At 42.0% G+C, this 66,949-nt stretch overlaps 4 protein-coding genes and 1 long non-coding RNA gene across 7 annotated transcripts; 1 reads left to right on the top strand and 4 right to left on the bottom strand.

Moving 5' to 3' along the window:
* Positions 1-9,784: 9,784 nt before the first annotated feature.
* Positions 9,785-24,543, bottom strand: abcb6a (ATP-binding cassette, sub-family B (MDR/TAP), member 6a). Its single transcript, XM_031558422.2, has 20 exons — positions 24,321-24,543; positions 22,985-23,564; positions 20,671-20,808; positions 20,205-20,394; positions 17,753-17,845; positions 17,396-17,588; positions 16,341-16,462; positions 15,819-15,928; positions 14,923-14,988; positions 14,498-14,623; positions 14,259-14,335; positions 14,110-14,173; positions 13,932-14,017; positions 13,559-13,616; positions 13,166-13,270; positions 12,867-13,041; positions 12,457-12,569; positions 12,252-12,346; positions 12,025-12,093; positions 9,785-11,921 (listed from the first exon to the last, which is right to left on the bottom strand). Exons 2-20 carry the CDS (start codon positions 23,501-23,503, stop codon positions 11,759-11,761), a joined length of 2,562 nt encoding a protein of 853 aa, XP_031414282.1. The 5' UTR covers positions 23,504-23,564; positions 24,321-24,543; the 3' UTR covers positions 9,785-11,758.
* Positions 24,544-24,897: 354 nt separating this feature from the next.
* LOC116218239 (CD209 antigen-like protein E) lies at positions 24,898-28,663 on the bottom strand. Of its 3 annotated transcripts, XM_031559048.2 has the most exons (7): positions 28,536-28,663; positions 27,650-27,757; positions 27,181-27,267; positions 26,923-26,985; positions 26,492-26,646; positions 26,061-26,176; positions 24,899-25,693 (listed from the first exon to the last, which is right to left on the bottom strand). In XM_031559048.2, exons 1-7 carry the CDS (start codon positions 28,588-28,590, stop codon positions 25,525-25,527), a joined length of 753 nt encoding a protein of 250 aa, XP_031414908.1. In that variant the 5' UTR covers positions 28,591-28,663; the 3' UTR covers positions 24,899-25,524. The 3 variants fall into 3 exon arrangements, with proteins under 3 accessions (XP_031414910.1, XP_031414908.1, XP_031414909.1); XM_031559050.2 differs by lacking the exon at positions 27,181-27,267 and having other exon boundaries at positions 24,898-25,693; XM_031559049.2 differs by lacking the exon at positions 26,923-26,985.
* Positions 28,664-33,365: 4,702 nt separating this feature from the next.
* Positions 33,366-34,945, bottom strand: LOC105905615 (CD209 antigen-like protein E). The gene is made up of 4 exons (XM_031559051.2): positions 34,807-34,945; positions 34,379-34,533; positions 33,950-34,065; positions 33,366-33,581 (listed from the first exon to the last, which is right to left on the bottom strand). The coding sequence occupies exons 1-4, from the start codon at positions 34,835-34,837 to the stop codon at positions 33,413-33,415; spliced, it is 471 nt and encodes a 156-aa protein (XP_031414911.2). The 5' UTR covers positions 34,838-34,945; the 3' UTR covers positions 33,366-33,412.
* Positions 34,946-35,138: 193 nt separating this feature from the next.
* LOC122128592 lies at positions 35,139-39,233 on the bottom strand. The gene is made up of 3 exons (XR_006151470.1): positions 39,154-39,233; positions 38,279-38,386; positions 35,139-35,162 (listed from the first exon to the last, which is right to left on the bottom strand). It is a non-coding gene; the product is annotated as an uncharacterized LOC122128592 (long non-coding RNA).
* A 5,460-nt stretch (positions 39,234-44,693) lies between these two features.
* On the top strand, positions 44,694-50,225 carry LOC105905616 (P2Y purinoceptor 8-like). Its single transcript, XM_012833647.2, has 3 exons — positions 44,694-44,740; positions 48,038-48,275; positions 49,434-50,225. The coding sequence occupies exons 1-3, from the start codon at positions 44,694-44,696 to the stop codon at positions 50,223-50,225; spliced, it is 1,077 nt and encodes a 358-aa protein (XP_012689101.2).
* The last annotated feature ends 16,724 nt before the right edge of the window (positions 50,226-66,949 follow it).

The following is a 66,949-nucleotide window of genomic DNA, read 5'->3' as shown; positions in this document are numbered from 1 at the left end:
CAAAGGAGTATTAATAATGTGTTTTAAATTACATACTCACCACTGATGAATGCAAGTGTCCAAGAGGATGTGAAATCAATAAATGAGGACAGTGAGATGGTGGCACGACTTATGTAGCCTTTGTCATTTTCTCCCTCTCTCTTTTGCTGACTTGTGGTGAGATGATGAGGGAATTACTGCCTACTATTACTATCTAAACACTGGCAGTTGGCCGTTTCGAAATGTCCTCAGTCATCTGATATATTCCGTAATCTGAAAACGGACACACCGGTTTAGGCAAAGATATCTAAAAATTAAAATGGTGCCTTGGAGCCGACATGTTCGCCCAAACGTACCACCATAATAAGCCGACCATAGAGAGTTGCAGTACAACACAAATATCCATACAACCCGAGCTTAGTCTGCTTATGGCTGCAAGCTATGTGTGCCTATGTATTAACTGCATTAACTGTTTTGTTGTTAATAATACATTTTTTATGTCAATATTCAATTTTTTATGTTTTGTAAGTTGATTTTGGACAAAGGTCTGCTGAATACTCACTTGAACTCACCTTTTTGATTGTACATGCAGGCCTTGACATCAACCATATTAACTCAAACATAATATACTGCAGTGGTAGCAATCCTCAGTAACCTTTACACCAATGTGGCATACAGTACAACAGGCCTACTCACTAATATTGGCTTGACGGTAGATTCCCAGTTCAGCAACCCCGCCATGGTCAGCTTGGTCAGTACAACAGTGTTAGCTAATTAACAAATTAACATTGTCAACAAGGGACATATACTATTGGCATGTATGTACAGTATAAGCAAGGTAGTTAGGAGAATAATCCAAGTATGGGTTATTTCCCTTTCCCTTCTGTCTGCGGTTGATGAGCAAATTAATGGCAACTTGATTTTGTCCGAGGATTTATTATCCACACTGGTTGACCAGAGTTCAACGTTACAGCAACATAACTTTGCTCTGGTCGCTACATCTGATCTATCCGTGTGCATCACCGTTCTCTCTCTCTCGCTCACTCGCTTTCTCTCAATTCAAAATTCAAATTCAAAAGAAGCTTTATTGGCATGACCATAACGTTCTACAGTATTGCGAAAGCATTTGGGTTGGATATATAATAAGTGATTATAATAAACAATACATATATATAATAAGTGATTATAAGTGATCTCTCTCTCTCTCCCTCGTTCTACCACACCCACCCTGTAGCCTACGTGTTGCTCCATTATACATTATAGGAGCCGCATCATTATACAACAGAGTATTAACATGAGATGGGGGACCGGGACGAAAATGTGACCTGGAACCATAGCGCGCAAATTTTGATTGACGTCGGCGTGTTAATTGCGGCCGGAGCATGAAAGTGTAGTGGGCGAAAGGCTAATGTTGAAGTTATGGATACATTTGTGATACGAAATACAAAGGTTGGCGATTCAGTACCAGTGGCGAAAAAGACAGCTGATCCACCAAAAAAATCTACCTAAAAGAAAATAGAAAATTTCAATACAAAGACAATTTCACATTACATTTAGTCATTTAGACACTTGTATCCAAAGCGACGTACAAGGGAGATTTTAACCTTGGTCATTTATAACACAATTACATTAGTAGGCCCTTTTTCTTTTTTTTGGAACTCAGCCCATTTCAGTTATTTGTTATTGATTTTCTCTATTTTTGAACTGATGTTATTTGTTATTGATTAGGATTTAGAACGTATCGTTATTTCAATAAAGTTGACCATTTTAAGCTAGGCCTACCATTTTATTGGAGCGATGAGGGACAGGTGGGGCTTGAAAAGGCCCCCTTGTTCAAAGTGGGGAATGACAGAAAAAGTTTGAGAACCACTGCATTAATAATAATAATAATAATAATACAACTTTATTTATATAGCACCTTTCATGCAAAAGAAGTGCTTTACAGCAAATACATAACGTGCACAAAGAAATTACATGCACATAAAAATAGACATCAAAGAAACATAAAAACTCAGATATAGTGCAAAAAAAGTGAAATAAAAATAAAATAATATGATAATAATAATTTAATAATAAAATTATAAAATGTAATACATAAAATGCATAGCATAAGATAGAAAATAAAACTACAGAAATATATTTAATCTAACCCCTTAATATCACAAGTATATCAAAGTATTTAAATTAAATTAAAAGTATATATATTATATATATATATATATATAGTGCGAAGTGGTAGCTAGTTAAAGGCTAATGTGAAGAGGTACGTTTTTTGTTTTCTTTTAAAGATGTTAAGCGAGCTGGCTTCCCTGATGTCTATAGGCAGTATGTTCCATAGCACTGGGGCGTAAATGACAAATGCTGCATCCCCGATTTTCTTACGGCTGTTGCTGGGAACCTCCAATAAACCAGCATTCGATGATCGCAGTGTTCTTGAAGGCAAGTATTTGACTGGGGAGTTTGCAATGTAACTTGGTCCTAGCCCATTAAGGGCTTTGTATATAAGGAGAAGGACCTTAAAGGACCCATCGTATGCCCATTTTACCACAAGTTGATATGGTTCCTTGGGGTCTTAATGAAATGTCTGTAACATATTTTGGTCAAAATACCACAAGGATCATTATTAATGGCATCCTTTTTACCCTGCCAAACACAGCCATTCTGTCAGCGAGCTGTTTTGAGCGCTTATGCTAATGAGCCAGCTAACCCCTCCCCCGCCCTCCTCCCCCCTCCTCTACGGTTTTGGGCTAATCATTCTAACCTTTTAGTTTTTAGCTACTCATTCTTACCAAGTTTAGTTTTGTAAAATATGGCGACTGGATACGAGATTGTTCAGACCCTGAACAAGAAGAGGCTCGCAAACAAGTTCGAGAATTTAGGGTACAACAGGACGTTTCTGAATGGTAAGTACACTTTGTCACTTCACTTGTTTTTACTTTGGCTAAGGTCATACGGTCTAGTCGGTGACGAGAACATCGCAATGCTAGATAATAGTGTGTGCATGTACGAGTATGTCACAAATACAGTGTGTTTATGTAAGTTACCGTTTGTGAAAAGTGTTTATGTAAATGCAAGTAACGGGAACGCCATTATGCCTGCTACACGAGTAAAGCTCCAGCTGTAAAGTAAAATGTTATCTGACAACAGTAATGGACCAAGGTTGTAGTGGCTAAAGTTCCCTTCTTGTTATCAGGAATTCATTTTCAACATATTCATTCACTTAACCACTCTAGACGGAAAGAACGAGTCTCTACGCGTGTTTAGTGCGTTTAACAACGGTAGAAAACAGTGTTTTCGCTCCGTCCTTACTGAATACTGAACAATTAAATAAATGGCAGTTCTTATACATTCCATCAATGCGCGAGCAGACTACGTCGTAGCTCACTACCACGCGCACTCCAAAGCAACTCTTATGTCCCATGCATATCTGGTTATTCTAAGCATTGCATGTACACTAAACATATATTAAACTGAAATGCAAAACTATAAAATACAATTATGCAATCATTATAATGAGCAATCACTAAATATGAATCTAAACAAAATAATATCTTAATCTGAGTCTACATTACAATGTGGAAAATGGCACTAACACAGATGTAGAACATAACGTAACGTGTTTACCTCTGTTTATTAGCGTTCAAACATTGTTTTCTCATTATATCGTTGTATTTGTCAACTTGTGTCTGTAATTGTAACACAACATTCAAATACACTTCACCTGCAATGTTGTCACTTTTTAAAACCCTTTATCTATACAGGCGTAATTGTGCCAAGTGTGAGCAAATGCCTACAGAGCCTGAGAATGGATGCTGCAGGGAGATGCCACAGGTAAAATTATTTGTGAATGACATGGTAATTATGCAGTCATCTTGTTTTATATTCCATGATACTTACACTTTCAATATTCAAGGTAACAAGAAGACTACTGCAGCTTCCAAACCAACCAACATGCATCATCCGGGACTTTTAGCTGTGTGATTGAATGTGTTCTCACTACAGAATGCATTCAACATCTATAGAGCAGACTCTGGGCCTTATGTCTAAGGGGAATATAGCAGTAAGTTGTTTTGTTTTTTATGCATATGAGTCATCAGTGATTTCTGCAATAGAAATATAACTGGGGAAGAAAATACAATAAATTCATCTTCCCTCTGTCTTACTTTGCTTACTGCTCATCTTGCATGTGTCAACTGTTGACATGTTACATACCAAAACTGTTTCTATAGACTTGCTTCAAAGAATGCCACAGAGCTTTTTAAACATAGTTATTAAATGTACTGGCTAGTACATGGGTAATAAATACAAAAAAGACCAATTATAATAAAAACATTGATTACAAAATCACAATTTGTGCCATCAGTAGCCATACTGTTAACAAAGGAAGACTCAATAGATGTGTGTCACCATTTATTCTCTAAATACAATGTAAACTTTGCTCAGACGTTACAGGTATTTGGTGTACAGAAGCTTTGTTAGCTGGTCTTGGGGTTTCTGGGACGGAGAATCTGGGTGGTCCTGCTCCAGATGGTGCTTTGGAGGATCTGTCTGACAGGCCACATGATGTAGCCTAGGACACTGTTCAGATGTTCTTCCTTAACCACAAGAGCAGCAATGTTATTCATGTTTTTTCCTGAATGTAATAAAAGGAAAATACTCCATACTGTAAATAAAATGTCATCTCACTGACCATTATCCTTGCACTGCAATGCATGAAACATGAACTAAAAGCCAATACAATCTCTAGCATTTGAAGAAATGTTGTATTCCATTACACCTAATATCAGTTTCACAACACAGAAAAGTAGGTACAATAACATTGGCATACTACCAACCCGGCATTTTTCTCATAAATCATTATGAAATAATCATACAGTGAACAGTATTTTTAACTTGTGCTGTACTATACACAAAACCCTCAAATGCCCCACATTGACAAACTGTTTTGGTAACTGCAGGTGAGTCTAAGCTGCTAATCAAGTCGTTTATGAATGATGCCTTTTTGGTGCGAGAATTCTCTAACGCTAATAGCTAGCGAGCTGTTTACGGCCACAACCCACACAAAGTTCTAAATGCCCGTGATATGTTGTGCTGTTGGACGTGACAACAGACGCCAAAGAAACCTAGATGTACAATTGATACAATCGTGAATAATTGCTGTGTCTTCTCTCTGCAGCTAAACTCTCCTGAGCAAGCTAGAGTGCTAATAGCTAGCGAGCTGTATAGCTCTTTTCTATGGGCTTTAGCTACAACTCGTTAGCCCATATTGACACTCTTGCTTGCTCAGGAGATAAGACACAGCACTTATTCACGATTGTATCAATTAACCACCACTAAAATAATACGGTTCATAAATCGCTGTTTGAATTAGTCCCCCTACAACATGCTAACGTCGTTAACCACCACACTGAATGGGCAAGTAACAGAATTATTTTTTTAAATACTTACATTTCCCTCGCCTGAAGTTCATTCAGGGACATTGCCTTCAAATATGAATTCAATCCATTTCGCTTGTGTCTTCTGAGGCTGGAACGTGATGTAGAGATCTGTGCAGCCCACCACAGCGCATCTTGAGTACTTAGTTTGCTTCATGCTGCTAGCTAGCTAGCTATTCAAAGTATATCCGAGCTTTGCAATAATGGCTTGGCGCTCTGGCAAATATGTAATGAGTGTGGGGGGGGGGGGGGGGGGGCCAAGGCCATGTAGGGAACCTCCCAATGTGTTGTGACAGGCCAATAAAACGGGAATCTCATTCGCAGACTCAATCATGACGTTTCTGACCATAACAAAGATCCAGGAACCATAACAAAGATCGCCAATGGTTTTTTCCCAGCGTTTTTGGGTTGGTAGACATGCCAGATACCCAAATGAACGTGTAGAAGCACTAAAAAAGTGGAATTTTCATAATATGGCACCTTTAATCAAGGTAGTTAATTTCCCCAGATTATTAAACAGCATTTCTCTTTTTGTTTTAGGGCCGACTAGTAGGATCTCAGTTTTGTCCTCGTTTAACTTTAAGAAATGATTGCTCATCCACTTATTTATCGTCAAAAGACAGGTAGTAATGGAGTTTATTGCTGCAGCATATTTTGGCTCAGCAGAGATGTACAGTTGCGTATCATCCGCATAACTATGGAAACATACATTGTGTTCTCTAATGATGTCCCCAAATGGCAGCATGTACAGTGAGGCTAATAATGGACCAAGGCAGCTCTCTCTTTGATATATGTTCTGAACCAGATTCAATTAAATTCAATTGTATTTATATAGCGCCATAACAATACAATTGTCTCTAGGCGCTTTACAAAGCCCAGAGCCTGAAACCCCCTTAGTGCAAGCACAGTGGCAACACGGGCAAGAAAAAACGCCCTGTTAGTCAGGAAGGAACCTTAAGCAGAACCACGGCACACAAGGGGGGACCCATCTGCTTGAGGTCGGCCGGGTGGAGATAGGAAGGGGGGATGGGGGGAGGGTTGTGTGGCAGAAGGGGAAGGGAAACAACAGGTGTTGTACATAGCCTGCATTTGGTAGATGTACATAATATATATACAGACATCCGATGGTAAATACATAATACAGACAAGACCAGTTTAGTGGGTATACACTGTGCTCATAGGGTTACTGTTACAGGGGTAAGGGGAGTAGGAACAGAGAAACATGTCGATGGTGGCATTAATATATATTGTATAAATGCTAGCATAGGGTATGAGGTAGAGTAAGTGTACGGCAGTGCGGTGGCGGTGGGTGCAATTGGCCGAGGGTTTCTACAGGTAGACCGGGTGGAGAGAATACAGCAGCGTCCCATAGCGAAGATAGTCTAAATTAGGAGAGAAAGAAAAAGAACAGAGTGAGTGGGTTATTATAGGCATTAGCAATGTGATAAGAAAGCAGAGGGAGAGGGAGAGAGAGAGAGGCTGCCTGGCTGGGTGTATGGGAATTTGATATAGTATTTAGTTGGCTGGTGACAGTCGCAAAACGCGCCGTGTGCTGTACCCGGGATCTGTCGCACTCCTTCACGGTACAACATACGCTGTCTGTAGCCCAGTTTTGTTGATTAGGGGGGTATTGCATGTGTTTATATGTGTTTAGTTATGCTGGCATTTAGCATTTAGTTTGGTTTGGCATTAGTTATGTTTAGTTATGCTGGCATTTAGCAATTAGTTTGGTTTGGTACGTATGGAGATTTTAGTCGTAAGCTTTGTTAGGGTTGCCGGGTACAACATACGCTGTCTGTAGCCCAGTGTTTATTGAGTTTATTGAGTTGATTCTGCATCCGGACAGGAGAGCATTGCAATAATCTAGTCGGGAAGTAATAAATGCGTGAATTAGTTTTTCTGCATCTTGGAGGGATAGGACTTTTCTAATTTTGGCAATATTGCGTAAATTAAAAAAAAATGAAAAAAAAGTCTTTGAGATCTGTTTTATGTGTGAGTCAAGTAGGAGGTCTTGGTTGATAGTTACACCAAGGTTTAATACAGAGTCAGAAAGCCCAACTAATCCAGGATGGTCTTAAACTGATCCAGATCGGCAGAGTCCATCTTGGTCAGATTGTACTGTCCGGACCCAGGCAGGGACTCAGATCAGTCAATTTAAAGAAAGTAATTTAATGGAAAACAGTCCAGGACAACAGGCCAAAAAAAAAATCTAAATCCAAAAAAACAGTCAAAGTTCGTAACCAATAATGCAGTCAGACACAAGCCAACAAGGCAAAAAACAGAAGTCTACAACGCAGTGAGGAACTAAACAGGCAGAAGTCAAAACCACAAAAACCTCCAAGGGTGTTTCACAAAGGTCAGGTTGGCACAACATATGATAAGAACTGAGGCAATGTGACAAGCTATACTTGAAAGGGACAGTGTAGCGAAGGGAGAGCGTAATCACCCCACCCGGACTTGAACCCGGGTCTACAGCAGGAAAATGCTTCCGTTATACAGCGTGTGAAGGAAATCACTCACGCCAGTCATTAGTCCTCTCCCAGGAAGCTACACTATATTTCAGTTCTCCAGAATTTTCAGATCAGCTAATGACTACAGGTAACACAATGTGAGAGTAAAGCATAAGCTGTACGGTGTTTTGAGCTCTGACTTTGGGACGCACTGCACTTCGTCTACACAGAGATTCATGTGAAATTCCAGCGATGCTACTTATAGATGTTATGACAGAAGTTTGCGCTTTAACTTCAGAAACTTAGCTATGGGAGCTCTAATGCTTGAGTCATTGTCCAAACTGGCATGACCAAATACTGACAGGAAAAAAACAGTTCTTTAAAAAAAAAAAATCAGAGGGAAGTGAGATGGAAATGCACTGAAGTTCAAGCTGCGTCTATGAGACACGCATGGCTTTTGTGGGTAGTTTCTGACAAATGAAAACATATAAATAATCTGCTGGCTCAAGATCTCAGGTGCAACCATATCTTATCAGTATTTAGGTTTACACGTCTCAGTCCTGTTGGCCAAAATAGTTTACAAATACACTTTAAGATGAAACCCTTTGCACCAGAATGTCTTTTTTACTACTGTACATCCCACTTATTACTGTAATAACTGTATTAATTGTACTTACACCTTACAATACTTCTTAAACATTGTGTTACTAACACCTCATTCACTTCCTTTCATTTCACTTATTACCACCACTAATACTTACACCTGCACTTTTTATATACTTATCATATCTACACTTCCTACCTCAACTGCTGCTAGTCCCAATTCTGTTCATATCACATATCTATTTCTTCTGTACATATATATTTATTTATTCACTTACTCCACTTTACATATGCACATACTCTGCACTTTTTTGCTATTTTGCACTTCTGGTTGGATGCTAAACTGCATTTCGTTGTCTCAGTACTTGTACTCTGTGCAATGACAATAAAGTTGAATTTAATCTAATCTAATCTAAACAAGACATACGATCCTGTCCATATAATCTCACATAAACTGTTCAATTTTATAAAACTGATGATATTTATATTCCACAATGTAAATACAAAATTTTTATCATGGACACTTTAAACTACATATTTTCCCAACCACCATGAGCTAACTATTTACTCTGCAACACATTCTATCAGTGGAAAAACAAGTCTTCATAGGCTCCACTATAGCTGCAATCATCAGGTAGGCCAGTTGTACAGGAATGATGTGGCACGGTGGCTCAGTTGCTTGCACTGCTGCCTCACAGCAAGAAGGTCATCGGTTCGATTCCCGCATGGGGTGCTGTTGGCTCTGGGGGACAGGTCCTCCCTAGAGTGCACAGTGCTCAGGTGGGCTATCTCCCGGGCCTTTCTGTGTGGAGTTTGCATGTTCTCCCCGTGTTCACAAGGGGTTTCCTCCACTAAGAACCCCAACAGTAAAAACATGCAAAATAACAGAACTCATGTCCATCCCTGACCAAAGATGGACAGTTCACTTCACTTGGTCCCCGGGCGCTGCAAAGCTGCCCACTGCTCCTGGGGGGTCCTTGAGGAAGGACGGTCCAGGATGGGAAAAAGCAGAAAATATATTCACGTGACCTCAGGCCTACCTGTGTGTGTGTCCTGTGTCGCCTCCATATATGCACGTGTGTGTTCCAGTGTGTCGTGTGTGCCATTAAAAACCTGACAAAGGTCTTAATTATTATGATTAGAAAAAAGTTTTACTGTACACTGATTACTATAAAATACAAATTATAATCCCTTTATTGAATCTTTCAAGGTTCTCTAATGAAAACAAGTTCATGAACTATTGTGATTTGAGGGGAACTGTATGAAGGCAGATCAACAATATCCTCTCCTGGAAAAGAAAACACAACACAAAGTGCATTTTCTTATAAATTATTTATTTATTACACACCTTACAAATAAAAACATTTGAACAAACTCAGGCAAGAGCAGATCAGCAGACACCCATCATCAATCTCCTGCTAGCAGCAATTTAATTCATGAGACCAAATTATAACTGGCACAATAGTTCATACCAAGACAGACACCAATTCTACCCACTCTCCAGTGCCCTCTTCATTTGATCAACCAGGAGTTAATCACCAAAGTTTGTGACGCCTACACAATAGTATATCACTCAAAGGGCATTTTGTCAGACAAATGTTAAAGGTGCAGTTGGTAAACTACACCTACAGTTGAAACTGGGATTCTGCCGTGTAGAAACGTAGTGAATACAAAAAGGTCAGAGGTCACATTCGTCACCTGCTCATACTGACAACACTGGAGGAGTGATCATTAGTGTCACAGACTACAGACACAAAAATGCTCACCGGCCAATTATTACTGACTTGATGACAAACTGACTCAACGGCTCAGCAAAAAAAAACATCCTGACTCAGCATATCCCAAACCCGACTCTCCCGTTATCTTTGGCATCTGTCCACTCTGTCAGTTATGGTGAGGAGGTGAAGTAGGAGCACATCACTCATTATTACAGTAGCAAGCCCGATGTTCTATACGTCAGAGCCCAAAAGTGCCTCACGTCAACATAGGTTCCTAATCTCTCATGTTTTCTCCACAGACCTGATTTCTTATAAATAAAAGAGAACTGAAACAGCACTACACACACTGTCCCTTATAAGGCTACGGCAGCTAAAGGACGGAGATTATCTGTGATGTCACACACTCACTTACAAATTACACACGACCTTACAACCTTTCCACTGGCCGTTTAAAGCCAGCCCAGACACATAGATAAGACCAAATCTTCAATGCAGCTTTCTCATCAATATTACGGCTAAAGTGTCAATATTATGACACCAAAATATAAACTGGCAATATGTAAGCTTTTCAAGAACAGTTATAAAAGTTTTCAGTGGTCTGTAATGTTATCACCCAAATCCACGTGTCAGAGTGAGATGGGGGGCATTTCTTGGATTAGCAATGCACTGGCCTCGTGTACACTAAACCTGGTGGTTCTTCCCTATGGTCTTAAAACCTGGTGGTTCTTCCTCATGGTCACGCTAAATACCATGAGAAACACTCAATAAACCACCCGCTCTTGTAGTGTGACCTTGTCACTTGTTCCTAAAGCTCATGTGTTTCCAACACTTGGCTAAAGCTGCTTCTCTATTTCAGTACCTTTTTTGAAAGGACACTCAGTAGTGATTACAATTCCCCAAAGTAAAATAATGAAAAGCAAACATAATATTTCTGACGAACACAACCACTGCGGTGTTATATGGTTTGGAGTTTTGTTTAAAAGGTGTTAAAAAGGTTAAAAGGTACATAGAATGAAAATATAAAATAACAAAACGATGTTAAAATATATACATTCAACATGTCTAACTGATCTCCTAGGCTCAAAAAGTTGTATTGCATACATAAATAAGATTGTGATGCCATTTACACCTGTGTAAATAAAGTGAACAGGTGTGTGTGTCAGCATAACTTTGCAACACTTACTATCTTTACGTATTTGAATATTAACACTACACGGACAGGGAGCACTGAGCCTACAGGCAATCGAAAAACAGAATATACAGATGTTTTGTGTACGAGACCAAAAGAACAAATGAAAGTGCAAGATATGGAGGGGTACTGTTACCCCTTCAAAATCTCAAGCACAATCACTAGCCAGAAGTTCAAAGAGCAAATAAAAATTGTGATTAAAGAAAAATAAACTGTTCAGTATCAACATGTTTGTCAAACTGTGCCCCAAACGGCCTTAAAACAAGTAATATAAAGACTCAAGCCCTGTCAGTGATTTGCAACTGTACAGACTCAGTTTCTGCCTGTACCTCATGTGCAGTTTCTCTGTAGCCAAACCAAATGCCTTGGCTAGCAGTATTGTGCTCAGTGGCCATGGGGGTGGCCCCCAGTGGCTGATGGGGGCTGTAGTTTTTCTGACTTCCTGTCCTTGGCTTCTGTGTCAGAAGCGGAGTCAGAATCCTGAGCCTGCTGCTGCTTCAGCCACATGTCTGCATACAGTCCGCCCTTGGCCAGCAGCTCCTCATGCCTACCATGCAAGATGACACGGGAGAAACACACAACAGGTTGGACATTTGACTCCACATGTGAATCAATGACACACAGTGTTTTACACGAGGAAGCCTTTTTACCTTCCTCGCTCGGCGATTTGTCCATCACTCAGAACCAAAATCTGGTCAGCTCCAATGATGGTGGACAACCTATAACACACAACAACATTGTATGAAAACTGCCCTGACGGAGAATTACAGTCCTTCAATTTTAAACTCTGACATGGACAGATTCATAAAAATAAATAATATAATACATAAAAATAATACATAAAAATAAATAATATAATAATGTAATACTGGCTTACCTGTGTGCCACCACAACAGTGGTCCTGTTTGCACACACTTTGGCCAGCGAGGCCTGAATATTACGCTCCGTTTGTGTGTCCAGGGCAGACGTGGCCTGTGCACAGAGAATAGGTGTACATTTATTTTCGGTACATTGACATCCTAAATAAACTACAATTCCCATGATGCACATATAACTGGTGCTCCAAGCAGGACAAGGGTTACCTCATCCAATAGAATGATCTGGGGATCTTTGAGGATGGTTCGGGCAATGGCCACTCTCTGCTTCTCCCCACCACTGAGCTTCAGTCCCCTCTCTCCCACCGGCGTGTCATATCCTATGGGGAGACAGCGATAGATAAATAAATAATGATAAATAAATGATAAATAAATAATGAGGCAGAGTACTACACAGAGGCCATGCTGCCTCGGACATAAATATGCAAACGGTACATTTCAACAGCCATGAGAACATACTACAACTGACGCACAGATAATTCCCATAGTTCATACATGTCAAAGAAAGTATCTGTGCACCTTAAAATCACACAACGGCAGATGTAACTTGTAAAATAAGGGGAGAACAAACTGAAGACATGTACACATTTCAGCAAGAAGTAAATGTTGTTTCCCACCTTCAGGGAAGGACTGGATCTTCTCATGAATGTCAGCAGCGATGGCTGCTTCCTCCACCTCACGATCACTGGCAGAAATGCGCCCGTAGCGGATGTTGTCTCGGATGTTGTCATTGAACAAGACGGTGTCCTGAGGCACCACTCCAATATGGGAACGCAGCGAAGTCTGCTTCACCTGCACCATGAAAACAAACACAGGCACACACACACACACAATTCAAAAATCACAAATCAGTTGAATCAATTCCTGATTCCCAAAATAAAATGACCTGTCCATCTTGAAACCTCCCAGCTCTCACCTTGGAGAGATCCTGACCGTCGATCCGGATGCAGCCCCCGTTGACGTCATAGAAACGGAAGAGCAGCCGCATGATAGTACTCTTACCAGAGCCGGATTTACCAACCTGTTGTCCAGGGAGACAGAAGGGGTCAGAGAGGTGAATGTTGTAAGGTGAGTGAGGGTGAGAGTGAGTGAGTGAGAGGTAAATGGAAATCAGCTGTGTGTCAGGTAAGGTCTTCTACTCTACTAGGTTTAAATTTTTTTTTTTTATTATAGTTTGTTTCAACTATGCTTTTAACTATGTTTTTACTATGTACTGGCTCTGTTGCACTCTGAGATACTTTTGAATGAAAAGTGCGCTACAAATAAAATGCATTATTATTATTATCATCATTACTCCTCAGAGACTCACCAGAGCAACAGTCTTGCCTGGCAGCACAGTGAAAGAGACGTCCTTCAGGATCTCCTTTCTGTTGAGGTGAAAATGTTAAGCAGGATACAGTGAAAGAGTGACACCCAGAGGAGAAGCCATAACATTCTCAAAGCCTTACCCATCCACATAGCTGAAGTACACATTCCCAAAGCCTTACCCATCCACATAGCTGAAGTATACATTCTCAAAACCTTACCCATCCACATAGCTGAAGTACACATTCTCAAAACCTTACCCATCCACATGACTCAAGTATACATTATCAAAGCTTTACCCATACACAAAGCTGAAGTATACATTCTCAAAGCTTTACCCATCCACATAGCTGAAGTACACATTCGCAAAGCCTTACCCCTCCACATAGCTGAAGAATACATTCTCAAACTCCACCTTCCCCAACTTGAACAAGAGATTTCCTGCATTTACATCATCTGTCACCTACGAATTTGGAGAAACAGATGAAACACTCCATTCAAGAACAAATAGTGTTGAAGTTTTGTCAATGTTGCAAACAATTCTACTAGACATACCTCCTGTTCCTCAGTGAAGAGTTTGAACATGCTCTCCATGTCGATGAAGGAGTTTTGGATCATTCTACGAGAGATGAAAAATCACACTTACTTTGTGGTATGTCTGAGATAAACTACGTCTACGGTATTCGTTTGGAAAGGCTACTCACCTGTAGTAGGTTCCAAACCAGTTGAGGGGTGTGTACAGCTGGATGATGTAAGTCCCGAAGAGGACATAATCTCCAACCTGAGGAAAGAAAAAATATGGCTACAGATGAACACAGAGACATAGTAGATCAAACCCCAAACCCACAAGCACAAACACATACTCTGGGTGTATACAAATCTTCCTTTGTCATTATAATCTTATATAAATTGATGGCAGTGTCTCCCAATCCCTCTCCCGTACCTGAAACTTGCCCTCGGAGACAAAGTAGGCACAGAGCAGGGAGCCTGCCAGCAGCCCGGAGCCGATGATGAGGTTCTGAGTCTGGTTCAGGAACGCCAGTGAGGCGTTGGTCTTCCATTCAGACACCTGAGGGAACAGTTCAGGATTCAGGAGACAGAAATGTGCCAATACACTCTTCTTCAGCAGCAAAAGCCTTTGTTCACAGAGGACAAACTACTCCAAATGTTATGGTCGACTCAAGTTCCTTCATTCATGATAAGATGTTGAGGACTAGACTACATCTCTGGAAATCAGACTAACAGTTAAAAGACACGGGACTCTACTAACACACACAATGTGTGCAATGTTATTCAAAACAGGAGTGTTTCTATACATGTCTGCCCTCACACAGATCAGAAACAAAATGCATGAAAGCTGTTGATTACCTGATACTTAAGTATGGCATCCTCAAACCGATTCACCTCATAGCTCTCTGCATTGTAGTATTTCACCTGCACACGCAAAGCAAAGCCAAAATCAGATACAACATTCTAACACAGTACTATGACCACCACAACTACTTAGGACCAAATCCCACTCGCAATGAAAGCTGTATATTTGATGCTTATTAACAGTGTTGGCGTCACGTGGAAATGGGAGCCAATGTAGTTTGATATGGCAAAGTCAGACTATTAGTCTGGCGTTAACCTGGTGACCTAATAAGACGACCATGGTGACCTACGCTGCACCCAAACCACGGAACTCACTTCCCCCTCAAATCTGCACACTGGACTCCATTACCCAATTCAGAACTCATCTTTTTAAACTGGCACACTCTCTCTAATAGCATCGGCTACCTTTACTTTTATTGTATTGTATTTTACATCATATTGTATGTTTTTATTGATGACTATTGCATGTTTTTTATTGATCTTTTGATGTAAGGTGACCTTGACCTTGGCTAGGATAGCTAGGTTAACTGGCATGGGACCTTAACTATGACTGTGCCATGAATTATTGCTCTATTTTAGTTCAACTTTTTGCTGGCAGTGCTGACTGTCTCTCGTCTCTCGTCTCGTTTCACTATTCCGTAATGTGCCGTTTCATGTGAGAAGAAAGACACACAGAACTTTGCTGTGATTGACGGCTAAGTGAGAATGGCAATTTGTTATCGATTACGGATTGTTTCCAATCTGATATTGTTGTGGTTTTCGTTGGTGAAACAGACTTGAGACTGTGACAATGTCATACTCAAAGACCCCTCAAACCCTTAAGGAACAACAGCAATGGTGATACACTTCACCCGCATAATTTCAGCAGAGGTCCAGAAAGCTCTTCATACCGTCTCAAAGTTCAGCAGCGAGTCCACTGCCTTTGACTTGGCGTTGTTGTCCTGAGTGTTCATGTCTCGCCGGTACTTGGTCCTCCATTCTGTGATGATGATGGTGAGAGCTGTGGGGGACAGATTTACAGATTATATGGATTGTCCCATACCATGCTGATGTGTATAGCTGAGAAAGAATGATGCAATATAATAATGCCATTTCCCAAGGGAAAGTACTACTTTTTGTCAAAGAGTGGTGGCATAAGACAGATTTATGTACATGGTGTTGGGTTAGGTGTACCTTTTTGTGCTAGCAAAATGCTGAAATATGCCTTCAGTTTTCCCATTTCTACAGTGGTTTTCTAGGGGAATGCTCTCATTACAAGGTTCTGACTACGGATCATTTAAAGGAGTCTAAATAAGGTACGTACAATGAACAAGTATGCATCATTTTTTACAAACTACAGGTTGCCCACTTGTGGAAAATGCTCTGACACCAGCACTTCACTCGAGATATTAAGGGTCGTCAGGGTTACTCACTGAGGTAGAGAAACATGCAGACGAAGACGATGAGGCCGAACCAGGCATTGAAGTAGGATATGAAGTACATGATGGCGATGACAATGTCAGCAATGGTGGGGAAGATGCTGAAGACTATGTAGCTGTTTTGGAAAAAAATATATAAAATAAAAAAAATTAGTGGTGCACAGAATCAAGGAGAAGAAAAACAAAAGTAAGAATGGCTCAGCTCAGGAGTCAGATCAAAGTTCAGCTGCAGGTGTCAGATCTGTCATCTCTACTCCCATCTTATCACGCTTAAAGTAAATATAGCTCAGACTATACAAAGCGAAAGTAGGTACACATTTGATCTGTGTGTGCGCTGAGAATACAGCACCAGCTGAGTTACAGGAGCACCATCCACCTCAAGCGCCTTTTTATCTAGCGCTTAACTTGCACTTCAGCAGTTACATTCCTGCACTTCTTTTTCCTTCTAGGTCGTTTTTCTAATTCTTATGTAAAGTAGTATTTATTGTTACACCATGTTTTTTATTGCTCTTAGCTTGACTGTTCTCTCCCTTGTACGTCGCTTTGGACAAAAGCGTCTGCTAAATGACTAAATGTTATCAATTTAACCATTTAAATCTACTTTAAACGAGAACAGGCAGAATACACTACAGCAAAGATATAGCGGTTGATTGGTAACCACCAAACTGATTTAAAAACAATAACAAACTGCTGGAGAATGAGCTAATCACACCTCATCTTGATGCACTCCAGTGGAGAGAGGGTGATGAGTGGAAGAGGGGACAGGACGGGGACTGGTGTGTGTGTGTGTGTACGGGGGCTGGTGTGGACGGGGGCTGGCGTGTGTGTGTGTACGGGGGCTGGTGTGTGTGTGTGTGTGTACAGGGGCTGGTGTGGACGGGGGCTGGTGTGTGTGTGTGTGTGTGTGTGTGTGTGTGTGTGTGTGTGTGTGTGTGTACGGGGGCTGGAGTGAGTGTACAGGGGCCTGTGTGGACGGGGGCTGTGGGCGGGTGTGTGTGTGTGTACGGGGGCTGGTGTGTGTGTGTGTGTACAGGCTGGTGTGTGTGTACCTCAGCAGGCTGTTGATGGAGGAGGTCCCGCGGTCGATACTGCGCAGCACATCGCCGGTGCGGCGGCCCAGGTGCCAGCGCAGCGAGAGCGAGTGCAGGTGGGCGAACAGAGTCACCTGCACCTGCCGGTTGGTGTACTGCTGCACCTTGATCCACAGGAAGGAGCGCATGTTGCTCACGAAGCCAGATGCCCCTGAGGGGGAAGGAGAGAGAGGGGGGGGGGGGGTTGGAGAGAGAGAGAGAGAGAGAGAGGGAAGAGGAGTGGTGAAAGCTCAGCCAAATCAAAAGAAATCCTTTACATAAACAAATCACTGCTAGTAAATACCAAATATCACTGATAATAACAGATGTGCATACCTGCTCCTCCACCCTGCAAGAATTTCAGAAAGACATACACACACACTGTGGTGGCCAGTGCTTTCCAGCTGCTCTGATTGGTCAAATCATTCACTGGGAGACAGAGAGAGAGAGAGAGAGAGAGAGAGAGAGAGAGAGAGAGAGAGAGAGAGAGAGAGAGAGAGAGAGAGAGAGGGCAAGAAATAAGTAGCTTATTTCCACTCTATACAAACCGGAATTACATGTAGCAGGGAAGACAATTGATATATAGTGCCTACAACTATAACCAGGCATGAAAACGGGTCAGGGGTGAAAAAGGTGAGAAGGATATTACCCCTCTAGGGGGATCCGGGGGCATGCTCCCCCGTAAGAAAATGTTTTATATTCCATATTTTAAAGCATCAATCTGATGCATTTAGAGATGCTTTTTTTGCCAACCTGGGGAGAGCTGGAGAAACTTGACTTCAGCCATGAGTCCAAAATTATTATGGCCTCCTTACTAAGTATTATGCACTGATGTCACTGGGTCTAACATACAGTATAAGAGGCAGTGGTAAGGGCACCACAAATGGCTTAATGCATAGCCCCCACAAGAGATGGTGGACATGCTGTAACTTAACTTGTCTACTCTTCCATCATGATTGACAGCCAATACAATGTTATGTAATTCAGATTTTAATTAGGGCTGTCAATAGATACAAAAAAATTAACTAATTAATCTCACATTTTGAAATGCATTAATCTAAATGAATCGTGATTAAAAGTTTGTTTGACTTCTAAAGACTAAATCTTATAAATTAACGAGTAAACACTTTCAGACAGCGTGTATTTTAGACACTGTTGTTTAATTGTATTTTTTTTTTTAACACAAAACTACACGCAGAACTGTGTTTTCAAAGAGGCTCAGGCCTATAACTCATACCTATAAAGTGCCAGCCAGGTACAGACTGTGTGCCGCGCAGGGTAGATGTTAAAATGGAAGTAGCCTAGCAGCTGCCAACATAATACGGGCACTATCAGTGCCTAAAGTGGTCAGTTTGCCACTTATCTCCCATCTGTTTGAGACGTCGATTAATTCCTCTGCACAGTCCTCCGCTGTATGTCGCGAATGTTTTTTTTTTTTTTTACTTCCAATGCAAAAGATCTCAATTTCCATACATTGTCAATAAAATGAGCTGTGACACCCAGGTAATTGTCATTTCTGACTGACGTCCAGTTGTCACCAGTAAGGGCGACGCTGGCAGCTTGTTCGAGGAGCTGAATTTCGTAAGAATTGTCCCCTGAAGGAATTCGAATAACCTCAGACAGCCCACCGTCCTCAACTATGTTGATGGGCCGACAGTCACCGGCAACCTAAACTGCGTAAGCGTTGGTAAACTTTTCACGGACTGGTCTAGTTATTTCAGTGAAGTCGTGGAGTGTGGGTTGGCGACCATCTAACCTGGGACTGTCGGGTGATAACTTTAAGACGAGCTGCTTCTGTGATAGCTAAATTCAGCTTGACAAATGCTACATACAACTTTAGTTTTGTCGGTTGTTCCGTCATTTTTACTCTTAAACAGAAACTTTCCGCCCAACAATCCCTCTGCTCTCTCCATCTTCAACTACCGTCTCGGTCTCTCCTATTCCTGACTGCAGGCACTCGGCGGTTTCGTGTCATGTGTCAATGCACATCGAATGTAAACAAAGTTGCGTTAACTGCCTTAAAATATTTTATCGCATTAATCTCGGCCACAATAATCTCATAGATTAACGCGTTAACTTTGACAGCCCTAATTTTAATACATTTTATTGGCAAAGATAACAATTTACATTACAGTTCGTAATACTCTCAGAACCAGATAATTTTTTCTTCTTTGCCTGAACCACCAGTGTCTTCATGGCCCGCTTTCGCTGTTTTGCCACGTCTCAGCCTCGCCCCTTTCTCTTCTTCAGCAGGCGTGCTTTCAGCTTCTGATGGTGGTCTGCACTGGTGATGCAAGGCAACTTCGCGTTAATATTTCCATGCACTCGCACTCCCTTCTAGCACGCGCACCTGTTCGCAATTCACTGAATCTCGCGCTCCCTTCTGGCACGCGCACCTGTTCGCAGTTCACTGAATATGAATACCTACACCCCCCCCCCCCCCCCCCAAAAAAACATTTCTCATCGAATCTACACGATTCACGTAGGTCACCTATTTTGGTTTCAAAACGGCGAATTTCGCCGAAAGGTGAGGGATTTTCATGCCTGTATAACACAGTAGTGGCATGAGCGTCTCATTGGGCGTGTATTCTTGTGACGGACGACCACAAACAGTTGAATGCAAGACTTCCTTATTCTTATTCGTTTGCACTAGATAGGCGCATTGGACTATAAATACCTTAAAACTTCGACACAAACACCCCTGAAGTCCCTAAGCTTGCATTCACTTATGTCCTGTAAACACAAAGCCCACCTACAGACAAGTGTGCACTGGCTGCCCGATTCTCACCTATGTTTTTGTAGTAGATGGGCACGAAGACGTTGATAACGCGCTCGACGGCCAGCAGGCCCAGGCAGAGCAGCACCAGCACCTGCAGGAGCACGCTGCCCCGCGGCCACATGTAGGGCACCAGCAGGCGCACCTTCTTCCAGAAGTCTGCCCACGTGGACTGGCCCTCCGCCTGGTTGCCCAGCAGAGACTGTGGGGACGATGGTTAGGAATGCAAGTGAAGGTTTTACATACATTATATATACATTCACCAATGTATTCATCTGGGTAAATCTTGCTCTAAATATTGGAATACTAAGGGATGTATTGGATAGGGGCAATACATGCCAAGATGACAGACGGAACTCAAATAGACAACACTAATCTGCCATGCTACCATCATTACACAGGAAAGAGTGAAAGAACAGAATAGGGTTATGCAGCCACACACGAACACATACAGTATATATGGGTCAGGCATCCATACCTGTCCTTGCTCAACATCCCTCTCGTCCTCGTTGATGAGGAGCATGTATGGTCTCTTTGGCAACCCTGGTGCCTTGAGGCCCAGGAAGAAGAGAGCTCCGGATCCAGTGTAACGAATCAGCCAAAATGCAAACTCTGCCTGTGTGTGCACATACACAGACACAGACACAGACACAGACAGACACATCTTTTATTAATTCTGCTGATATTAGATCACACCTGAATTACACTCATACGCCACTTAAATTTTGTTGTATGTAAATACAATGACAATAAAGGCTTTTCTATTCTATTCTATGCTGTACACACCATAGTCAACTCCACACACACACACACACACACACACACACACACACACACACACACACACACACACACACACACACACTTTTGATATTTCTTTCATATCACAAATATCTATTCAATATTTATTTTATATAACACTTATGTCACACATAGCTCATTACTTTCTCCTTCAACAGCAACAGGTTATTAAGCAAATATTAGTTTATTACATTTACACCCTTACCCCTGTAACAGTAAACCTTTGAGCACAGTGTATACCCACTAAACTGGTCTTGTTTGTATCATGTATTTACCACCGGATGTCTGTATATATATTATGTACACCTACCAAATGCAGGATATGTACAACACCTGTTGTTTCCCATCCCCTTCTGCCACACAACCCTCCCCCAATCCCACCTTCCTATCTCCACCCGGCCGACCTCAAGCTGATGGGTCCCCCCTTATGTGCCGTGGTTCTGCTTAAGGTATCTTCCTGACTAACAGTGTTTTCTTGCCCGTGTTGCCATTGTGCTTGCACTAAGGGGGTTCAGGCTCTGGGCTCTGGGCTCTGTAAAGCGCCTAGAGACAATTGTAATGTTATGGCGCTATATAAATAAAATTGAATTGAATTGAATTGAATTGAAATTGAATTTAGTTATATTCAAAGACATTACGCAACCACGCCAATTTTACTATCTCATACTACAAAGCATTCATCATTAGTAATGCATTCAACCTAGATGTGTAGAAGAATGATACTTTTAAAAGAGTATTTAAGATGATTTAAATGTACAGGTTTACAATTTATTTTCAACAAAACTAAATTCTTCTAAATTCTTATTCACTATATTGAGGTTTTTCACAAGGCCGCGCTGTGCTCCATGCTGTGTCATTCTCACACGCAACAGCAATGGGTGGAGCTTGGGCCTCTGACGTCTCATTGGCGGCAATAACACAGAAAAGGGAAGTGAAAAGCAAACAGTGACTCGGCAAAAAATGAAGCAAACCCGTACTTATGCTGAGCTTCCATGACTCTGAATAATTTCTGCTGGTTAAGTTGCTGTGCTGCTCTATGATAATGGCCACAGTAATCACACAAATAAGACTGACACCAGTCTTGCAGGTATCAAACGCTCTGTGAAGTGACTGGTAAAGCATGATTCACCAAACTAGAAGGCAGCTCTAATATATTCTTCTGTCACAGTTCTTTGTTCAAATGTCAGAATCATTAGTCTTAAGACAAGAACTGGTGTTGGTCTAGGCTATTCATTAACAGCAGTATAATTGCTGGCTTTGAATGTCAACATCATAATTCCTGTTACACTGTAAAACACTGTGCACCAAGCAATCTCTCATACATGCTCATAACTCCATGGCTTAAATGCTTACACTGATTCTAGCCACTGAGAGCTTTTAATTGAGTTGTGACACTTTTCACACATGCAGCCATCCTCCAACAAACACACACACACCCCCACAACTAGAGATACAAGGCTACAATATGAATTAATGATCTGGGTAAATTAATGTCAGAGTAGGGAATAGGCTATTGAACATAGAGGCTGATTAATGAGGGGCATTCCTTTTCATGTGAAGCTGTCAGAAATCCCTTAGTTTGGCTTAATTAATTTAGCACTGATGTGACAAGGCTTCAGGTAAGAAAGCAATTTACGCCAAATTTTTCAATCAATCAACTTCTATTCACAAATAATTTGCTAAGACAACGTAATTGCCTCACTGTCTTTCCAACACACATTCCCTCTCTCCCCTTCTTTTGCTCTGCTCCGATCTCCTTCACTGATGACTTTATATAAACACATACAGGGACAGGACAGCTCCCACCTCTCCTCTCTTTCACATTTAGCCTACTGATTAAGGCATAAGAATAATGAATAGACAATTGCTATAGGCCTACGTTTCGTGATGTGGTAACTTTCATATAGTCTCGATCAACCTTATCCTCGCTCTCGCTTTCTCTTTCTCTCTCTCTCTCTGACACTCTGACACACACACACACTATCACTGACCTGGTGTTTCTCTCCATCCAACCCCCACCACCAGTAGGGACTGGTCCAGGAGATGAAGGCCAGGTTCTCCGAGGCGAACGCCACTGCCCAGAACATGAGCAGCACCGTGCTGTGGCCTCTGGTCCGGTCTCTCACCAGAACCCTCCTCCTCTCCAGCCTCAACAAGGCTATGGCCCAGGCCCAGCCCAGCATCGACAGGCAGCCGTAGAGCACCACGTACCCAGGAATCTCCTCCGCTCCCTGGGCCACTTGGTACACCATCCCCCCCAAAGCCTGGAGGAGCAGCAGCACTGACAGCGCGAGCTGAGCCCCATAGAGACGCGAGCGGGGCACAAACTTGGGTTCCATGTCCGTGCCATAGCGCCGGTAGCAGACGCAGTGAAAGGTGCCAAAGAAGAAGGAGAGGGTGAGGAGGACAGAGGGGACGAGGGTGAAGTAGAAGCAGGGCGAGAGGCCTCCCTCCACCCATGTCTGCGCAATGGAAGCTTCCGCCCCACAATAGGTCTTCATTACCACCATGGTGAAAAAAAAAAGGTTCAAAGTGAAGGAAGGTGAGGGGGAGAAAAGTGGGTTCACAAACCTGTTGCAAGACAAAAAGTAGAGTCTATAATTACTTAAACTGCTGTTGAAAAGTCAAAATGCAATAGGTTAATGGTGAACAAAAAAACACAATCAAACCCAACGGTCAAGGTGAGAGAGCTTACCTTTATGAAAAACTCACTCACCGTAACTACAAAATAGAGTGAACACTGTGTGTGTGTGTGTGTGTGTGTGTGTGTGTGTTTACTCTGTATTGGTGTACCACTGTATTGTTATTTTTATATAGACTACCTAATTGTTTTTATCAAACAATTGATTTGATGTCTATCTGTTATATGTGCTGCCTCTGTGAAGCACTTTGTAAAAAGGCAAAAGACCTATTCATTCACATATGAGGAGATATTTATAGGACGACGGTTCACCCGGACTGTATGCAGGTGAAGACCACTGTCAACACGGTATAGTACTAGGACGCTAGCTAGGTTGTTAGCAAACATTACTAAACTAACAAATTAACAATTTTTGTTTTATCATGTATCGTTAACGTCACAAAGCGTAGAGTAGCAACTTTACTACAAATCATGTTTCAGCAGCAGCAGCTGTGGCTAACTGTGTAGCCTATGTAACGTTAACAACAATCTAGTGTTCGCTAGCTACTTACTCTTATTTGAAGCTAACGTAATACCAATGGCATTGGATAATCGATCAAACCCAGAGAGAAACAGCTGAACCCTAACAACACCGGCGAAATGGAAATGTTAGCCACTGAGCTAATATTACGCCAACAATTACTCACCTTCCAGAGGCACTAGCTGAAGGACGATGTTACTACTAGGTGCACTCTAAGCAGAGCTGTTGTTTCATAAAAATAATTGTAAGTAACGTTAACGGCACTGCACTGGTTGTCATCTCGAGGCCATTAGCAAATGTTTCCTCTGCCCTTGTACGAATTGAGTTGTGTGGCTGCAAGCAAGCATGGAGGCATGAATCGGCAAGACGTCCTTACACAACAAAGTGTCGAGGTCCTAGCGCCGGACGTTTCATAACTAATGCGTCTGGAAGTCACATTGTAGCCTAGCATAGAATTCTTAGACGAGAAGAAACATTTTTTTATTTGCTTGACTTTATGAAAATGGTATCTACAACCCAGGCCTGAGCTACAGATTTGGTTTTAAGGTGCAGGAAACTGTTTTTTTTTTTTTGCAAAGATACAAATCCTGCTTGTTGACATGATGTAGCTCTGAATGCATGACAAATATACAGTATCCACCAGTTTTACTGTGTGCATGTTATGCAATGTGATTCCCTTTACAGCCCTTTTTGCCATTTCCCTCTACATTGTCAACTAATGCATACAAACTGAAACAATGTATTACTATGCAAAGAGGACACATAGTCAACTATTATTCTTCAGATGTAGGCCTGACCTAGAAGCAGTTTTATTTTTACAACAACAAAAATTTAACAACAACTTTAAGAGACAATGATTATAGAAGGATAAGATAAGGGCATAAACTCATATTCATCTTTGTCTTCAGACACCCTTGAATGTTTGCTTGGTGACAGTAGGCTACAGAGGCGAAAAAATGTTACAGCAGCTGGGACCCTGAGTGAATTTTTAAAGAAAACTCATCCATAATTTTGGTGCGTACAGAAACATTTAAAAAGGGGAGGGGCAGCCTCCCAACTCCATACTCGTATGTTCTGATTATATTCATTATTTGTATATGGAAGAAGCATTCTCTCAATATCACACATATTAGATTTGTATCCATTTGCAGATTAAGTCAAATCAACACATTTGTAGAGACATTTACATGACAACAAACATGCCAATTGTTCACATATGCACACCTGCAGTTTTTTAGCATCACAAAATTGACTATTTTTAGCATATTGCAAAGTAGGTCTGTAAAACGAAATGGCGAACAGATCAGCATCATCATTCAACATATTTTCATAGTAAAATATTTAATTTCATTTTCTGAAATAGTTACATCTCAATAAGTAGCAAGTGTCTCACATACAAATTTCTTCATCATTTTGCAAGAATTGTCATGCCAATCTCCTCTGAAGGAAATGCAGCCGCAGTTCTCCCCTGAAGGATCCTCTTTTTTCCAGTTATCTGGCTCATCTGTTCCATTGAGGTGTGATCTATCAAACCAGAAACTTTGAAAAGACAGTGATCATTAATGAGTGTTTTTTTCATGGGTGAGAGATATGCCTGAAGAGTATGTATGGGAGAGGAGAGATAGTCAAACACTTTAAATTAATTGAGTTTCTGAATCTGCTGGATTAATGAGTATCTATTTCTTTTCTAATACAAACTAACAGCAAAATTATATTTGACAAGATCTCTGGCCATGAACCATTAAAATGAAACATCTCACAAGGAACCATACAGGAAACTGTGGCAAGGCAAGACAGGAACTGATAAAAAAATATCTGCAGTAGTGTTACCATGGGTGTGATTATAATCTATGACTATAATGTATCTATGTGTGTTATGAATGCAATTGCCTTAGGCGTGTCTTACACAGCTTTGGTGTCGCTGAGAGAGCTGCTGTCCACCCAACGCCACTGTCCCTCCACTGCCAGATCATTCAGTCCAATCCAGTGGGAGACTTGGTTTGATTTTGCAACCAGAAAGTCCTGATGGAAGAACAAGCAGTCTTTACTAAGGAAGAGGAAATTACTTTTGTACCCGTAATCATATAGACAAGTATTTGTGGGTTTTTTTATTCTTTTTTTTTTATCTTCATTTTGAATGCTTTTCATCTTTTAAGGGAAAGGGGGAAGCATAAGTCTTTTGCTGTGGAGGTTCTGACTAAAATCTTTCTAATACTATCAGTTGGAAGCTATGGAAGCCATTTACTTTGTTACAGTTATAGGCTTGTAGTAGTATCGACAACACAATCATTCATATACATATAGGCTATATATTCCCCACCTCCACATCCAGTTTACCTGCTCTTGTTTATCATTCACAATGGCTAGGTGACCCCCTAAGGTGATGCAATGGTCTCGACTCTGTTCCCAGTTTTTCTTGGAAGAGGGGAACAGGTAGCACTTTCCTCTGTGATGGATCCAGCCCTCAGGACAAACTCTACAACCACATTTAGCTTACAGGAAAATAATGCATTGTCACTTAGTACTCATTGTGCTTTTGTCACTTTGCTTGATAGTATCCCATGGTTTACCTCCTCTGTCTCTTCTTCTGCCCACTGATTTAATTACCGGATAACCCATTCACAACTAGAGTTACAAATATGAAGAGTTTTGTGATGAGCAGAAATCGACTGCAATAATGTCCAAAATACAGATTTAAAATAAATTACACATTCAGTCCAACACAATAACTCTTTAGCTGTGTTAACTTGCAGTGTCTCCAAACTCACTTGAGTCATTGAGAGTTGCCAACAAATCCATGTGCTGTGCATCTAGAAGGCCAAACCTGAGAACTGATGTTGAAGACATGAATGTTTGAGTCTAACAACTGATATTGTACTACTAAAGAGACTTCTAAGGTACACATGCATTCCTAATCGAATAGAATGAGTATCCATTCCTTTTCTAATCACAAACCAAAGACAAGTCGTATCACAACGATTTCAGACTGATTGAAAACATACATTTTGCAGTGTGGGGAGACTCACCAGTGTCATTCAAATCAGCTGACAAATTCTTATACCGAGCTTCTAGCAAGGCATACTTCTTTTGTTCATCACTTCTTTTGTTTGCATCTAATTATGGACACATGTATCAGCATTTTAGTCTTATATCAGATTATTTACATCCAAGTACAAATTTAAAAGTAGGAGTACAGTTACACAGTATAACAATATTATAACAGTGTTGTAAAGCAATATAAAGCCTTCTGCTATTGGTTGGGGACTTCCCACAGAGGCCAATCAGTGGTCAATCCTCTCGTACCCAACAACCTAACCTAACTAATATAACAACTGCCCAGCCACAGATCCTGAGCACCACTGTCCCAGAGTATTTGAACTATAACTGACTTTTGCCAGGAACAAATGTGCAGCAATTTAGGAAACCACTGAATATACTGAACAACTATGACATAAAGAAGGCTTAAATATATATATATTCATATATAAGACTCACATAGATATGTCATGGTTCCAAGAGCTGCCAGACTGAAAAGCAGAGCCAGTCCAACTATCAGTAGTGGAATCAGGGCCTTTGTGGATACGGTCGTCTGAGAGGCTGGACCTGAAAATAAAATTGTGGTCAATATCTTCACCAGGGTATACTCTTAGAAACAAATGCCATATGGAACCTAGATCTACCTCAAACTAAATTAATTCTACCTTAATAAGCCTACTGTTTAGAATTGTAAAACTTCATTTGACAAGCTGAGTAACCCGGAAGGATACCAGGAACAGGACCAATTTCTGAGGTGTAATGGTAAACACTTCAAGGGCTTTACTGTGAGAAAAGCCATATAACCTTTTTTAACTGAGTGTATGTAAATCTCAGAATAAGACTTCCTCTTTGCTTATGTTATAAATGATATGAGTTTTTTTTATATGTTCAACATTACTTCAGTGCAATTAAAGTAACATTATGTAACAATTTTACCTAAAAATAACAGCTTCAAAATCATTTTGGTGGTACACTGACTTGGTGTTATTTTCCTGTAAAATTGTTACATAATGATACTTTAAGGCTGCAGTGAGTTTGTGAAACTAAGAAAGAAAACTGAACACCTCCTGTATTAACAGGAAGTGAAATGCTTCATTATCATTCTACATCTAACTGACTGTTTTTCTTGTTTTTAACACAGTCCTTCAAATCATGGATTTGCAAAATAATAACTGTATATAAATTACTTATAATGAACATAAAAATATGTAGCCTAACATAGGCCTGCTGAGTACAAGCTAGTGAAGATTCATTTATGAATGTAATGCTCTAACTGCCATGGTCTACATCGATATTACAAGAAAACCTAAGTGGTCACATTTAAACAATAAAAGAGTCCCCATACCTCTGTGGCGCTCATCAGTTTTATTCCCCTGTACGTTTCCATAGAGGTGGTCCATGAGGCACAGGGAAACGCACTGAGTGAGACTGCTTGACTGGTGTGAACACCTAACATCAGAAACCAGGAAGGACCAGACTCACACACACTCCTTTATATCATGATGAGTGTGTCACAAGGCTGCGTGAGATTTTTTTTCTTTCTACCACCATGGTGTCTTCTGACTGCATTTCACAAGCCTAGCCCTCAACGCGTTTTATTTTCCCAATGAAAACTGTTTAATGTTATGTAGGCTAGCCTATACAGTACGTAACGTTAAGCAAATTGATCATAGTCTTGCCCAGCAAAAACTCCTTTGGGGTTTGGGCTCACAGCGCCTCAGAAGAACACATAGGCTATAATGCAATGTGGTGCTTTAAAGAATTCTGATCAGTTAACCACGTGAAGCTGCGTTGTTGTGCTTGCTCATCCCCAGTTAAATTGAACCACAGTAGATCCGTAACACCTGTAGTTAGGTAGGCACCTATTCATAGTTCATAACAATAATACACTAAGACACTAAAAACTCCCACTTCTTTGAGAATATGTCTGAGGGTTGCTGGCTACTTGGTTGTTTTGTATTTGATTGACATTCATTTCCCCCAAGAGGTAAATTAAGCTTACTTGTCAAATGCTAAGTTTGACTGTTTAGACAAAAGTCTTTATTGGCACTAAAGATATATTTCCGCAAGAAAATACAGTGTTCCCCTCTGTTTGTTGCTGGCAATTCCAAATGTTGAGTTGTTAGTAGGCCTAATTGAGAGGATATGTTCTGCCTGATATTATACATTTTGACTTTGGAAACAAAGATGCAAACTCATTGCACTTAACAGAGAGATGTTCAGGTGCCAACTGTGAAGGGGGGGGGGTTGTTAACTTCGACTGTTGTTGACACACGTCTGATATTAGAGAAGAAACAATGTCTTGCTTTACATTTCAGTATTATATGTGCTGAGGATATCTTCATGGATTTGATAGTGGATCTGAAGTTTGCATGTTTGCGCCTTCCAACACTCCTTTCTGAAGATTGTCATCAGTTTTATTTGCAGAAACTACTTCTGACTGCCGTGAACACTGATTATCATCAGAGCCCAGGAAGAACACACTCAATGAGCGATGAGCGAATACTCCATAACTTGAAAAAATAAACTAGAGTCAATTATCACAATCCACATGTATGAACTAATTTACAACATGGCAAAACAGTTCTACTTATTAAGCTTTATTGAATTGTGTGAGTGTTTCTAATTCATAGTCATCTGCTCAACTAATTACATTTTTGGACTTGAATGTTCCAGTTTCACAAAGGACCTCTACACTGAATACTGATGCAAGCACAGTTTTATCAGAGGACTATACATTATAGATTCTATGAAAGATGTCTGAAAGTGATCTTGAAATCAGCTTCATCACTGTGACTGCTAAAAGTGTGCAGTGACTGTGTTGTTTTAGGTATTGAGTGAGGAACTGTCCATCTGACCCTACTGCCATGTGCAAACATTAGCAAACAATGCAGAAGGCTATCAGGCAGAGACATCTGAGCAGTCGGTTCTAGTTCCTGTGCAAAACATACATATATACATACAGTATATATACACAGCCATGGTATTAGAGCGCTCTTGAGGTCTGGTCAGCTTTTCTGCTGACAAATCAATTGTCCACTGTAGGTTTTCAATGTTTTGACACCAAAACTTTTATTTTAAAAATGTACTTTAGTTTTATATAGGCCTATAGTGGTGTAACAGTGGAGTGACTATGAATGGCTATGAATACTCCCACTGCTTTTATTATTTTTTTATGTCACAAATTGTTGATGGAAGGCAGCAGCGATAGACGGTTGTGTTTTTGCCAGGAGTGAACTCTCCTTGCTCCACCTGCAAGGGATACGGCTGGGTGAGGGCGACATAAATGTGATATCATGTTAGATGTGTTTCCATCTGAGGAGCCGACACTGACGAAGCAATGTCTGCAGACTTGTGCTTTGTTTGTTCACAGTCTTCTTACTCTCATCATCGTAAAGCACGCTTAATCCAAAATGTTCCCACACAGCGGATTTGAAAAGTGCCTGACTACCGATCCCCATTGCTTCTGTGAAACTCAAAGAATTGTTTTTAAGTTACTTTCCAGCTCATATTTACATAAAGAGCGCTGATGGCGCTCCAGGTTAATTCTGATAGGCTCCAGAGATGTTCTGTGGATCTGAATGTACAACGTGCATGTAGTCAGCAGCGCAGTAAGCAAGTTTTGAAAATGATAGGATGTTGACAGGCGTACCGTAATACCGTGGTTCACATGTGTGTATTGAACCATGGGGGGCGTACCAAATAAACTGTGTACCGTTGCATCAGAAGAGGCAATAAAGGGTATCTTAACACAGAAGGAGGACTCAGAGTGCAGAAGTTAAAGCAAAGACTGGTAAGTCAAGGGGATAAAGTTGATTTGAGAAATTATACTGTAAATGAAATTGGGGTGGATGTAAATTGTAGCTTCACTTGTGAGTGAGAGTGCTTAGAGAGCCAGGTAGAAGGTAAAGAAAGAGTGAGTGACCATGACATAGTTGCTGGCTGGGGAGGTGTCAGTCATGGACTCTGTTCATACCAGTTGAGGGAAATACTAGAGGGAGAACAGGTGACATACAGTACAAGCAGGTACAGAACGTGGGTCTTGATAAAGAAACAAAAGCAGAAGTCTACCTGCTTAAGCCTGCATATCTCTACTTAGCTCTCTACTCTTAATAACTAGCCATCAGCCAGCAGGCAGAAGTGGTAAAATCTTAAAGAGCATTTCTTGAAAGAAACTGAGAAAAGGCCAGCCACAGTGACCCCCATCGATGTGAAAAGGTGAAATGATCCATACACAGCGGTCTTTCTCTCTCTCTCACTTCTCTCTCTCAACACTTCTTCTTGTTGCACTTAGCAGCAAAAATGTTCATGCATCGAGGGAAATTATCTCATTTAGTAATACTTGAATGCTGGATGTAGCCACCCTGTTTTGCACTACATTATTTTGTGCAAAATGAAACACTGCGTACACACAGATAGACGTCATTTTCATTTCATTTAATTTTTTCCAAAACAATGTAGAACAAAGTGTTGTACCACACAGTGCAACATCTGCATTTCAGTGCTAGAATGTACAAAATACAAAATAGTTAGCAATAAAGTTTATTACAGTAAACTGAAATACATTTAGTCGACACATAAATGCTTGCCCATTTAGAGAGCAGAGGATTGTAACCCTAACCTGACATCCTAGATGCGCTCCACAAGTCCGTGGCTAGGCAAATTCCCGGTAAACGTTCCCAGGCAAGGTGATAATCACTCACCTAGCCGCAGAGTCCACGAGAGAGCCGGCAACCACCCTACATCCAAAACATCGCCCTGCCACTGCTCACCTGAGCTGTTTACAAATCCCAAAGAGCCAATGACCCGCCGATAGGCAAACCAATGCGCCCTCTAGTGGATGGGATGGGAACATGGCAGTGTGGTGTCTCATCTAAAATGCACTTAGCTTACCTGTCCTAACATAGAAACAAAAATGCTTTTGTGCATTCCCAAAATTTCCCCCAAATTCCGTGTGTTCAGTATGGGACACATCATGCACAAAATTGGCCTGTATCTGTTATCTGTGGGATTTATATGTGTTTATGTTGTGTGCATTGTGTTGGGGTTAACAGTCCCCCCTGTAAATAAATATAAATATTTTATCAAAACCACCATCTCCTGCACTGTATTTCCCCTACACCACCAAGTCCAGTCGCCACATCCTTAAAAGAACGTGGGGTGACCGTCCGGTCCCTCACAAGGCCATTAGCAAATGTTTCCTCTGCCCTTGTACGAATTGAGTTGTGTGGCTGCAAGCAAGCATGGAGAAATGAATCGGCAAGACTTCCTTACACAACAAAGTGTCGAGGTCCTAGCGCCGGACGTGTCATAACTTCTAATGCGTCTGGAAGTCACATAGTAGCCTAGAATTCATAGACGAGAAGAAAAGTTTTGATTTGCTTGACTTTATGAAAATGGTATCTACAACCAAGACCTGAGCTACAGATTTGGTTTAAAGGTGCAGGAAACTGTTTGTTTTTTGGCAAAGATAAAAATCCTGCTTGTTGACATGACAAGCTCTGAATGCATGACAAATATACAGTATCCATCAGTTTTACTGTGTGCATGTTACACAATGTGATTTCCTTTACAGCCCTTTTTTCCATTTCCCTCTACATTGTCAATGCATACAAACTGAAACAATGTATTAGTATACAAAGAGGACACATAGTCAACTATTATTCTTCAGATGTAGGCCTGACCTAGAAGCAGTTTTATATTTACAACAACAAAAATACAACTTTAAGAGACAATGATTATAGAAGGATTAGATAAGGGCATAAACTCATATTCATCTTTGTCTTCAGACACCCTTAAATGTTTGCTTGATGACAGTAGGCTACAGAGGCGAAAAAATGTTACAGCAGCTGGGACCCTGAGTGAATTTTTAAAGAAAACTCATGCATCATTTTGGTGCGTACAGAAACATTTTAAAAGGGGAGGGGCAGCCTCCCAACTGTTCTGATTATATTCATTATTTGTCTATGGAAGAAGCATTCTCTCAATATCACACATATTAGATTTGTATCAATTTGCAGATTAGTAGAGACATTTACATGACAACAAACATGCCAATTGTTCACATATGCACACCTGCAGTTTTTTAGCATCACAAAATTGACTATTTTTAGCATATTGCAAAGTAGGTCTGTGAAACGAAATGGCGAACAAATCAGCATCATCTTTCAACATATTTTCATAGTAAAATATTTAATTTCATTTTCTGAAAAAAGTTACATCTCAATAAGTGGCAAGTGTCTCACATACAAATTTCTTCATAATTTTGCAAGAATTGTCATGCCAATCTCCTGTGAAGGAAATGCAGCCGCAGTTCTCCCCTGAAGGATCCTCTTTTTTCCAGTTATCTGGCTCATCTATTCCATTGAGGTGTGATCTATCAAACCAGAAACTTTGAAAAGACAGTGATCATTAATGAGTGTTTTTTTCATGGGTGAGAGATATGCCTGAAGAGTATGTATGGGAGAGGAGAGATAGTCAAACACTTTAAATGAATTGAGTTTCTGAATCTGCTGGATTAATGAGTATCTATTTCTTTTCTAATACCAAACTAACAGCAAAATTATATTTGACAAGATCTCTGGCCATGAACCATTAAAATGAAACATCTCACAAGGAACCATACAGGAAACTGTGGCAAGGCAAGACAGGAACTGATAAAAAAATATCTGCAGTAGTGTTACCATGGGTGTGATTATAATCTATGACTATAATGTATCTATGTGTGTTATGAATGCAATTGCCTTAGGCGTGTCTTACACAGCTTTGGTGTCGCTGAGAGAGCTGCTGTCCACCCAACGCCACTGTCCCTCCACTGCCAGATCATTCAGTCCAATCCAGTGGGAGACTTGGTTTGATTTTGCAACCAGAAAGTCCTGATGGAAGAACAAGCAGTCTTTACTAAGGAAGAGGAAATTACTTTTGTACCCGTAATCATATAGACAAGTATTTGTGTTTTTTTTGTATTCTTTTTTTATCTTCATTTTGAATGCTTTTCATTTTTTAAGGGAAAGGGGGAAGCATAAGTCTTTTGCTGTGGAGGTTCTGACTAAAATCTTTCTAATACTATCAGTTGGAAGCCATGGAAGCCATTTACTTTGTCACAGTTATAGGCTTGTAGTAGTATCGACAACACAATCATTCATATACATATAGGCTATATATTCCCCACCTCCACATCCAGTTTACCTGCTCTTGTTTATCATTCACAATGGCTAGGTGACCCCCTAAGGTGATGCAATGGTCTCGACTCTGTTCCCAGTTTTTCTTGGAAGAGGGGAACAGGTAGCACTTTCCTCTGTGATGGATCCAGCCCTCAGGACAAACTCTACAACCACATTTAGCTTACAGGAAAATAATGCATTGTCACTTAGTACTCATTGTGCTTTTGTCACTTTGCTTGATAGTATCCCATGGTTTACCTCTTCTGTCTCTTCTTCTGCCCACTGATTTAATTACCGGATAACCCATTCACAACTAGAGTTACAAATATGACGAGTTTTGTGATGAGCAGAAATCGACTGCAATAATGTCCAAAATACAGATTTAAAATAAATTACACATTCAGTCCAACACAATAACTCTTTAGCTGTGACTTGCAGTGTCTCCAAACTCACTTGAGTCATTGAGAGTTGCCAACAAATCCATGTGCTGTTCATCTAGAAGGCCAAACCTGAAAACTGAAGTTGTGTATGTTTATAATGTATGTTTTATGTCTTACAACTGATATTGTACTACTAAAGAGACTTTCAAGGTACACATGCATTTCTGATCGAATAGAATGATAGATTATTCATTTATTTTTTATCACAAACAAAAGACAATTCGTAGCACAATAATTTCAGACTGATTGAAAACATACATTATGCAGTGTGGGGAGACTCACCAGTGTCATTCAAATCAGCTGACAGATTCTTACACCGAGCATCTAGCAAGGCATACTTCTTTTGTTCATCACTTCTTTTGTTTGTATCTAATTATGGACACATGTATCTGCATTTTAGTCTTATATCAGATACTTTACACTTTACAAGTACACATTTAAAAGTAGGAGTAAAGTTTCACAGTATAACAATATTATAACAGTATTTTAAAGCTAAATATAGTGCCATGTTTCTTATGTCATCCATCCCTGAGCAGGAGTGTCCAACACTCATCCTTGGCGACATGAACATCCACCTAGACAATCCCAACTCAGCTGACTTTTGAACCCTGGTTCACTCGTTCGACCTACAACAGGTCCCCACTCCTCCAACTCACAAAGCAGGAAAAGAGCTTGACCTCATCCTTGCTCGGAACTGCACCACGGACAACCTAACGGTAACCCCTCTGCATCGCTCGGACCACTTCTTCATTCGCTTCGATGTTCGGCTCATTGAGCAACCCTCTGTCCCCCCTCCGATGGTCTCGTTCCGGCGCAACCTCCGCAACCTCTCTCCCACCCACTTTTCCTCTCTGGTTTCTTCTGCTCTTCCACCTTTATCCACTTTCTCCTCACTAGGTGTCGATGATGCCACAGAATCACTCTGCTCCACTCTGAGCTCATGCTTGGACACTTTGTGTCCACTTTCCACCAGACCTGCTCGTTCTACCCAGTCTCATTCGTGGCTGAGTGATACCCTCCGAACGCAGCGCTCCAATCTCAGAGCGGCTGAGAGAAAGTGGCACAAATCTGCAGCACTGGACGATCTTGCAAGCTACCAGACACTGCTGGCCTCCTGAGAATCCAGCATCACTGCTGCTAAGAAGACTTTTTTCAACGACAAGATCAACGGTGCAACTGACGCTCGGAAACTATTCTCCACCTTCAAAACTCTGCTCTACCCTCCTCCTCCTCCCCCAGCTACTAACCTCACTGCTGATAACTTTGCTTCCTTTTTCACAGAGAAAGTGGCAGCCATCGGGAAACAGTTCGACCAACTGTCTCCCCCCCCTAAGGGCGCAACCGTCAATGGCTCATCATTTCCTTCTTTCACCCCTCTCAGCGAGAGTGAGGTCTCCAAAATCCTAACAGGTAGCCGTCCAACTACATGCCCGCTGGACCCCATCCCATCCAATATCCTTCAAGCCATATCGCCTGCCGTCTTACCGGCAATAACACAGGTGATTAATGCTTCATTTAATTCTGGAACATTCCCTTTTTCATTTAAAGTGGCTCGGGTAACACCGCTGCTCAAGAAGCCGTCTCTCGATCCCACTCAGGTGGAAAACTATCGACCGGTCTCACTTCTCACGCTCCTATCAAAAACCATTGAGAGGGCAGCTTCCAAACAGGTCACAGAGTTCCTATCAAGGAACAATCTCCTCGATCCAAACCAGTCTGGATTCAAAAGTGGTCACTCCACCGAAACAGCCCTGTTGTCTGTGACAGAGGCCTTGAAAACAGCTAGAGCAGCAGCTCAATCCTCAGCTCTCGTCCTGCTTGATTTATCAGCTGCGTTTGATACAGTCAACCACCGCATCCTTCTGTCCATACTGTCAAGTATGGGCATTTCTGGCAAGGCACACTCCTGGTTTGAATCGTACCTCACTGGGCGCTCGTTCAATGTGTCATGGCAAGGTCAGCTGTCTGTACCTCACCACCTTACCACAGGGGTGCCCCAAGGCTCGGTGATGGGACCACTTCTCTTTGCCATCTACACCACTTCGCTGGGCCCTATCATCCGCTCGCATGGTTTTTCCTATCATTGCTATGCCGATGATACTCAACTGTTTCTGTCTTTCCCTCCTGAGGACACCACTGTCTCGGCGCGGATCTCGGACTGTCTTGCTGATATATCCACATGGATGAAAAACCACCACCTTCAGCTGAACCTGGCCAAAACGGAACTGATGGTCTTTCCAGCCAAACAGGCCATCCACCACAACATCAGCATCAATATTGACTCCTTGTCTCTTGTTCCATCCAAAACAGCAAGAAACCTCGGGGTCATTATTGATGACCAACTGACTTTCACGGACCACATTGCCTCTGTCTCTAGGTCCTGCCGCTTTGCGCTATTCAACATCCGCAAAATCAGGCCGTACCTAACCCAGTATGCCACCCAGCTGCTGGTGCAAACCTTGGTGAATTCCCGCCTTGATTACTGCAACGCCCTCCTAACGGGCCTACCGGCTTGCGTGGTGAAACCACTACAAATGATCCAGAACGCGGCGGCGCGTCTGGTGTTCAACCAACCGAAGAGGGCACACGTTACCCCGCTTCTTATTGACCTCCACTGGCTGCCTGTAGCTGCTCGCATTAAGTTCAAGTCACTTATGCTTGCCTACAGAGTGCTTGATGGTTCTGCTCCCACCTACCTAAATGCTCTTGTAAGGGCAAATGTTACACCCAGGATGCTGCGCTCTTCTAGTGAGCGTCGTTTGGCACTGCCGTCTGTGCAAGTACGGCAGTCCAGACTATTCTCATTTGTAGTTCCACGTTGGTGGAATGAACTACCCAGCACTACCAGAGCAGGGGCGTCCCTCTCTACCTTTAAGAAGCTTTTGAAGACCCAACTCTTCAGAGAGCACTTCCCGTCCTAACTGGCACTTCGACTAGTAACTTGCAATTACAGCAGTTACATTTCTGCACTTCTTTCTTTCTTTTTTTATTTCATTTTGTTATATTTCTTATGTAAAGTAGTATTTATTTATTGTTACACCAGGTTATATTGCTCGTAGCTTGAATATTCTCTCCCTTGTACGTCGCTTTGGACAAAAGCGTCTGCTAAATGACTAAATGTAAATGTAAATGTTATAGTGATACACAGGAAAATATGTTAAAGTCCTTCTGCTATTGGTTAGGGACTTCCCACAGTGGCCAATCAGTGGCCAATCTTCTCACTATCATATGCAAGTACTCGTACCCAACAACCTATAACCTAACTAATATAACAACTGCCCAACCACATCCTGAGCAGCAGGATACAACAACAGCGCATAACTGGCTGGTGACAGCTGCAACATGCACTGTCTGTAGCCCAGAGTATTTGAACTATAACTGACTTTTGGCAGGAACAAATGTGCAGCTAGTCAGGAAACCACTAAATATACAACAACTATGACATAAATAAGGCTCATATATATATATTTATATATAAGACTCACATAGATATGTCATGGTTCCAAGAGCTGCCAGACTGAAAAGCAGAGCCAGTCCAACTATCAGTAGTGGAATCAGGGCCTTTGTGGATACGGTCGTCTGAGAGGCTGGACCTGAAAATAAAATTGTGGTCAATATCTTCACTAGGGTATACTCTTAGAAACAAATGGCATATGGAACATAGATCTACCTCAAACTAAATTAATTCTACCTTAATAAGCCTACTGTTTAGAATTGTAAAACTTCATTTGACAAGCTGAGTAACCCGGAAGGATACCAGGAACAGGACCAATTTCTGAGGTGTAATGGTAAACACTTCAAGGGCTTTACTGTGAGAAAAGCTATATAACCTTTTTTAACTGAGTGTATGTAAATCTCAGAATAAGCCTTCCTCTTTGCTTATGTTATAAATTATATGAGGTTTTTTTATATGTTCAATATTACTTCAGTGCAATTAAAGTAACATTATGTAACAATTTTACCTTAAAATAACTGACTTGTAATACAAAGAATGGCTTCTGTGCCACTGCCACAGCACGCCTGGTGCACCAGGTATACGGTCAAGGTGTTATTTTAATGTAAAATTGTTACATAATGATACTTTAAGGCTGCAGTGAGTTTGTGAACTAAGAAATTAAACTGAACACCTCCTGTATTAACAGAAAGGAAGTGAAATGCTTCATTATCATTCTACATCTAACTGACCGTTGTCTATAAATATTTTTCTTGTGTTTAACAGTCCTTCAGCTTATGGATCAGGCCTACTGAGTACAAGATGGTGAAGATTAATTTATGAATTTAATGCTCTGACTGCCATGGTCTACATCGATATTACAAGAAAACCTAAATGGTCACATTTAAACAATAAAAGTCCCCATACCTCTGTGGCGCTCATCAGGTTTATTCCCATGTACATTTCCATAGAGGGGGTCCATGATGCACAGGGAAACGCACTGAGTGAGACTGCTTGACTAGTGTGAACACTTATCATCAGAAACAAGGAAGGACCAAACTCTCACACACTCCTTTATATCATGATGAGGCTGCGGTGAGATTTGTTTTCTTTCTACCACCATGGTGTCTTCTGACTGCATTTCACAAGCCTACCCCTCAACGAGTTTGATTTTCCCAATGAAAACTGTTTGATATTATGTAGGCTAGCCTATACAGTACGTAACGTTAAGCAAATTGATCATAGTCTTGCCCAGCAAAAACTCCTTTGGGGTTTGGGGCTCACAGCGCCTCAGAAGAACACATAGGCTACAATACATCCGGTGCTGTAAAGAATTCTGAACAGTTAACCACGTGAAGCTGCTTTGTTGTGCTTGCTCATCCCAACTGTGGGGTGGCAGTGCAGTTTTATCAGAGTACTATACATTATGGATTCTATGAAAGATGTCTGAAAGTGATCTTGAAATCAGCTTCATCACTGTGACTGCTAAAAGTGTGCAGTGACTGTGTTGTTTTAGGTATTGAGTGAGGAACTGTCCATCTGACTCTACTGCCATGTGCAAACATAGGCAAACAATGCAGAAGGCTATCAGGCAGAGACATCTGAGCAGTCGGTTCTAGTTCCTGTGCAAAACATACATATATACATACAGTATATACACAGCCATGGTATTAGAGCGCTCTTGAGGTCTGGTCAGCTTTTCTGCTGACAAATCAATTGTCCACTGTAGGTTTTCAATGTTTTGACACCAAAACTTTTAAAAATGTACTTTAGTTTTATATAGGCCTATAGTGGTGTAACAGTGGAGTGACTATTAGTAACAGAGTTGCATGTAAAAACTGTTTAATTTATGTAAAGGGAATTCCTGATCATTAAGTATTTATTTTTGAAAGAAATGCACAAATAATGGAAGGTTTGACAATAAGTGTGAGTGAACACCTGGTGCTGTGAGTGGCAAATTGAACTGCTCATTCTCACGCTTTCACAAACTTACCTCAAGGGAAGTGATGCCTACACAGTGGTCACAGTTTTCCACAGAGAGTCTGATAACGCTTAAACTTCCCCTTGCTGAGCAGTACAATACCACAAGCATGCATGTAATATCAACACATCTTGAACCTATGCGAAACCGGGTACATTCTTTTATAGGCAATATAAATAAATAAAATAACATAAAGTGCAACGTGGATGGTGTCATGGATTTGAGTATCATTGTCTTTAGAAGGAGAATCATTGATGATGTGGGGCTTGTTTCACTGCGCACGGGAGTTGTCATTGTTTTTAGGGAATTGAGGAGCTAAATGAGTTCTTCTGCCACAGACTTGATACAGCAGAGTAGATGGCCGGTTGCTGTTCCACATAACGTTCCACCATGTCATGCATGGTATTCCAAAGGGTCGTGACATCATGGATTCATTTGTGCTTTGGTATATCTGGCATCTCTTGCTTGACTGTCAGAGCTTGGTGCATTGAGAGAGACTGCCCTCTTGGCTGCCATGTTCAGAATGCTTGCAAAGCATCCAATGTGGGGCCCAAATCCGTCAGCTTCACTGATGCGTTCACAACGTTTTGTGCATTATCTGTAGTGACTGGGATTGTGATATTTGGTGTCTCTAGTGTTCACTCAGTCGTAGCATTCATTAATTCTACGGCTAAGTGTCTGCTTGTATGACTCTCATACAGGGGACGCGTTTGTAACACATAACTCTTCATCTCCCAATGCAGTACATAGTGTACAGTCACAGTGAGGTAGCTTTCAGTTGCTCTGGAGGTCCAACTGTCAGTAGAGAGAGCTAGGTACGATGTCTGAATCAGTTCGTTTTCTATTTCCCTCTGTGTAGTTTTGTAGAGTTTGGGAATGACTCTGCTGCTGAAATGTTTGCCGGGGGGGGGGGGGGGGGGGGGCGGGGCTATGAATACTCCCACTGCTTTTCTTATTTTTTTGTGTCACAAATTGTTGATGGAAGGCAGCAGCGATAGACGGTTGTGTTTTTGCTAGGAGTGAACTCTCCTTGCTCCACCTGCAAGGGATACGGCTGGGTGAGGGCGACATAAATGTGATATCATGTTAGATGTCTTTCCATCTGAGGAGCCGACACTGACGAAGCAATGTCTGCAGACTTGTGCTTTGTTTGTTCACAGTCTTCTTACTCTCATCATCGTAAAGCACGCTTAATCCAAAATGTTCCCACACAGCGGATTTGAAAAGTGCCTGACTACCGATCCCCATTGCTTCTGTGAAACTCAAAGAATTGTTTTTAAGTTACTTTCCAGCTCATATTTGCATAAAGAGCGCTGATGGCGCTCCAGGTTAATTCTGATAGGCTCCAGAGATGTTCTGTGGATCTGAATGTACAACGTGCATGTAGTCAGCAGCGCAGTAAGCAAGTTTTGAAAATGATAGGATGTTGCCAGGCGTACCGTAATACCGTGGTTCACATGTGTGTATTGAACCATGGGGGGCGTACCAAATAAACTGTGTACCGTTGCATCAGAAGAGGCAATAAAGGGTATCTTAACACAGAAGGAGGACTCAGAGTGCAGAAGTTAAAGCAAAGACTGGTAAGTCAAGGGGATAAAGTTGATTTGAGAAATTATACTGTAAATGAAATTGGGGTGGATGTAAATTGTAGCTTCACTTGTGGGTGAGAGTGCTTAGAGAGCCAGGTAGAAGGTAAAGAAAGAGTGAGTGACCATGACATAGTTGCTGGCTGGGGAGGTGTCAGTCATGGACTCTGTTCATACCAGTTGAGGGAAATACTAGAGGGAGAACAGGTGACATACAGTACAAGCAGGTACAGAACGTGGGTCTTGATAAAGAAACAAAAGCAGAAGTTTACCTGCTTAAGCCTGCATATCTCTACTTAGCTCTCTACTCTTAATAACTAGCCATCAGCCAGCAGGCAGAAGTGGTAAAATCTTAAAGAGCATTTCTTGAAAGAAACTGAGAAAAGGCCAGCCACAGTGACCCCCATCGATGTGAAAAGGTGAAATGATCCATACACAGCGGTCTCTCTCTCTCTCTCTCTCACTTCTCTCTCTCAACACTTCTTCTTGTTGCACTTAGCAGCAAAAATGTTCATGCATCGAGGGAAATTATCTCATTTAGTAATACTTGTATGCTGGATGTTGCACTACATTATCTTGTGCAAAATTAAACACAGACAGAATTAGAGTAATTTCACAAATTTAATTTTCATTCAATTTTTTTCCAAAACAATGCAGAACAAAGTGTCGTACCACACAGTGCAACCTCTGCATTTCAGTGATAGAATGTACAAAATACAAAATAGTTAGCAATACAGTTTATTACAGCAAACTGAAGTATATTTAGTCGACACATAAATGCTTGCCCATTTAGAGAGCAGAGGATTGTAACCCTAACCCTAACCCTAACCCTAACCCGATCCTTGGTGCGCTCCACAAGTCTGTGGCTAGGCAAATTCCTAGTAAACGTTCCCAGGCAAGGTGATAATCACTCACCTAGCCGCAGGGTCCACGAGAGAGCCACCCTACATCCAAAACATGACCCTGCCACTGCTCACCTGAGCTGTTTACCAATCCCAAGGAGCCAATGAGCAGCGGATAGGCAAACCACTGCCCCCTCTAGTGGATGGGATGGTAACATGGTAGTGTGGTGTCTCATCTAAAATGCACTTAGCGTACCTGTCCTAACATAGAAACAAAAATGCTTTTGTGCATTTCCAAAATTTCCCCCAAATTCCGTGTGTTCAGTATAGGACACATCATGCACAAAATTGTAAGTGGTAGGCTATGTAAGGAATACAACAACAACAATAATTGACCTTACATGATACATACACTAAAAAGAGACTGTGTGACCGAACCCAGTCTCCTATTTGGGTGTTATCACAGCAACTTATCAACATCACAACCAATGTCCTCCTTTGGAACTGGTATGTACAGTATATGTTGCATTTTGAAGGGCGGTGCCTTAAAAAGGCATGCAGGTGTTCAAAGTGGTTGTGTCTAAGAACGAGAACTATGTGTGTAATGTTTTGCGAAAAGTGTTTTGTCCTTGAAAACTGAGTGAATAAGCGTGTTGTTTTGCAGATTTGGTGTGCTGTTTTGCTGTTTGAGTGACATATTTCAGAAATCGTGTGACATAAAAATGTTGTGTGAGCATTCATGGTAAAACAAGTGTGTGTGCCCAGTGTAGGTGCAGTGTTAAGCCACTAGATGGCAGCCTTTTCCAAACAGAGAGATAATATTCAGACTGCTGAGCTTGTCTACTCAGTTATGCACACTATGGAGCTTCTATGGTGATATGTTTTGGTTTTCATAAATATCGATTGAGCTGATTAGTCACAATAAGTAGACTTTTATTCCCATCTTTAATCTAGAAGTGAATTATGGAATTACACCTTAATGTAAAATGGTACTGGATGTGGGACACTCTTTTGGTGGCTTACTAATAAACACTGTTGAGGGTGAAATTCAAACGAGTTGAAAAATAAAATTGACCAAATTACTGCATTAAATAAAAGGACACACACACACACACTCACACACACACACACACACAGTCTGAAAGCTGTGAACATGTAAAGGCAAACATCTTATCATCTCAGCATTCACAATGGCAGAGAGAGAGAGTGAGGGAGAGCTCCTCATCTGGCTTATCTTTTGTGTTCACTTTGAGCGAGTGGAACTGTCTGTCCGTCACCTACCCAGTGCTGCTGTGTCATTGTCCCTGGAAGTAACGCAAGTAGGCCTGTCACTCAAAATGGTCCGCTCTTTCCTAATTCTTTCCTAACACAAGGTCTGGGTCGATCTAGACGTCGCTAAGTGATAATTCAGTCTGGGTAGATTCACTTGAGCATGAGTATCTTTTCTTCACCCCCCCCATAGAATCTCTAATGTATTTCATTGTTCCCTGTCTACTGAGGGAATGAGGGTGCTATTTCAGATTGAAATAGGAGGAATTCTTTGTCAAAAACAGATGGTTATTCTCTACTTTCATTTACATAACTAGAATTGAAGTGGACTACTTATTCTCTGTAGCACATGGACCTCAAGGAATTCCAGGTAGCATGGCATTGTGTGTGTGTGTGTGTGTGTCGGTGTGTGTGTGTGTGTGTGTGTGTGTGTGCGCGCGTGTGTGTGGGTGTGTGTGTGCATGTGTGTGTGTGCATGTGTGTGTGAGCGTGTGTGTGTGTGTCTGTGTGTGGGCACATGTTTTCGGTATGGTGGCCTACATCTCTGCCTTGCTCGACGAGGGATGTGTGGATAACATCTCCCACCATCAGGCTCTTCCTTCCATTAACAATCAGAGGCACTAGCTGAAGGACGATGTTACTACTACGTGCACTCTAGGCAGAGCTGTTGTTTCATATAAATAATTGTAAGTAACGTTAACGGCGCTGGACTGGTGGTCATCTCGAGAGCTCATTAGCAAATGTTTCCTCTGCCCTTGTACGAATTGAGTTGTGTGGCTGCAAGCAAGCATGGGGGCATTAATCGGCAACACATCGAAAGTGAGCGAAGTGTCGAGGTCCTAGCACCGGACGTTTCATAACTTCTAATGCGTCTGGAAGTCACATTGTAGCCTAGCATAGAATTCTTAGACGAGAAGAAACATTTTTTGATTTGCTTGACTTTATGGAAATGGTATCTACAACCAAGGCCTGAGCTACATATTTGGTTTAAAGGTGCAGGAAACAGGTTTTTTTTGGCAAAAGATAACAATCCTGCTTGTTGACATGATGTAGCTCTGAATGCATGACAAATATACAGTATCCACCAGTTTTACTCTGTGCATGTTATACAATTTCATTCCCTTTAAACCCCTTTTGCCATTTCCCTGTGATGATGATTTCCCACGTCACCATAGAAACTGCCAGTGGGTGTAGTTGTCGTAAGCAGAACTCTACTCTCTCCCATGCTAGTGTCTGCATTGAAACTTTGCTTTCATTCTTTTGCAAATGTCTGATTGGAAGGACGTGTCGTTGTAGATTTGGTGGAAGACGGGTTAATTGATAAAAAAGTGGAAACTATCTTTTTCGGTAACACTTTATGTGGATAGTTCACCTACAGACTTCACAGATGGTTTGTTGAAATTCAAGTTTAGTCTTTTTTTCTTGTTCACTGAACATCACCTTAAGCCAGGGGTTCTCAAACTTTTGCAAGCTGGGCCCCCCCCCAAAGCTGGTTAGGTGTAGTTGGGTTGCGTCCGAATGCGTTGGTCCGTTGAAGGCGACGGATCACCATTCACTTTGAATGGGGTGACGTTTGTTAACAGGTTGGCTTATACCTTCTGCCTACCTGCACAACGGAATAATGATTCAGAGGAATGAACAGACGTTTAGACGTTTGTCTCTTTAGCCATCAATGCGTGGCATTATTTATTAAAGTACAACATGCTGCTCTCCGTGAGAGGTAACAAGTGAATGAGAGAGGGTGAACATCCCCCTGACTGATGTGACTGATGCCATATGTGACTGATGCCATATGAGGCGAACAGCGCCTCCTCCTGGACAAATATAATTACATACATACATTCATACACTTATCCACTCTCAACAGACGTCATCCTTTTACCGAACTGAACGGAGCCACAATTCAGTTCGGCAAAGGATGGCGACACCTCATTCAAGTGAATGGGGATCTGTCGCCCTTAACAAATCAACGCATTCCGACGCAACCGTGTGAATAGGCCGTAAGATGGGGAACAGATATAATACACAGGTGAAGACAATTCAGGCAAAACAATCAGCGAGATAATGGGGAACAGATGCATAGGCCGGGAAAAAGCAGAGGGCAGACGGCCCATTCACACGGTTGCGTCGGAATGCGTTGATCCGTTAAGGGCGAACTGAATTGTGGCTCCGTTCAGTTTGGCAAAGAATGACTTCACCCAATTCAAAGTGAATGGGGATCCGTCGCCCTTAACGGATCAACGCATTCGGACGCAACCGTGTGAATGGGGTCAGAGTCTCCGGACAATGACAGAACGCACATGGCCTGATCACAGAAACAAAACAACCAGATTTAAATTATTTTTAAACATAATTAAATTAAACAAACAGGGGGAACACATGGCATAACAAAACACATGCAGCGATCACAATGAAAAATGTCTCTTAGATCGCAGGGATCTTAACAAACATAGCCTCAGGTCATCCTCGATCTGTTTGCGGTTGCGATATTTAGCAAAGTAGTCCTTAGATTTGGCTACGAATGGGCCTACTGCAAGTGCAGTAAGGTAATCTATAAGTAAGAAAGGAGTGAGTCTTTAAAAAGACTGGGCATCATTTTCGAACATTTGCCTAAGTGTCTTCTTAAATATCGTCTTACGGATTTCAAAAGTCCAACCTAAGAAAATATCTCCGCCGGATTCATGAACGCCTGGAAACGTTCTCTGCACAAAAGCAACTTCAGACTGATCAAAATCATGTCAAAGCGGAAAGCAAGCACCGGTCGAGTAAACGCAGAACTAACTTCACCAGTGCAGAGATGGAGGTATTGTTACAGAACGTAGATGTGTCCGTTCTATTTCACTATGGCTATATCCACGCAATTGAGTTTAGTGTTTATTTATTTATTCACTTACATTTGCAGTGTTCGTGTAGTGCTTTTATTTATTTTAGGACATCACGATGCCTCGTAGAATCATGACTATAAATGTGAACGTAATTGATACAAATATTTTCATACTTTTTATATTTATAATTATTTAAATCTGAGGATGTCTGTAGAATTGATGTGAACGCAATCACCAACGATTTCTCACAAATTCAGTCCTTAAACATGTTTTTTAGCCTGATATTTAGCGTTCTTAAATTCTGGTCCAAGTTAAGAAAGAATCCCAGATGAGAAAACTTTCATGAATGCCAGAATTGTCCCGGAAACCCACTGTTTATAAAGCAATGAATATATGAATGCTCGAGGAAACGAGAGAGATCACACAAACTCTGCAGTGTGTCATCTCAGTGAGGGTGAGCGCTTACCATGCCTGCAGTTATTTTTATACACGGAAGCCTATGTGCAACTCTCGTTTAAATGATGACTCTCAGTTTTAATTGGTGGATCAGAAAACAAAACTGTGTATTTGATTTGTTTGTGTCAGTCCAGCCCCTTGCATTTCGCCACGGAGGGAGCTTTCACTAACCATTAACGTTTTTTTTTCTCTGTTTGTGACATCACGCCCCCCAGGAGAGTGTCCGCGCCCCCCACATTGAGAACCACTGTCTTAAGCAGACCCAACAGCTAACCATAACTGTAGTCAACAGACTTTCAATGGATAGTCTGAAGATAGTCTATAGGGGACAATCCAAATGAAGTGTGACCTTTTTTCACTGTGATTTTTTTAAACCAAGACACTTTTATCCGAAGCAACTTACAATTGAGAAACAATAATCAAGCTACTGTATGTTAGAGACATGCTGATAGTAAGAATGAATAAAGAGTAGTTAGTGAAGGCAGGAGATAACTATAATCTGTACCAAGAGTTTGGTGAGTCAGGAAGGGCCACATTTTTCTCATGTTGTAACGCGCAAAGCAGCACAACCAGGAAGAAGAGGTAACATGGTCAGAGAAGGTTAGCCTCAGTCGTGTTGTGCTCAGCCACAGAGGTCAGGGTGAGAGATGAAGAGGCCATGCTGATGTTGTGCTCAGCCACAGAGGTCAGGGTGAGAGATGAAGAGGCCATGCTGATGTTGTGCTCAGCCACAGAGGTTCCATTGATCTGCCCATGTAATGTGATCATTTCCTGTTTTGCCCTTTTTCTTAACCAGAATTGATCGGCGCTTCTTACCATCACTCGCCATCTGGTCACGGTGAAACATATCAGGATGACCATCTCTGTGGCCCATGGCGTGGACAACGCCACTCTGAAAGATCTGGTCAATCCACTGACCACTGTGGTTCTTCCTGTGATATACCTGGTGGGGTTCGTGGTCAGCACCCCGTGTAATCTCCTCTGCTTCATCCTGCTCTGCACTTGCATCAAGCGGAAAACCTCCACCATCATCTTCGCCATCAACCTCTCGCTGGCCGACCTCCTGTACAGCGTGTCTTTGCCGCTCCAGGTACGGATGTGTCACTTTGAGCTCTGACATGATAGTATAACCAAGTGCCATTTCAAAAAGAAGCTATTTCAGAAATGGGTTTGGACCATCACGGGGTAAGGATGCATTTTTTTTCTTTTCTGGCTAACAGATACTGAACCGCTCATATACTCATTAATGATTTTCAAAGTTTCTTAAAGTTGAAAGTCATGAACTGATTCATAAACAGCATTTTGTGTTAACAGCACTGACAGTTGACTATGTTTTTGCATGTTATATACATGACAGAGGAGAAGGCAACTGTTTATAACACACTGCCTTGGTAAATGGAAAATACATCACCATAACCCCTTGTCTAACCTTAATCCAAATGTCATGTCAATACAAAGTATCAGTGTACTGTCAATCAGATGTTGTTCTGCCACTCGATATGTGAGGCATTACTTAATAATACAGTTATGCTGGAAAAGCCACCTCAAAATACACAGTGTGTGTCTATGCTGCCTTACTATGACTGTGACAGGGTGTTGCAAAATCTGAGGTGCAAATGTATTTTTGGAAATGTGCGTATGTATTTGTCTTTAGTTGTGAACTTGAAAGAACACTTTCATTGTATCAGACAAAGAAATAAGGTACTTTTGTCACAAGCTAAAATAGGGAGAAAATCGTTTTTTAAAAGAAGTAAAAGAAAATGTAGTTGCTTCATATTGTGTCTTGCCATGTTGTTCTCACATATGTAACAGCGCGTGTTTGTTTCACACTCTTGTCCTCACTTCCTCATTTGAGAAATGACACGTGAATTTCTCTCAAGAGAACAAAACTGTACCCTGGTAGAGATAGTCTCAGAATTTGTGTGTATCTGTAGAGACAATCACATGTAAATTAATTTCCCCAAAATAAGATGGCTTATAGTACAGCGTGTCTTTGCCATTCCAGGTACGGATGTGTCACTTTGAGCTCTGACGTGATAGTATAACCAAATCCGAGTACCATTTCAAAAAGAAGCTATTTCAGAAATGGGTATGGACCTGATCTTGCACAGGTGCAGGAGATCCACAAAAAATGTGGACCCGATTCTTCCCTGAGACCACTGTCATTTGGGAAACTAGATGCTTAAAAAGTCCTCTAAAACATAGAAACCTCTTGGATGTATTTCATCTTTAAAATTGTCTTTCACAGGTGTCCTACCTTTTCTTGGGCCATGACTGGCGCTTTGGCGCGGTGGCGTGTGGCATCACCACGGTGACCTTCCGCTGCAGTATGCAATGCTCCATCCTCATCACCTGCGCCATCGCCATGGAGCGCTACCTCGGCGTGGTGCACCCCATAAAGTCCAGACACTGGTGCACGCCATGGCGCACCGGCCTGGTGTGCCTGCTGATCTGGGGCCTGGCGTTGGCCGTGCAGACGCCCATGATGCGGCATGACCTGACACTGCGCGTGGAGGAGCTCAACCTGACCACCTGCTTCGACGTGATCCCACGCGGGACCTTCGGAAGCCGCTCGCTCGCCTACTTCTACTTCGGTGCCGTCACCCTGCTCTTCGGCGCCATGCCGTTGGTCATCCTCGTGGCGTGCTACGTGGCTGTGACGCTAGAGCTCCGCCGCTCGCCGCCGACATGCAACGAGGGCCAATCGCGACGCTACGCGATGGTCATGTGTGCCACGGCGGCGGTGTGTTTCATCCTGTGCTACCTGCCCAACGTGGTGCTCCAGTTCCTGCACCTGGCCTACCGCGCGAGCGGTATCAGCCTCTACCCCTACTACAAGCTCACTCTCGGCATCAACAGCCTCATCTGCTCCGTGGACCCCTTCGTCTACTACCTGGCCTCACAGGAGTTCCGCAACACCTTCCAGAAGGCTCTGCGCCCATTCCACTGCTGCAGCCAATGCAAGAGAGACACGCTGTACACTCCTTCCGAGGTGGTCAACTTCACCAATGCCCCAACATGCAACAGCAGCAAGCTGTGATTCCAGACTTTCGCCACACCCAGGTCCGGAACACGCGTCTCTGTTAAAAGACAATGTCCTCACGGTTTAATACAATTTAAAATCCTGCAGAGGCTACAATTTTCCAAGACAAAATTGCACAACATTTTTCCAGATTACTCACCTCTGTGAGATAAATGTGAGTCCAAGGAGGCTTCCTTATCACATAGTTATGCTCTTTGCCCCAAACTGCAAGATTATTAGGGCGAAATGTTTTTGTCTGTGATCTTGGAGGTTCAGATAGATCCAGACCCTATTTTAATAATTTTGGCACTATCTGAAGAGCTAAGGAAAAAGAAAGAGGTGCCCTCCTTCAAAAAACTGGCTGACTGACTTGACAGATAAATCAAATATATTCTGAAAGACAAGCTGAGGGACTTTCAGAAAATGTGGCAACCTTTGGTCTCTCATCTTGAAAGAGACCCAAGTAAAATGCACTCCTAGGGAGGGATGGGTGGGTTATGGTATGGGAAGGGAGGGGGGTTGTGGTGGGAGGGTGTGCTCTTTTTTTTGTATGGTGTCTAACATTTGTCTTGTTTGGTTTTTTGTAAAATGAAAAGGAAACATATAATTGTCCATTGTCAATTTCACTGTTATAGGACATGTTTCTCTATAAGCATATTTTAAACAACAAAAGATGATGTCCTTTGCAAAGCAACTGGGACAGAAACAGGAATAGATCTAGACCAGGGGTGTCAAACTCAAATACACAGAGGGCCAAAATTAACTGCGTCCAAATCGAGGGCCGGACATATTCATTGGAAAAAAAAAGATATATTAATGTTTTCATATGTAAACATGAACTTAAGTTTAACATATGCCTATTGAATCTGGGACAAGCAGCCTCAAGCTTAGGCCTATTAGTTATTGCCTATAAATACAGATCAAATTTCAAAATAAAATAAACATCAGTGGCATTCATTTCTTATGCCTCTTTTCTGCACTTCGCAGGCGCTCCATCTGTGGTCAGTCCCACACGCTTGTCCCAAGACAGACCCATTTCATTTACACATTTGGATACCTCTTCATAGAGATCTTTCCCCGTTGTTGTGCAATGCATTAATTTAAATCCCAAAAGTTCCTCTATAATGCACAGAGTCGAGTCCATTCCACGTATGAAGATTGACAGCTGGGCAGTATTGATGAGAGAGAGGGAAGGAGAGTTGGCACCGGAGCTTTACGAGTGACATGAGAAAGATCAGTGTGACGGGATATTGTATGTAGTTAATTAAATAGACTAGAGGAACGGCCAGTGACTCTCATAGGCGGTGGGCCGAAGCCCCGTATCTGTTCAACTTTGTAATTTAAAATGGGACAACCTTGATTTTTTCCAGTTGAGGTAATTATGTTATTTCTAACCATAAACCAGTTGTTGTCAGGGAAAATCGTTGCACATTTAGTCAAAACCATAGTATAAAAGTTTGTTAAACTCACCGGCAAACACAGTTGCCTACTAAATCAGTGCAACCAATAACACGATGTAATACTGGCGTAAGAACATTATTAACCAATCAGATGCAGCCACATTGACACCCGTTTCACCCATTACTCAGGTGTAGTTAATATTGACATATTTCACTGCTGCCGCGACAGCTCCAACCCATTGAAACGGAGACGTGTTGTAAGTAATAATTTAAACAGGTTAAGGCTGTTTAAAACATGTTTGTTTTCTAAACCGTCTTTTTCATACGTGAGTGATGGTGTAAATAGTTTTAGTTCGCGAACGAGCCGTAGTTTGTAATATATAGGCTTGCCTACTGTTAGCTATGCTATGCTTTTGATGGAACTGCAAAATAGCTATTCTACTGTTGTTCTGTTGTTCTGTATCATTTGTATCTTTAACATATATTGATGTTTCCTGCTCTGATTGGCTGTTGCATGGTGGTTATTGTGTGAGCATATAAATGCTCATATAGGGGACTGATGGAACTGGAAATATTGCTATTCTGTTGTTGTAAGACATTAACTCCTTATGTTGTATCTGCAACTCATTTTGGATGTGTACTGAGACCTGAACAAGTGGCTTGTGAAGCCTTCCCCCCCTCAGATAGGCTCCTTCCTGCTAAGACCCTTTGTGCCATGGTATCACCCCCTCCCCCCATAGTTGAACCCCTCACCCCACTGTCTCCCCCTTCCTCTCACCTAAAGGGTGTGGTCATCCCCTCTCCTATTGTATTCTACCTGACTGAAATGTATAAATGCCTACACATTCTGCTATCAGGTAGGCCTTGCTCTGAGCACCAAGCTGAGAGGGGGTCTCCACGCCGAAAATAAACTCCAGAAACCTGACTTCAACTCTCCGGTCCCTTCTTCAACTTAAGCGTGCTTACAGCGATTCCATCACTTTGTTGATACCTCATTAACCGTTTCTCTGTCAAGTTTAATCAACGTTATTCACCTTGTATGGAGTCGATGTTAGACTCATAAACCACGCAACACAAAACGTTCTAGTCTAAGAAATATTTAATTATCAAGGGGGGAAAGGAAAGAAGAAGGGAAAATGTGGATAGGGATATATCTCCTGAGCACTTGGACCAGAGCCACAAGGCAAAGGTCGGTTAGTACACAAAGAGAATAAAGGAGTCCTCCCTAGTCCTCTTCTACAGTCCTATTGTCACAGTTTGTGCACTTGCAAAGGTTTATACATGGCAGCTCATACACTTTGCATGTACATTTCCCCCTGACACAGTTTTTTTTTTTTGCAGGAGCAGTGAACAAGCTCAAAGATCGCCTCTGGAGCTGGTGGAAGTGACATCCAGTCCACCTCATAGAGCTCCCCAGCCATCTTCCAGCCATGGTTGTTTGGAGGAGGAATGTCTGGGTAACACTCCAGGCTCCTCCTGTGCACGGCAGCCTGGTTGCTTGCCCGCTGAATATGTTTGTGCAGAGAGTCCTGGTTTGGAGGCAAGTCTCGCTCAGAACATCTGCCCGACTTCAACAATGTAGCCCTGGCCTTATTGATGTCCTGAGAAGTCAGTCCATAGAGGTCACACATGAATGCCTCCCGTGCCTGTTTGAGGTCTTCCGATAGTGTGACACTTTCTCCTAATTGCCGAAACGGGTCAATGTATGGACCACGTCTGGAAAGACTGTTATTGACAATGTGACAGTCATCATGGCACATGGCAGCAAATGCCATGCCATCCGGATGAAGACACAGATGTCTTTGTACTGGCACTGTCTTTTTGTAGCCACATCAATGCGAACCTGTATCTGTACCAAATAACAGATCTCACAAAACCGCACAGCCATCTTGGACAGGAGAAGTGTGATGCCCTTGTAGGTCTCCATCAATTTTCCGGGTGTGATACAGTCAGTGCTCTGTATGGTGTTGGAAAAATTCAAGTATACAAAAAACTAAATTCAAAAGAGGAATACATTGACCCATTTCGGCAATTAGGAGAAAGTGTCACACCATCGGAAGACCTCAAACAGGCATGGGAGGCATTCACGTGTGACCTCTATGGACTGACTTCTCAGGACATCAATAAGGCCAGGGCTACATTGTTGAAGTCGGGCAGATGTTCTGAGCAAGACTTGCCTCCAAACCAGGACTCTCTGCACAAACACAGAGCTAGGGCTCTTAGCTCTCATAGGGCTCTTAGCTCTCAGGGAGACATGGATCAAACCTGAAAACAATGCTACCCCGGCAGCCATCTGGTCGTGGAGGTGGGACGGGGCTGCTGATTTCAGACAACTGGAAATTCACTCCACTGCTGCCTTCAAACAGGTATGCCTCCTTTGAATATCATGCAATTATGGTAACTGCTCCTGTTAAAACTTATGTGATTGTTATCTACCGTCCACCAGGACAACTGGGTGATTTCGTCCATGAGCTGGACACCCTGCTGTCATCCATCCCTGAGCATGAGTGTCCAATACTCATCCTTGGCGACATGAACATCCACCTAGACAATCCCAACTCAGCTGACTTTCGGACCCTGGTTCACTCGTTCGACCTACAACAGGTCCCCACTCCTCCAACTCAAGAAGCAGGAAAAGAGCTTGACCTCATCCTTGCTCGGAACTGCACCACGGACAACCTAACGGTAACCCCTCTGCATCTCTCGGACCACTTCTTCATTCGCTTCGATGTTCGGCTCATTGAGCAACCCTCTGTCCCCCCTCCGATGGTCTCGTTCCGGCGCAACCTCCGCAACCTCTCTCCCACCCACTTTTCCTCTCTGGTTTCTTCTGCTCTTCCACCTTTATCGACTTTCTCCTCACTAGGTGTCAATGTTGCCACAGAATCTCTCTCTGCTCCACTCTGAGCTCATGCTTGGACAGTTTGTGTCCACTTTCCACCAGACCTGCTCAATCTACCCAGTCTCATTCGTGGCTGAGTGATACCCTCCGAACGCAGCGCTCCAATCTCAGAGTGGCTGAGAGAAAGTGGCACAAATCTGCAGCACTGGACGATCTTGCAAGCTACCAGACACTGCTGGCCTCCTTCTCATCCAGCATCACTGCTGCTAAGAAGACTTTTTTCAATGACAAGATCGACGGTGCAACTGATGCTCGGAAACTATTCTCCACCTTCAAAACTCCGCTCTACCCTCTTCCTCCTCCCCCAGCTACTAACCTCACTGCTGATAACTTTGCTTCCTTTTTCACAGAGAAAGTAGCAGCCATCGGGAAAAAGTTCGACCAACTGTCTCCCCCCCTAAGGGCGCAACCGTCAATGGCTCATCATTTCCTTCTTTCATCCCTCTCAGCGAGAGTCCTTCTGTCCATACTGTCAAGTATGGGCATTTCTGGCAACGCGCACTCCTGGTTTGAATCCTACCTTACTGGGCGCTCGTTCAACGTGTCATGGCAAGGTCAGCTGTCTGTACCTAACCGCCTCACCACTGGGGTGCCCCAAGGCTCGGTGATGGGACCACTTCTGTTTGCCATTTACACCACCTCGTTGGGCCCTATCACATGGTTTTTCCTATCACTGTTATGCCGATGATACTCAACTGTTTCTGTCTTACCCTCCTGAGGACACCACGGTCTCGGCGCGGATCTCTGACTATCTTGCTGATATATCCACATGGATGAAAAATCACCACCTTCCCAGCCAAAGAGGTCATCCACCACAACATCAATATCAATATTGACTCTTTATCTCTTGTTCCATCCAAAACAGCAAGAAACCTCTGGGTCATTATTAGGGGTGGGGGAAAAATCGATTTTTCGATTTCTCTCGATTCTCTTTAGAACGATTCTGTCTCGATTCAGAAAAGTTCATAATCGATTTTTTAATAAAAAAAAATAAAAAAAATTTAAATTAATTTTTTTTTTTTTTTTTTTTTTACACATTCATTTTGTGTTGAAATGCAAGCTGCATCGATTATTGCATTGTTCATAGAAAGTCATAATTGTGACAAGGAAAAACTTTTTCTCTAATAAAAAAATAGATCTGTTGATTTATCAAACACAAAGTAGGAAGTGATTTGAGACTCTAAGTAGCAAACTCAAATGTTTTAAAAATTGAGATGCATCGATAATCGTTTTATCGGTTTAGAATTGATAATCGATAATCGGTTTAGAATCGAGAATCGGTTTAGAATCGAATCGTTGACCTCTGAATCGGAATCGAATCGAATCGTGAGGTGCCAAGAGATTCCCACCCCTAGTCATTATTGTTGACCAACTCACCTTCACGGCCCACATCGCCTCTGTCTCCAGGTCGTGCCGCTTTGCGCTATACAACATCCACAAAATCAGGCCGTACCTAACCCAGTATGCCACCCAGCTGCTGGTGCAAACCTTGGTGAGTTCCCGCCTTGACTACTGCAACGCCCTCCTAACGGGCCTGCCGGTTTGTGTGGTGAAACCACTACAGATGAACCAGAGCGCGGCGGCGCGTCTGGTGTTCAACCAACCGAAAAGGGCACACGTCACCCCGCTACTCATTGAGCTCCACTGGCTGCCGGTAGCTGCTCGCATTAAGTTCAAGTCACTTATGCTTGCCTACAGAGTGCTTGCTGGTTCTGCTCCCACCTACCTAAATGCTCTTTTAAGGTTAAATGTTACACCCAGGACGCTGCGCTCGTCTAGTGAGCGTCGTTTGGCACTGCCGCCTGTGCAAGCACGGCAATCCAGACTATTCTCATTTGTAGTTCCACGTTGGTGGAACGAACTGCCTAGTACTACCAGAGCAGGGGCGTCCCTCTCTACCTTCAAGAAGCTTTTGAAGACCCAACTCTTCAGAGAGCACCTCCCTTCCTAACTGGCACCTTGACTAGCGCTTAATTTGCACTTCAGCAGTTACATTCCTGCACTTCTTTTTCCTTGTTAGGTCGTTTTTCTAATTCTTATGTAAAGTAGTATTTATTGTTACACCATGTTTTTATTGCTCTTAGCTTGACTGTTCTCTCCCTTGTACGTCGCTTTGGACAAAAGCGTCTGCTAAATGACTAAATGTAAATGTAAACATATTCAGCGGGCAAGCAACCAGGCTGCAGTGCACAGGAGGAGCCTGGAGTGTTACCCAGACATTCCTCCTCCAATCAACCATGGCTGGAAGATGGCTGGGGAGCTCTATGAGGTGGACTGGATGTCACTTCCACCAGCTCCAGAGGCGATCCTTGAGCTTGTTCACTGCTCCTGCAAAAAAAAAAAACTGTGTCAGGGGGAAATGTACATGCAAAGTGTATGAGCTGCCATGTACAAACCTTTGCAAGTGCACAAATTGTGACAATAGGACTGTAGAAGAGGACTAGGGAGGACTCCTTTATTCTCTTTGTGTAGTAACCGACCTTTGCCTTGTGCCTCTGGTCCAAGTGCTCAGGAGATATATCCCTATCCACATTTTCCCTTCTTCTTTCCTTTCCCCCCATTGATAATTAAATATTTCTTAGACTAGAACGTTTTGTGTTGCGTGGTTTATGAGTCTAACATCGACTCCATACAAGGTGAATAACGTTGATTAAACTTGACAGAGAAACGATTAATGAGGTATCAACAAAGCATAGCATAGCTAACAGTAGGCAAGCCTATATAGTACAAACTACGGCTCGTTAGCGAACTAAAACTATTTACACCATCATATGAAAAAGACGGTTTAGAAAACAAACATGTTTTAAAACGGCCTTATACTGATAAAATTATTACTTACAACACGTCTCTGTTTCAATGGGTTGGAGCTGTCGCGGCAGCAGTGAAATATGTCAATATTAACTACACCTGAGTAATGGGTAAAACGGGTGTCAATGTGGCTGCATCTGATTGGTTAATAATGTTATTACGCCAGTATTACATCGTGTTATTGGTTGCACTGATTTAGTAGGCAACTGTGTTTGCCGGTGAGTTTAACAAACTTTTATACTATGGTTTTGACTAAATGTTGATGGTAATTAGTTTTATACCATATATTGAAGATTCAGTCTTAGGTTTGATCAGTCAGGATTCAGGTTTATTCTTGAAGAATGGCGGCCGACCATTTTGTGAGACAGAGACTTTCAGATCCATCCTCCCTCACAGAACTTCACCTCAGCATATCTGATTTGTTCCTTGGGGAACAGTCGGTTAAATACACTGACATTAAGGGGTGTCACCGTCTATTCAAATGGGCCATGCATGCAGGGTTCTTTGTCTCGACCTGGGGGGGGAGGTGAGACCAATGTCGCACCTCACTTACCCAGGTCAGAGACAAAGAATATTCACCAAGCAAGGTCCACTCATGGCTCATGACTCATCCAAATAAAAGTAACAATTATGACTAGGTATAATATCATTGACTTATTGACTATGGCATATTCTTATGACCTATGCTGGTCCCTTCATTCCCCCTTTTTAAGACTGTATGTCTTAAACATCAGATCATTTAACTATTTTCTTTTTCTTGAGTGAGTGGCTTTGTTCAGTCTTTGTCTCATAAATGTGGCATTCTCTCACGAGGGAAGGCGAAACCCATGTTACAGAGTGCCCCACGCTTTTTCGCCAATTGTGTGGACCTCTGATTTAGGGACAAATTCCTTCACCGATGTTATATCAACATAACCATCCTATTTTTAGCCGTGAGAGCAGAGAAATATAACAGAAGTAATACATATATGTACATGGTACCCATTCGGAAAATGCAGTTTACAAGCGGTGAGAACACAGAACAAACTTAATTACACATGTTAACTCTAAGGTAAACTAAGCTAAAATGAAAGGTTAGGATTAAACAATAGTACAGAAGATAACGGATTATGGGAGATACATTATAGTGTCACAACATTTTAAAACATTTCCTTTCTGGTTACTGAGGGGTACATGACATGGAGCATTACTTTATTGTAATGTGGGTTGACGGTAATACGGTTAAGTGTGTGTCTCTGTGTGTGTGTGTTCGTGTGTGTGACTCCAGAATGTGTGTGTCTTTGATGGTGATGGTAATCGTTCCCGATTTTTCCGTGGTCCCTTGGAGTTGATCGTCTATGATGGTTGAAGGTGTGTGTGTCTTGACACTCTGTGTATTGTGTCTTGCCTTTGTTTAAAAGCAAGGGTTGACTTTCCTTGGGAGGGGGTAGGACGTGTGTGTGTGTTTGTGCGTGTTAGTGTGTGTGTGTGTGTCTGTGACGCTTGGCTTGTCTCAGTTGTTCCCCTCCTGTGGTCTTTGCTCCGTATGGGGTCATTCCACCTATGCATCTCTTAGCATATCAGGAGATTGCCATTTCTTTGAAGTGTCCCCGTCATCTCTTCTTGGGGAGTGGTGGTCATCGGTTCAGGTGTTGCGGTGGTCCTGTGGATTCCAGAGGTGTTGATCTGGGTTGATGGCTGTGGTCTGAGTTTGTCCTCATTTCGACGTCCTGGCCAGATGCGGCATGGCGTTTGTTTGAAGTTCAAACGATTCTGCTGTTGATTTTCTGGAATGGTCCCCCTTTCGACACCTTGGAGAGAAGCTGCTTCCTTTTTTGTCATCGCTATTCTCCATATTCCTAAAAACTGTCTGTAACGAGATCTCAGAAAAAGATAATACCGGCCAACACCTCCATGAGGCAGGAAGCCTGTTAGCATACTCAACACATCAGACAATAGACATTTGGTATTGGGTGTGAAAGACGGCAGACAGCTTAATCTCAGACAAAAGCAGGTTTCCTTTAATCTCACAAGAGACATCACATCATCCTGTTATCTGCAAGGTTTGGGCATTTAAAAAACCACAGACCCATACTAACCAAATAAAGAACTGAGAGTGGGGATTTTGAAAGAAGTTGAATGTTTGAAAGAAATGGAATGATTGAAAGAAAGAAAACGTTTTTAAATCTCCTTCAATTCAAACAATTTCACTTAAAGACAAAGTCAGTGGTCAAATGTAGGTTAAACAGTCCTGTAAGTTCATTCATTCATTCATACGACGGCTGGCCAGCCTACAGGCATACACACACATTCATTCGCTTGTTCAGGAGACAGGTGTGTCCATCCCTAAGAGAAAGGAATCAATCTGTTAACAGAGTTACGTTACAGTTAGTTAGTTACAAAAGTATCTCATAAAATCCATTTTTATCCAGATTCCAATGGCACTTGAATGCCAAACCATTTAAGGCATTCCTTAATTCATTAATTGCTCCTGGATCATTTGATGAAGTCAGAAATTCAGCAGCTAAACCTGTTTTGAGAAAAAAAAAACATTTTGCAGTTATCATCTTATTAAGGTCAATTCTCTCTGAAGCTCAACACCTCCCCCTTTTGATCTACCAGCAGTCGTCTGCTGCTGTGAGATCACGTACGGTTTCCGAAAAAAAAAAAACCATCTTATTTTCCATGTACCTTAAACCCATACACTAAGGATGCAGACTTTGTTCTGTTAAAAAATATGCTTACAATTATTCATAATTGTAACACTTCATACACTGATTTTAACTTGGGTTAAGAAAATCAATGTGTAGGCAAAACAAATGCTTAAAGTCTGTCTTGCTATGTGGCTTTGGTGTGGCTCACTTCAGCTTAATGGGCCATCAAGGTCACAGGCGCGGCTGTGCCTGAAGTGTGAATTAAGTGGTATGTGTGAAAGCTGTCTGTAACTATTGTGTGAACAGACACAGTCTAACATTTTAGCAGTCTAACATCTGACTTTATCAAAAGCATTGTGAAATCTGGACTTAAAGGAATCTTATGTCTTGAATCATGACTGGTCAAATCCAAGAACTGAATCTCCACAATCTAATGTAAATAATTTACAAATTAACTTAGAACAATTTCTAAATTAAAATATTAAAATGCTGTAGATCCCTTTTCAATCACCCGCTTATGACGACAACCTTTTTTATCCTCTTGGGAAATTTATCTGAGCGGTAAGTAAAACAATAGAGTATGTCACAAGCACAGCTCAGACTGCCTCGGACCAATACCCGAAAAAAATAGATGTGTCAACTTCTAAGACAAGCACCGTGTGTGTCAACTTCTAAGACATCACAATAAAAATAAAAGTAAAATAACAAAAGATTTCTGTTCTTAGACAGGACTCTACTTCCTATATTTCCCAAGATTTAGGTAAGTGTACTTACCAAAGCGTTTGTGTCAGCCGGGGTACAGGGGATCTTTACAGCAGAACTGAAATCTCAGCAAAATTCCAAGAATTAATATCTCGGTGGTGGACCTCCAATTGATGGTAATTAGTTTTATACCATATATTGAAGATTCAGTCTTAGGTTTGATCAGTCAGGATTCAGGTTTATTCTTGAAGAATGGCGGCCGACCATTTTGTGAGACAGAGACTTTCAGATCCATCCTCCCTCACAGAACTTCACCTCAGCATATCTGATTTGTTCCTTGGGGAACAGTCGGTTAAATACACTGACATTAAGGGGTGTCACCGTCTATTCAAATGGGCCATGCATGCAGGGTTCTTTGTCTCGACCTGGGGGGGGAGGTGAGACCAATGTCGCACCTCACTTACCCAGGTCAGAGACAAAGAATATTCACCAAGCAAGGTCCACTCATGGCTCATGACTCATCCAAATAAAAGTAACAATTATGACTAGGTATAATATCATTGACTTATTGACTATGGCATATTCTTATGACCTATGCTGGTCCCTTCAATGTGCAACGATTTTCGCTGACAACAACTGGTTTACCGTTGTAATATAATTACCTCAACTGGAAAAAATCAAGGTTGTCCCATTTTAAATTACAAAGTTGAACAGATACGGGGCTTCAGCCCACCACCTATCATTATTAACCCATATAGCGATATCTTCACGTGTTGTGTTCCACTTTTCAGACCCTCCAGGATTTCGCGATGTTGCGATCGCACCAATTCACGCAAATTCAGCGATTCCCCGCGAATTCAGCGCGACGTTGCAGTTTTGACACATCACCGCAAATTTGACAAATCATTGTCGTCTCCCACAACTTTCTCCCTTCTGCTACACACCAAGGGCGGAAATTCTGCCCTGTGGACAGGGTGCAGACACTAGCAGAGTTATAATCCGTTGTAAACAATGAGAACGGCTACACCAGACAATGAAATTGAACGCAGCCCATGTCTGCACTGAAGATTCAGAAATAGATCTGGCTTCAATTTTTTATTATTTTCCGCAAGGTGTGCCTTTTTTAAATAGAGTCTGGTAATAGATCTATGAAATGTAATGAACATTATTTATTTTGCTGTGAATAATGAAGGAAGCAATAAATCTGATTGTTTCCCAAACCCTCAAGAGCTGTTGCCATGGAGCTTTAACATTACTTTTGGATTGAAGATAAGGTAGCAGCTAGTGTAGAAGAATGGATTACTTGAAATTGAACGACTTTAAATTAATATATATAATTGAACAACATAAACACCTATTTGGATAAAATAAATCAACAAGGATAGCAAAACAGATTGATAAGCATAGAATGAGAACGGCAGAAACGCAGGCAGGACATCAGACGACTAAACAGATCACAGTGACACAGGCTGTTTTTTTTTCCGTTTTATGTGAAGGCTGAGATATTCATTCATTCATTTTATTCAGTTTTACTTGTCGTCCTTTTGTAATACCAACAGGTGCACTTCGTTGTGGATAAGTAAATCCAATGTACTGTTCCCGCTACGTGTTTAGCATAACATAGCATAACTAGCTATGTTTCTAGATAACTGTCTAACAGCTGTTGCCATTTAGACTGACGATGTCATACTCATAATTCTAGTCAGAATATGAGTCTGATACTGCTCCATTGGGCTGTGATTATGGGGCGTGTTTCAACCGAACTAGGAAAAAAATGCCTCTTCGCTCAATTGGATCAACGTAGTCATCATCGGGGCCAGCTGATAAATACAATTTTTACAGAATCCTGTAGGAAGGACGGCAAAAACATATTTTCGATCGACAAATGCCTTGATCGGGTTTTTTCTGTTCCTCTTTCAAAATGAATGCGCTGTCGATGTCTTCTAAAACATCTCTATCTACACATATCTCAGCTCTCCAGCGGCAGCCATGTTTGTTGAAAACGAATTCAACCCAAGTGACGTGGTTGATTACGTTACGGTTGATCATCTGTCCATCATCGTATAAAGCCCGCCCTGACAATTTGATTAGTCTGATAAAATTTTGATCGGGCATAATTTCTCCCCAACGAAGCAATGCCAGACCGAACTTCCCAACCTAAAATGTTGTGGGCGGGGCTAAATTCGTCTGGCATCCAGGCTAGTTGCCATTCCCACGAGACGAACATTTGAATGATGTCAAAGTAAAAGTCCTATACTCTACTGTGTTCGTTTCCATAACAACAATACAAGCAATATACATTTTCTGACCTAAATAAGCATAGGGCAGAACAGCCTATTTTGCTACATTTCTGTAGTCCTGGTAATCTTTTGTTTGGCATGTTGGTAAGGTTATTTAGAGGACCATTTCTCAATGGTTTTGTTCTTTAAAGAATGTTTGTTTATGAATTATGTATTTTTCAACAAATAACTTAATTATAATTACAAAGAGGGCAACTTTCACTTGCTCCCGCAATTTCATGGCAACAAACACCTAAAAAACACAGCAACTTTTTGGAAAAGCCCCCGCGAAATCAGTAATTTTAGGCCGCAACTATCACAACAAAGGCCCGCGAAATCCTGGGGGGACTGATTTTTCTTGATTACGGAACTCGGACAGAGTTCTGGAGGAGTATAGAGAGACACAGCAACAGCTAGCTCAGCTAGAGCAGTGGTTCCCAAACTTTTTACAGTCCCGTACCCCTTCAGACATTTAATCTCCAGCTGCGTACCCTAAAATACAGGGGAATTTGGGCGATTTTGATGCACAAAATGATGTTTCCGTCTGAAAGTTGCAATTCTGTTTCAAACGGTACATTCTGCGAATTCCGTCCGTTTTCTGTTATCGCGGAAATTTTCTCCCCGCGTACCCCCTGAACCACTTTGCGTACCCCTGGGGGTACGCGTACCCCAGTTTGGGAACCGTTGAGCTAGAGAGTAGCGGAAGACCTTTTGGAGAGACTGGCCAGCCGGGCAGTCATTCAACCATCGGTTCCCGTATCATCATGCAGTTCTTGACACATTTTCTCTCGGTAAAGGGTTGGGCTGCTTTAGCGATCTCCGCTACTACAATAAAGCTTGCCTTCACAGCAGCCTCACTTTGTGATTTGGCTTTTACATTGTATTTTCATGTTTTGTGTTTGTATCGTAGTATAACTCGTTTGAAACCGTGTATTGAAGCCGTATAGCTAACGTAGTTCTGGTTGAATGTTAGCTGCTCATGACATTTGGTTAGACAAGGTAAAACATGTCACTTCGACAAAAATTCAACAGTAATGTGTATGTGTTGTTTCCGCATTTTACACGACTGAGAATGGGTTTATTTCCGAGTTATATGTGTATGCTGTCCATACGGGTTGTGTTGGCCACGCAGGCTAATTGCATTTGGGTATTTCCAAGCCGCAGCCTTTAGGTAGCTGTCATGGCAAAAAGTGACCGGGCGTAAAAAAGAGCCCGGGTGACGTAATATTGGCTTTTGAACGACTCTTGAGTGACAGTTGCTATACCAACGCTGAGTGAATATGCTTGTTGTTTTGCAGATTTGGTGTGGTGTTTTGCTGTTTGAGTGACATGTTTCAGAAATCGTGTGACATAAAAATTTTGTGTAAGCATTCATGGTAAAACAAGTGTGTGTGCCCAGTGTAGGTGCAGTGTAAGGCCACTAGATGGCAGCCTTTTCCAAACAGAGAGATAATATTCAGACTGCTGAGCTTGTCTACCCAGTTATGCACACTATGGAGCTTCTATGGTAATATGTTTTGGTTTTCATTAATATCTATTGAGCTGATTAGTCACAATAAGTAGAGTTTATTCCCATCTTTAATTTAGAAGCAAATTATGGAATTACACCTTAATGTAAAATGTGACTTGATGTGGGACCGTCTTACTTTTAAACACTGCTGAGGGTGAATAAAATTGACCAAATCAATGCAATAAATAAAAGGACACACGCACACACACACAGTCTGAAAGCTGTGAACATGTAAAGGCAAAAATCTTATCATCTCAGCATTCACAATGGCAGAGAGAGTGAGGGAGAGCTCCTCATCTGGCTTATCTTTTGTGTTCACTTTGAGCGAGTGGAACTGTCTGTCCGTCACCTGCCCAGTGCTGCTGTCCCATTGTCCCTGGAAGAAACGCAAGTAGGCCTGTCACTCAAAATGGTCCACTCTTTCCTAACCCTTTCCTAACACAAGGTCTGGGTCGATCTAGGCGTCGCTAAGTGATAATTCAGTCTTGAGAATGAGTATATTTTCTTCACTCCCTCTATGCCCCCCCCCCCCCCCCCGCCATAGTATCTCTAATGTATTGAATTGTTCCCTGTCTACTGAGGGTGCTATTTTAGATTGAAATAGGAGGAATTCTTTGTCAAAAACAGAGATGGTTATTCTCTACTTGCATTTACATAACTAGAATTGAAGTGGACTACTAAAGTTCATGACATTTCCTTCAGTAGGGAAGCTCACATCTTATTCTCTAGCACATTGACCGCAATGAATTCCAGGTAGCATGGGTGTGTGTGTGTGTGTGTGTGAGCATGTGTGTGTGTGTCGTTGTGTCTGTGTGTGTGGGTGTGTCTGTGTGTGTCGTTGTGTCTGTGTGTGAGCGTGTGTGTGAGCGCGTGTGTGTGGGCACATGTTTTCGGTATGGTGGCCTACATCTCTGCCTTGCTCGACGAGGGATGTGTGGATAACATCTCCCACCATCAGGCTCTTCCTTCCATTAACAATGGAGCTCACTCTAGAATCAATGAACCACTGCTGCCTTGCTTATCACAGACAATAGAGATAGAGAGAGAAGAAAGAATGGGGGGGAGAGGGAGAGAGGAGAGAGATAACGCTAGCTCCCTGCTCCACTCACCAACTCATCCTGAACCCAGAAAGAGAGAGTGAGATACCATCACTGTGAGGGGCTTATTAACACATCCACAGAGAGGTATGGAGGTAAAAGGATAGAAAGAGCGAGAGTGGGAATGCTCAAAAGGAAATAGAAAAGAGGTGAGCAGATAAACAATTGGGCTTTATTATTCATTGAGACTAGCTAAGTGATGGTTGACTATATAATGTCTGGTATGGATAATAACTTCAGTAGTTTTTGAATTACTAAAACAAAAATATTGAAAAAATATATATACATGATTTATGAGACCACACAAGGCCACCAAATATTTTGGAAAAAAAAAAACTCTAAAAGGTACCTATTAGATTGAGGTTGAGATGAAACCTATGCATAGTCTACGTGCAACAATATGCAATGTGTTCTTTGTTTCAATAGGGGTCAGTCTGGTGCCGCGCACAGAGTATGGCCACTATATGTGAGCGGTTCTGTATCTTCCGTGTCTGGAGGCAAAGCCGGTAAAGGTTGTTCGCTTGAACAGATGCAGGGGCACCATAATCACCAAACCACCCATTTAGAAGACATATGCTGTCTGTCGGCTAGTGTCTGTTTCACTCCTACATGCCATGCCTCTCCAAGACAGTTAATGTAAATCAAACCCACCGTGCCAAATTCTGTGCACAGCAAGACATTTGTCTGTCTAGCTGTCTAGAGGTCCTCTACCATGAACTGAGCTCCAGTTCTATGAAGGATGTCATGACGGGCTTACTCTCGCCCGGGTAGAAGTGGACCCGAATGGACCCAGCCCTGGCCGGTAGGGACATCACAAACTCACTGGTATATGGGTAGACCTGATAAACAACACATGCAAAAACTTTTGTATTATTTAATAACTGCACAACTTATTTAATTATAATATTGTTAGGAAACTGAGGTAGCCTTTTACAACTAGCTGCTTCCGCCCAATGTTCACCTGTTTTAAGTTGTTTAATTGATAAACGACGTCGTGCGATCTTTTTCTGACTGAGCTGTCTAGTTAGGGATGATTTGACAGCTCGAACTTAAAATGCACAAAGAGAGCGTGGCACCCCCTCAGATTTCAGACTCTATAGGCCAGACTCTCCTGAACGTTACCAAACAGTTGCCTTCATGTCACTTACTTTAATTCGTTTACGTCCTGTTAGGAAGATACGTGCAGAAGGAAAGGAATAACAGGGGGGCTGACAGCTCTGCACCCAGTTAAGTCATCTAGCAAGCTACCTTATGGATGGACATCTCCTTAAAGTGTACAAAAACATCCCTCTTTAACGACTGTAACACGTTAACACTTGTACTTCACTGCTTACTGGCGTTTCTGATCAATAGCCTATATGTTTCCGGCAAGCTCGTTCTACCAAGCCAAGACTGAATTTGCAGACATTCT

Source organism: Clupea harengus, chromosome 21, assembly GCF_900700415.2.
Source record: "Clupea harengus chromosome 21, Ch_v2.0.2, whole genome shotgun sequence".
NCBI lineage: Eukaryota > Metazoa > Chordata > Actinopteri > Clupeiformes > Clupeidae > Clupea > Clupea harengus.
The sequence above is the reverse complement of the archived record's forward strand: the minus strand, read 5'-3'. Positions and strand labels throughout refer to the sequence as shown.

What these genes read in the sequence shown, in the direction of transcription:
- abcb6a (XM_031558422.2), bottom strand. Translation starts at nt 23,503, where the DNA reads ATGGTGGTAATGAAGACCTATTGTGGGGCGGAAGCTTCCATTGCGCAG. An exon ending in TCTCCGAGGGCAAGTTTCAG is followed by an intron (nt 14,336 to 14,497) that starts GTACGGGAGAGG and finishes TTCTTTCCTCAG; the next exon opens with GTTGGAGATTATGTCCTCTT. An exon ending in TGGTTTGGAACCTACTACAG is followed by an intron (nt 14,174 to 14,258) that starts GTGAGTAGCCTT and finishes CATCTCTCGTAG; the next exon opens with AATGATCCAAAACTCCTTCA.
- LOC116218239 (XM_031559048.2), bottom strand. Translation starts at nt 28,590, where the DNA reads ATGGACCACCTCTATGGAAACGTACAGGGGAATAAAACTGATGAGCGC. An exon ending in AGCTGATTTGAATGACACTG is followed by an intron (nt 26,986 to 27,180) that starts GTGAGTCTCCCC and finishes CTTCAACATCAG; the next exon opens with TTCTCAGGTTTGGCCTTCTA. An exon ending in TGAATGATAAACAAGAGCAG is followed by an intron (nt 26,177 to 26,491) that starts GTAAACTGGATG and finishes TTCTTCCATCAG; the next exon opens with GACTTTCTGGTTGCAAAATC.
- LOC105905615 (XM_031559051.2), bottom strand. Translation starts at nt 34,837, where the DNA reads ATGGATTTGTTGGCAACTCTCAATGACTCAA. An exon ending in GGCAACTCTCAATGACTCAA is followed by an intron (nt 34,534 to 34,806) that starts GTGAGTTTGGAG and finishes TTTTCCTGTAAG; the next exon opens with CTAAATGTGGTTGTAGAGTT. An exon ending in TGAATGATAAACAAGAGCAG is followed by an intron (nt 34,066 to 34,378) that starts GTAAACTGGATG and finishes TTCTTCCATCAG; the next exon opens with GACTTTCTGGTTGCAAAATC.
- LOC105905616 (XM_012833647.2), top strand. Translation starts at nt 44,694, where the DNA reads ATGGGGGCATTAATCGGCAACACATCGAAAGTGAGCGAAGTGTCGAG. An exon ending in AAAGTGAGCGAAGTGTCGAG is followed by an intron (nt 44,741 to 48,037) that starts GTCCTAGCACCG and finishes GAAACATATCAG; the next exon opens with GATGACCATCTCTGTGGCCC. An exon ending in GCGTGTCTTTGCCGCTCCAG is followed by an intron (nt 48,276 to 49,433) that starts GTACGGATGTGT and finishes TGTCTTTCACAG; the next exon opens with GTGTCCTACCTTTTCTTGGG.